Source organism: Miniopterus schreibersii, assembly GCF_964146895.1.
Source record: "Miniopterus schreibersii genome assembly, chromosome: 1".
Classification (NCBI taxonomy): Eukaryota; Metazoa; Chordata; class Mammalia; order Chiroptera; family Miniopteridae; genus Miniopterus; species Miniopterus schreibersii.
The window spans coordinates 151,437,241-151,488,273 of NC_138101.1; the positions used below are offsets into that span (position 1 = coordinate 151,437,241).

A 51,033-nucleotide genomic window follows, 5' to 3' on the forward strand; every position below is an offset into this window, starting at 1 on the left:
TCAGGAACTGAGGCTACATTTTAAGCCCCTTGAGGAAAGGCACAGTGCTTGTTATTTATTTTCCTTTGCCCCTCCTCCTGGTAATCCAACATTGATGGATGAAGGAGGAAAGGTGTTTTCGGAATCTCAGGGGACCCTAGAACAGGGGCAGTAAGGGATGCAGTGGTGTTACCTGGGAGACAACAAGACCTTGGTTCTTGTCTTCTTGAAGGAAAGACTTCAGTCAAGAGACAAAGTATTGGCCGCAGCAAAAATATACTTAGGACAATGAGATAAGGAAGGGCACAGAGGAAGCAACAGGAGAGTCTAGGCTGGGCTGCTTTGGCTCACTGGGAAGTCAGATCAGGGGGTTACCTGGGATGAGCTGCTGCTGCCCATTGCTCCCCTGGTTGCAACTCTCATGGAGTCCCTTAGAGGTTAAGGGATAGGAAAGTGAGAAGGGAATGACACAGCCTCGCTCTCTGGAGGGAGAGTGCATTGGGACATTTATTTTCAGGAGTTTTAAAGTCTGCATGGTCTTAGGGGAGGTCTTAGGGGTGGATAAATAGAATATTCATCAACTTTATGCTGATGTAACAAAATAAGGTTTATTCTCTTAATTTGTACGTCCTCGGGTGTGGTTGACAAATGGCACTGATTGGATTTCTGCTATCGGTCTCCCAGCGTAGTGCGATTTAAGCTATTTACCCTCTGGTTGGGGAGGAGAAGTGCAAACCATTTACTTCTAAGTGTCCTTGGTTTAGGGAAGATAGGATTTACTAGGTGGCTAAAAACTGCTGTTTAACTATCTGTCTGTTTCCCCATTCTACTTACCAAGAAATTTTTCTTACCATTCAGTAACAGTGGTGGCGAGTAAGGAGCTCTTGTGGCAGAAAGGCACTATCCACAAGTTAGAAATCTTGGGGTTGGGACAAGCCTCCCCTTTCCCCTAGTTTTATCTACTCACCATCTCCTCTTCACACCTGGTAATCAGATGGTATTGTTTTAAATACAAAAGATATAAAACATTTAAGCTCCATCCCAACCACTTAACTTCAAGACACTATGTGGTCTTTGAAGTGGTCTTTGCCTCATGCTTGAAGCTTGAAGATGGGCATAATAATGGCTAAGGGCTGCCAAGCTTTTGGTTCTCATTCAGGAATGGTGATTAAGTCACTGAAAAAATATGTTGACCTTCGTCTCTAATTTCATGAATACCTACATAAATTTCACATAAGCGCTGGAAAGGCTCCTTGAACTCAATAAGCCATGAAAGTTTGCTTTTCATCCAAGTGGGCCCAAGAAGGGACTGATCCACATTTCCCAGTACACTTCCTCCCCAATTGTACACTTCTGTCAAATTGGCCTAGTCCCATTTGCTGCAAGGAGCCCCCCAGTGCTCTCCTCCTCCCAGGCCTTGCTCACGCGGTTCCATTCCAGGAACACCTCCCCCTCACCTCCTCAAGTTATATCGGTTCCTTTTGATCCAGCTGAAAGGTCACCCGTGGCGACCTCATTTAGAAGCCTTCCTCCAGACCCTCGGGCAGAATTAATGGCCTTCTTAGCACGTGCCCCCTAACACGGTTGCCTCGTAAGTCGGCCGCTGCCTTCTAGTCAGTCCATCTTCAGGTCCAGCCTTCCTGCCCCCGGCCCACCCTGGGGACCGGGACGAAGGCCTGTTCCCCTAGGTTGCCCAGAGTCTTGCAAGTAGTAGCTGCGCAGTAAACGGTCTTAAGTTTGGCACTTTGTGCTCCCGTCCAGGGGCAAGTAGCTGAGCAGAGAAAGCCTGTCTGTCCGCCTCCCGCCGGCCCCCCCGTCCAGCCCACCGCGGCGCCGGACGAGCCCGCGTGCCTCTCCGGCCACCCCCGCGGCGCGCGGCGCTCAGTCACGGGAGTTGGAAATTCCGGCGCGTGCAGACGCGCGGGGCCGGGCGGGGGCGGGGGAACCCGTGGAGTGAGCCTGTGACGTGAGGGGGCGTGGCGCCGGGAGGCCCCGCCCCCTCTCCCTCGCCCTCTCTCTCGGGTCGGGGTTACATGGCGGCGACTGCGGCAAAGCGAGAGTCTCGGAGACGCCGCTGCCGCCAGCACAGCCGGAGACCTGAGCCGACACTGGGGGCTGTCCGCGAGCCCCGCACTCCCTCGATGAGTCGGAGAAGTCCCGTGAGTGTGTGTGTGTACGTGTGCGGGGCGCGCCGGCGGGGCGGCTTGGGAGGGCGCCGCGGCGGGCCCGGCGGCGGCGGAGCCGGCTCCCTCCTCCATTGTGTGTGACCCTCCGGCGGCCGCCGCTCAACAAAGGCGCTTTTGTTCCATCTCCCGCCCGCCCCCTGCCCGCCTGCCGGCCCTCCCTCTCGGGCCTGGCCGGCGCGTACCCGCGCGGGCCGGCGGGCCGGGGTCCCCGCGTGGGGCCGGCGGAGCGGCCGCCGCGCCCCTCCCACCCGGCACGCCCCTCGCCGGCAGCCGGCAGCCGGTCCCGGCCGCGCCTGCCGGCCCCGGAGGCCCGCTTGGCGGCTGCGGCACCTCCGCCTGCGCCTGGCTCTGAGGGTTCGAAGCCCGCCCGGGCCGGCGGGCTAGGGGCGGCGGCCGGGAGGGGCGGCCCGGGAGCGGCTGCCCGGGAGCATGAGGTGGCGTGGAGTCTCGCCTCCCTGGCACGCTGCCTGTCGAAATGCTCCCGCGTCTCCTCCCCCTTCCCATTCCAGTGACTCGGCCTCAGCTGACTCCGGCCGGGCAAAGTCTCCAGTGGACTCGGCAAATTGCGTAGCGCGCACCACTTAACCGGCTCGTCGGTCCCGGTGAAGTCCTCTGGCTAAGTTTTGAGTCTAGCCCTAAATGAGAAGGAAACTCGTGAGTCGGAATTCCTAATCTGCCTCCCCTCTGCTGCAGCCTTTCCTTAGTCGCGTCCGGGACGTTGAGCGGTGGTCTGTGAAAGTAGCCAAATGAAAACTTGTTTTGTCAGTTCACTAAAAAGGGCCTTCGCTGTGCATTTTTATCTGACTTGGTGAGGTGCGCTGAAAAGTAAAGATGTTTTGGCCGCTCTTTGTTCCTTGCTTTATATAGTAAATCTCAACTGGTTCAGGTGTTAGGTGGGGGCTCTGTGAAGCAGGATCTTTTTGATTCCTTTCCTGTTTTTTCTTTTGCTTGCTCATTGGAAAAAGTCCAGTGAAGGGAACTGGTGATGTGGAATTGGAAGCCGACTGAATTTGCAGCAAAATTTGTGTTCTTTCCTTCAGTGCTAAAAATGCCCTTAAAAGTCAGTCTCAGTATTAACTTTAAGAATTTTTTTAATTTTTATTTACGGATACAAGATGATTTGTTGAGAAAAAAGATTAACGGAACAAAAACGGAGCGCAAATAGCGTTAGAATAATTTTCTGATTGTTTGATTCTTCATGCTTTATTTTTTTAAATTCTGATTGGACATAGCCTTTCTTTTAAACGTTGGGAAACTGAGATGGAAAGAGTAATCTGACTGCATGAATGTAGGGTCCAAAGAGGGAATTGCCTCTAGAATTTCTCTTAGAAAGGTCAGATTTTAACGTTTGAAAAATAATTTTGAATTGGGTGGAAGAAACTTTACAAATCTTCAACGCATAGTTGTTCAAACATGTTTATGAAGGGCTTGCTATGTGCCAAGGTGTGTAAAGTCCTTTTACACACATATATGTTACATCATTTAATAAGTATTGCCTTGTGAAACTTGTAAAATTGCTTATTGGTGTCCTAAATTCATAATTGCTATCATCTAGGAAATGACAGATTTGAGTAGGACATGTTTTATCATCTAGATATTACTATTTAGAAAAAAAGAAAATCCTCTGGGAAATGCAGAATTGTTTATAAAAGCCTTTGTATATAACCATATTTTGGAGTTCACTCATTTGCAAAAGAGGATTAAAAGTAATGTTTGACTACTTTCTGTAATTAAGAATCTAGAGAAGATTGATTTGAAGATCAGTTAATTTTGCAATAGAAAAAGCACGTTCCAATGACAAGTGTTAGTACTAAATGTGTTGCAGTGTTTTGCATAAGTTCATTTAAGCATCGTGAGAATTCATAACTGACAAAATGGAAAGGTTTGCTGACTCAGGGTACATTGCTGAAGGGGATGGGGTAGGGTAGGAGGAAGCTTGAAGTGCTGAAAGTTTTGAGTTGGGTGATGACTCATCTTGCCCACGGCTGCGACGTGGCCTTTTTTATTTATACACTGTATTTTTTTAAATGATAGGCTAAAATGTTTCTGTCCACATTATAATTCTCTCTCTCAGGAGGAACCACAATTTCTCTAAAAAAGTGATGGCTTCTTAAATTGCATTTTAAAAGGTTATCATATATGGAATTTTGGAACATTTGTTGAGAGGAAAGGTAAAATTCCCTGTCAGTTGCTGAAGTTAAATGTTTGATCCTAACAGTTCTTTGGTTCTTACTGGGAAAGATTTGTTACAGATTATTTACAAAGAACAGATAGTACTTTTATGGTAGATATTAACCTCATGTTTTCATTGGTAATGTAAAAGTTATCTTTATAATATCTAGAAATTAGGTTAAATAAGTGGTAGAGGTACAGAAGTATTTCACCTGAATATTTCATGAGCATTTCATTCTGATGGAATTATATGTAGTGCTTTCTCCATATCTATATGAGTTTTAAAAAATTTTTTGTTGAAAGTATTACAGATGTCCCCCTTTTCTCCTCATTGACCCCCCTCCACACCACTGAATTTTCAGTTTTAATAAAGATAACTTGAAATAGATATTGTTACAGGCACTATTCTTTTTTTAAAAATATATTTTTGTTGATTATTTTTTAGAGGGAGAGAGAGAAACATTGATGTGAGAGGGAAACATCGATTGGCTGCCTCCTGCATGCCCCCTACCCTGGGACAGAGTGTGCAACCTGGGCTTGTGCCCTGACTGGTAATGGAACCGGCAACCTTTTGGTGCATGGGACTATGTCCAGCAGAGCCACACCGGCCAGGGTGGCACCGTTTTTCATCAGCCTTTTTAAAAGATAAGCTAAATGTACAGCTCCAAATTTAGGAAATACACTGAAACTTGGTAATTAAGGTATTTTGACTGATTCTCAAAAGCAACCATTTAGCAGGTTGGCTTAAAATAAGATTGACGTGGGGAAGAAAGACTGAGACTAGCAGTTTGTTTTAAAAATGAGAAAAGAAAAACCTCTATTCCCTCACTTTTCTTTGTATACTGTTTTCTCAAAGTCACTTATTTGAAGAGTTTTATGGGCAATAAAGTGTATCGTTAATGTGAATTATATCTTTGTAGAGAGATTTTGGAAGAGCATTGCATGATTTATATAGAGGAAATTTAATAAAGTTTAACTCAAACCTTAAAATGTATTTCCTACTAAAGGAATTATAAAAATACAAATATGAAAGTATCATAGATTTTCAAAGCATCCTATCACTTAGAGATTGAACAAGTACTTCCTGTGTGTGTTTTTAAGATTATATGTAATTAGCTGTCATGCATAATTCAGAATTAATAAACTGGATATCTTAGCTGTTTTTCTGTGAGGTATATTGCCTTATGAAACAGCCTTACCACTGCAACCTGGTTCCTTGTTCATATTGCCCGCATGAACCATGTGTTTTTCTACGGTCCCTGTTAGAATAAAAGAAGATGCCTCAAAAGTAAATTCTTTGTGGCATTGTTGGCTGCCGCCTGTCAGTTCCTTCATCCTGTTTTGTGGGCTGTTACATTACAGGCTGCTAGTGGTATGGGATTTTGGTCAATTTTATTGCTCAGAGCCATGACTGAGACTTTACAAAAAACAACAATAATGTTATTGTAGTTAATGGCTTTTTCCAGGGAGTTGCTTTTCATGTGGAGCTGATGCTTTTAAGGTAACACTGTAGGCTGCGTCCAGCATTGTTTTTCCCCTTCCATGAAATGCATATTTGAAAAATACAGTGTGCTCCTCTGATAGTTTTTAAAAGTTTGTCTTTTATAGGTGCCAGCCTTTTAAATCCATTTCTGAAAAGGTGTCCAGAGATTGAATGTTTATATAGCAAATAACATTTTCCATTTAAATCTGGTATGTTTTCATTAAAAAAAAAAAAAGTATCACAAAAATTGTTTCTTAGAATCCTAGCATTTGCTTTAGGAAAGAGCCTGCCTCTGCAGAGTGTGTGAAATTGCCGTGCATTTAATTGTGTACAACCATAAAACTATAAAATGTTAGTGTATACAGAAGGGTCATGGACATTATCTTGCCCCTGGTACATCATTTGCCAGTTAGAGAAACAGAGGTGCAGAGAGAGATAAGACCTTGGTACTCAAAGTGTGATTTCTGGACCAGAAGTATTAGCATCACATGGGAATTTGTTAGAAGTGTAGAATCTTGACCCCCATTTTAATGACCTACTGAATTAGAATCTACATTTTAACAAGATTTGCAGGTGATTCAAACGTACATTTCTATAGAAACACTGCTAAGGGATGTATACAGTTACTCAGCTGATTAGTGACCGATTTGGAAAATTCATGTCTTGAGTTGCCCTTTCCATTGACCCTCCTGGAAAAAGTCAGAAGAAAAACTGAGGATCTAATCACTGTCCAATAGAACTTTCTGTGATGATTAAAGTATTCTGTTCTGTGCTGTCCAATGAGGTAGTTGCTATACTATTGAGCATTTGACAGGTGATGCATCCAAGGAACTAAATTTTTAATTTATATTTATTTTTTTTTTAAATTTGTCTTTATTGTTGAAAGTATTACAGATGCCCCTTTTTTCCCCCCTTGAGCCCTTCTACCCCGCCTCCTGCCCAGGCCTTCACCACACTATTGTCTGTGTCCGTGTGTTATGCATAATATGAATATGTTATTTGATTAATCTCTTCCCACCCCCAGCCACCTTTCCCTCTGAGATTCGTCAGTTTGTTCCATGTTTCTATGTCTCTGGATCTATTTTGTTCATCAGTTTATTTTGTTCATTAGATTACACATAATGAGTGAGATCATGTAAAACTGAATCAGGAAGCATCAGAAAACCTGAATAGGCCAGCGACAACTGATGAAATCGAAGCAGTAATCAAAAAATTCCCAGCAAACAAAAGCCCTGGTCCGGATGGCCTCACAGGGAAGCCCCACACCGAGCATTTTACTTCTTATTACAGCTGTCCCCTTAACATGTCTTGCAATGCTGGTTTGGTGGTGATAAACTCCTTTAGCCTTTTTTTTTTGTCGTCTGGGAAGCTCTTTATTTCACCATCTATTTTGAATGATAGCCTTGCTGGATAGAGTAGTCTTGGTTTCATATCCTTGCTTTTCATGACCTTGAATACTTCATGCCGTTCCCTTCTGGCCTATAGGGTTTCAAATGAGAAATCAACTGACAGTCTTATGGGAGCTCCTTTGTCGGTAACAAATTGCTTTTTTCTTGCTGCCTTTAAGATTCTCCCTTTGTCTTGAATTTTTGGCATTTTAATTATGTGTCTAGGTGTGGGCCTCTTTGGGTTTTTCTTCATTGGGACTCTCTGTGCCTCCTGAACTTGTGTGTCTTTTTCCTTGACTAGGGTAGGGAAGTTTTCTCTCATTATTGCTTCAAACAGGTTCTCTATCCCTTGTTCACTTTCTTCACCTCCTGGCATTCCTATGATGCGAATATTGTTATATTTCATGTTGTCCCTTAAGCTGTCCTGTTTTTTTAATTGATTTTTTCTTTTTGGTTTTCTGAGTAGTGATTTTTTTCTACCTGTCTTCTAATTCACCGATCTCATTCTCGGGTTCCTTTGATATGCTGTTTATTCCTTCTAATGTGTTCTTTACTACTGTATGTCGTTCTTAATTTCCGTCATAGTTTTTATATCTTTTCTCATGCTGTTGAGCATCCTTACAATCATTATTCTAAGCTCTATATCTGATAAATTTCTTATCTTCATTTCATTTATCTCTCCTGGAGAGTTCTCTTGTTCTTTCATTTGGGGCTTGTTTTTTTGTCTCCCCATTTTGTCTGCCTGTTTGGGTTTGTTTCTATGTATTAGGTAGATCTGCTAGGACTCCCAGTTTTTTTGGAGCGTCTCTGGTGCAGGGCAATGTCAGGTGCTGTTTGTGACTGGCTCTGAGTACCCTGAGTAGCTGTTTGGAGCTTTCAGCAACCCACAGCTTGTGGTTCTCTCTACTGAGGCTGGGTGTGTTTGGAAAGGACCAGAAGGAGATCAGGCAAAGACTCCAAGCATCCTGAGAACCACCTTTGCCTGCAGGCTGATTGTTTTTCTTAGTCTTTTAATGAGCCTCAGGCTGTAGACCCACAGCAAGGTGTGAACTCCACAGGGTGGGATGAGAGGTTTTCAAAAAGAGTGGAGGAAGTACTCCCCCTCCCCCAGGCAAAATGTCTGCTTGAGAAAGATGTCCTCTGACGAATGGGGGAATGACTCAGCACAGAAATCCAAGCTCTATTTCTAGAGCCCCCCCAACCTTGGACTCTCCTCACACAGTTCTAGTGTGTTCTGCCTTCCCTTTGCCCAAGCCCAAGGTGAGTGGCTGCACCCGAAATTTTGTGCATTGGCCTTTTAAGAGGGTGCCTGCATTTCCAGCCGTCTCTCCCTGGCAGATAGAAACCCCACTGCTTTTCACAGCCAGATGTTATGTGGGCACCTTTCTCAGTTGTGCTCTGGGCTGGGGAGCCCAGCTTGGGATTTAGACCCCAGAATTCTCAGGGGGAACCCCCCACAACTGAGATATCCCTCGGGAACTTTAGCTGCTGCCGATGGTAGCCCAGCCAGCCCTCTTGTACCTCTGCACTTCCTACCAGTCTCTGTGCAGTCTCCACTTTTCACCCTTGGTTATAAGGTTTTTCCCCAGCTAGTCTTCAATTGATTATTTAGAATAGTTTTCCTATATTTTAGTTGTAATTCCAGTTTGGTCCTGGGAGAGTGTCTGTAGATTCCACTTAATCTGCTGCCTTCTTGGAACCTTATTCATATTTAAATAGCTGCAGGTAGCTAGTGGCTACCATATTGGACAGCACAGATCTGGATTATCTTTACCCACACTGAATTTAAAATAACCTAAGTCGTAATTTAATAACTGATTAGGCTCATTTTAATAATTTCCCTCTTCATTTATAAATTGGAGAGATGGTAGGTTTTTACCTACTTTTCTAGTATGCCCAGATATTATTTTAGTAGTTATTATATTATAAAGCAATGCCAGCTTTCTGATTGATACTCCTGTGTTCAATAAAATAGATGATCCAAGTTACAGGAATGTACATTTTCTCTGTTGTCAATAAAGGTTTTTTTCACTTGGATTAAAAAAATTAAAAATAGCTATTAAGTGTTTCTTAATTATCTTGTGGATAGTATGGAGGGAACAGTTTTTGCTGTTGGCCTAGTATGTCCAGGCTTGTTGGCACTTGTTTATAGCTGCCAGATTGATGTTATCATTTATTTATTTCCAGGTACAGAAACACTGAGTGGTTCTTAACCTCCCACCTTATGTAGTGGGAAGATTCTAACCCTGGTGTAAGTCAGACTGCCCTGTTTCCAAATCTTGACGTTTATTATATGTGTGATTTCAGTGAAGTGAAGTAGCTTTACCCCCTCAGGGCATCAATGCTCTTGTTAGTAAAGTGAGACAAAGTAGTGGTTCTCTATAACAGAAATAATTTGTTACTTAGAAAATGCCTGGCACTTTATAGATATTCAGTAAGTGTGAATTACCTTCCCTTCCCCTATTGCATAGCTTTTATAGCCTTCTGTAATTTAGTCTTATGCTTAAGATTTCAGCCAGGTTTAAGACATATTCTGATTTTAGGTCTTGTTGCTTCCCGTTGGTTACTATAATTTTGTGCTTTGCTTCATTTGTGTTATATTACTTGTAGATTTCCTCCACTTGACTTCTTAAGGACCCATTTCTTGCCTGCATCATGAATTTTCCCCTTTCTATTGAGTCATTTTTATTTGTATACAAATGTGCTCTAGAGCTGTACTGTTCAATATGGTAGTCACATTTCAGTTGTTCAGTAGCCATATGTGGCTGTTAACTACCATACTGGACAGTGCAGATATAGAAATCTCTTTTAAATCCTCTCATGATTCCACTTTTTTCTCCCCTCATTTCTCTGATGTTTCAAGCAAATTTTCAAGAGCTGTCTTTGTATGCCCTTTCCACTTTGCATTGTTCTTCAGTCTACTTCAGACTGGCTTCTACCACTGTTTCACCACTGAAATTGTTCTAGTCAAGGTTACCAGTGAGTTACATTTACCAAATCCACGTTACGGGATCTTGTAGTAGCATTCAGTGTAGTTGAACACTTTTCTGCCCATTCACTTGCTTCCCTTAGCTTATGAGACACATGGTCGTCTTGTTTTTTCCTACCTCATACCTTGTCATACTTTTTCAGAGGCTTCTCTCCTCTTCCTGCCTCTAAGTATTGACATATTCCAGAGTTTAGTCCTGGGCTGTTTTCCCTTATCGTTCTAAATTCTTTCCCTATGTGGTCTCATTCAACTTACTGTTTGAAATACGGTGTACATGTGGATAATTCTCAAGTATATATTTCTGGTTTACACTTCTTGCTTGAGCCCCAGACACATTATTCAGTTGCCTGCTTGATATTACCACTCAGTTATCTAAATAGATGTTATCTAAACAGACTTAACATTTCCAAAATAGAACCCTTTTCCCCATATTGTTCTTGTCCCAGTCTTCCCCATCTCAGTAATTGGAACCTAGGAGTTACCCCTGAATCCTCCTGGTCCCGTATCCCTCAAATCTACTCGATCATCAGGTTCTCTTGGTCTCCAAACTATCATTTTAATCTGTCTCCTATTTCACAACTTCATTTCTACCAGCCTAGTCTCAGCCACCATCATCTCATGGGCCTGCTGAAATAGCTTTTAACTGGTCTCTACTTTCTACTAAACTGTCTTTAGTTCTTTCTCCTCCCAGTTGCCAGAACCATCTTTTAAAAATGTAAATTAAACCAGGCCAAGTGCTTAAAACCATTTAATAGTTTTCCTTATCTCTTGGTTAGAGTCCTATCTCATGTGTTCCTTTTTTTTTTTTTTTAATATATCCCTGTTGATTTCAGTGAGAGGAAAGGAGAGGGAGAGATAGATAGAAACATCAATGATGAGAGAATCATTAATCGGCTGCCTCCTGCACATCCCCCGACTGGGGATGGAGTCCGCAACCTGGGCATGTGCCCTGATCAGGAATTGAACCCCGATCGCCTGGATCCTAGGTCGATGCTCAGCTGCTGAGCTATGCCCGGCTGGGCTCATGTGTTCCTTTTAATCTATCCAATCTTATCTCCACATTAATTCCCTTTCCTCAATATGCTGTGGTTATGCTGGCATCTTTTCTTTTCCTTCAAAATACCAAGTTCTGTCTTTGCTGTTTCCTCTACTTGGAATACTCTTCTCCCATCTCTTAGCAATGCTGGTACCTTGTCTTTCAGGTTTTAGCTCCTCAGATATCCAAATCTGAAGTTATGTTATTAGTTTACTTGTTAGTCTTCCCTAGAATATAAGTTCTTTGGAAGTAGAACAACCTTAACTGTCTTATTCTCCACTGTACCATCAAACAGTTCCTTGCACGTGTCAAGTACTCAGTAAATTTTTGTGGACTATATAAAATAGTTTGATTCCTTTAAACTTTTAAAGGGAAAAAATATGTTAAAGATTGTATTGTAGTTAATGTAATGTGATTCTGGACTGGGTTTTTTAGCTCTCAAGTACATTATTGGTATAGTGGTAGAAACTTAAATAGGATCTGAGTATTAGATGGTAGTACTATACCAGTGTGAATTTCCTGATTTTGATGATTATATTTGGTCATGCAGAACAATGTCCTGTAGGAAGTACACTCTACTCTCAAAGGGTTGAGGGTTTGTGTGTACTGTATTTGTCAGAAAGTTATAGAGAAGATTATGGGATTTGGTTTAAAAATCTGAGCTTCAAATCCTGGCTCTCTTACTGATGTGTGATCTTGAATGCATTATTTAAATTTTCTAAAATAAAGATCTTAAGACCCATTTTGCAGTGTTGTTAGGAGAATTAGGGTAAGAGTATATGCCCAGCACAATGCTTCACATATAGTACATCCTTGATGAAGTTTGCTGTTACAGTCTTAATAAAGCTTATAGTCTTTTAAAATTCAAATGTTAAAAAAATTATTGTCATGTTTAGTGCTGCAAATTCCTTTATAATATAAACAAATGTTAAAAAATTAATTGCTTTTATAATAGTTTATAACATGGGATAACATAAGTACCAAATATGTTACTTATATTCTCAAATTAGAAATTTGGGGCCATATTCCATAACATAATTTTTTAATATCTTAAAACTATATACTTTTAAAGCAGAAAGTAGGGCCCCTTGAAATCATTTCAATTAAAATATGTATATGTATCCTGATTCACATGAATTTCCATTTCTTTTGGAATTGTCAGTGAATCTGTGATATTTATATATTAATGTATTTCTATTGTTGATGTAGAAGTACATAAAAACTGCTTGGCAAAATAAATCATTACTTAAAATTGGTGATTTATTTAGTTTTCTTTCTTTTTCCTTCCCTTTTTCTCCCCATTAACGGACACATTATTAAGTAAACATAATGATCACAAAAGGGAGGTGTGAACCTTTCATTAGTTATCATGTCTGTTTTAAATAATAAAGGTACTTCACCAATACTGTAAACCTTACAATTGCATGATTCAGTTTACCCCCTTCTAGCACTTTGTGCTCCTGTTGTCCTATACTTTACTTCTATATGCACTATAAACCCATGATACATTAGTTTTGCTTTAAACAACAGTCTCTTAGAGATATTAAAATATGAAGATAGATTTTTTTTTAAGGCTTTTAATATTTTCCAATTATTTATCCTTTCTTGGGATTTTGCTCCTTTCTGAAGATTTCTTGTTTCATTTGGTGTAATTTTCCTTCAACCTAAAGAACTTTTAGCATTTCTTGTAGTGAAAGTCTGCTGGAGGCAAATTCTTTCTGTTTTTGTCTCTTTGAAAATGTCTTTAATTCATCTTCATCTTTGAAAAATATTTCCCTAGATATAGAATTCTGGATCAATAGTTTCTTTTTTCTTTTTGGTGATTGAAAGATAATGTTCTATTGTCTTCTGGCTTTTACTGTTTCTAGTGATGAATCAGCCATCACTCCTATTATTATTCCCTGGTATATACTTTTTCTCTTTCGCTGATTGCTTTTAAGAGTTGCTCTCCCCCCTCCCCCCCCATTTTCAACAGTTTGATTATGATGTGCGTAGGTATGGGGTTTTTTGTATTTATCCTGCTTGTGGTTCATTGGGTTTCTGGGTCTGTGTGTTCGTGTCCTTTATCAGTTTTGGAAAATTTTTTCCCGTTATCTCTTCATATACTTCTGTCCCATCAGCTCTCTGCTTTTCAGCCTTAGCTGCCAGCTCTTTGGACTGCTTGGACGTTTTCTTTGTTTTCCACTCCCACCTTGGGTTTTTGTTTTTTTGTTTTTTACCTCATGTTTTTGCTGCATTTCAATGCCTCACACTCAGAATACCTTAGAGGGGTTTATCTCATGCTTTCTTTTTTTGTCCCACACTATTAGAGGGCATCTGCCTTGGACATGGTATAGGCCCAATTGCTTCATGAGATTCTCTCTCAGCTTTCCTGCCTTGCCCTTAAACTTTTGCACTCATTGAAGACCAATGGGGAAGAGTTGGCGGGTGGGGCTTGTAACTGGACCTCCACCAAATTGTAATCTGTTATTTGAATTCACATGTAGCCATTAAAAGTTGGTTATACACTTGGCTGGTTTCTTCTTCATCCTGATAGTGGAAAATTCCTTGTTCTCTTGCCACTTTGCCAGGAATGAGAATAGCCATGGTCTTGTCTCTTATGAAGTACTTCGCATTTTCTGGAATTCATTTAGATTTCTTTACATGCTTAGTTTTTTTATGGTCTTTAAAAAAACAAAACTGATTTTGTAGCTTGTCTATTTTGTCATGGATTATAGGGTGAGAGTAATGGTGTTTTTTACCTTTCAGCATTCTAATTAGAAATGGAAATCCTGAGCCTTTCATTAAAATTACAAAATTTTAGAGCTGGAATAGACTATAGAAATTATATAGTTTAGCTACATCATTTACCTGATGAGGAGTTGATACTTTAGGAATGTGAAATGCTTTGACAGCTAATTAGTCATAGATCCTGGACTAGATATCAGATCTCTTTGACTCATGTGGGGTTTTTTTTGTTTTGTATTTTTTTTCTTTTAATATGGACTTAGTGAGATCAGACAGGAATTTTTCAGAATGCCAAACTCTAGTGTGAATCTGATAGGAAACATGTACTTTTTATTTTTTATTTTGCAAGACTTGTTCGGTTCTGGAGAAAATGAGAAACAAAGGAGGAAGGATATTCCAGAAGAGTTATATGCCATTTTGACATAATTTTTTAAAAACGGGGGACTCTCCATCCCAGCATGTGGTTCTGCGTTTGATCAGAGTCCAGAAGTGTTTTGTATGGCCTTTCACGGCATAGCCTTCTTCAGACCCTCACCAGGATTAGCTCAAACTGAAAGCATTTGTGTTTGATATGCAGTCTGGAAAGCTGTGGTGCTGATTCCATAGACCCTGCTAGGATGGAATGAAGTGGAGTAAGATCAAGTATTGTGTAGCTGCATTATACTGCTTGATATTACGTGAACTGATAGGGCTTTTTATAGAATCCTACTTGTCTGGTTGTATAAGACAGTGTATTAGTGGCACAGTCTCTCCCCATTATCTCAGTGAAACAAAATGGGCTATAACAAACAAGCGTTTTTGTTTCTTCATTCTGAGTGGGTTGAAATCAGTTGCTTTCTTCATCTGTTGGCAGACAGATGTATGTGTTCACCATAGAGTATGGCTCCTGGGGAAATACCTGGAAAAGAAAGTACTGTATCTAGGAGTCATCACTGATGTTCCCCTATAGTAGGTCAGAACGTGATTAGATTTAGGGTAGAGCTTGTCGTTTCCAAAATGTCCTGTCAAGAAGCATATGCTTTTTACATTAATTCATTCAGTACATTTTTTAAGTTGCCTACTAAGTACCAGGTACCATGCTCAGAAAATGCCAATAAAACTACTTAGTTCCAAACCTTTTGTTTTGAAATAGAGCTACAACAAAGGGGAGGGGAATGGTGCCCTGGAAAATGAGGAATAAAGGATCTACTCCTCATTTAGGTTAGATTGGGGAAGTTGGTAAAAGACAAGGTAAAAAAAAATGCTATTAGGAAAGAGAGGAGAAAGAAATGTTAGTGGGACAGCAAGGAATCTACTAAGTGCCCTAGCACAGGTGGAGAACATCTGGCCTGAGAAATCATTTGGTCTGGCCCTGCTGAGACAACTGCAGGCAGGACTTGAAATTCAATAAATCTTGGAGCTTTTTTCATAGCTAATTTTTAAGTTGATAATTTTGTATGGCTTGCAAATGATGCTATAAATGTCCAAATAGCCCTTGGCAGAAAAAGGTTCCCCACCCCTGCTCTAGTAGTATGCAGTCCATGAGGTTAGATTTGTTGTTTGTTTCTTTTGTTTTTTTTATTATCCCCTGCTATACCTTAATGCCTAAAACAATGCCTGGCATGTGGTAAGCACTTAGTAAGATTTTTTTTTTTGAATAAAAATGCAGTGGATGGATAGAGGAATTAAAGCTGTTTTACTCAAAGATGTTCAAAACATCTTGGTTCTTCCTGCTTCTGGGACCATATTGCGATTGCATTTCCCCACTCCCTTGAAGTAGCTGTGACAGTGTGACCAAAGATGAATAAAATGTGAATAGAGTGAAGTGTATCATTTTTTTACATAAGCTTTAGGTAGCAGTGAGATATTTCTGCTTTCGCTTTCCCTCTAGCCCATTGAGTGGCAATGGTAGAGATGCATGACACCTTTGTGGGACTTGATACATGGGCAAGACTTAATAACTCACTGAGATTTGGGGGTTATAGTTACTAACCTATCCTGACTGCTACAGAAATTTGTTAATTTTCATCTTGTTGGACTCCTCAGATGTCCAAAGGTACTTGAAGAAGGAGGCCATCTACATGGCTCCTGCTTGTATATTTCCTCCAGTGTTTCCTTAACATTAGGAAAGGATTCAGAAATGAGGGCTTGGCTAAGAAGAAGATAGGAGAGGGGATGAAGGGTTATTATAATTATTTCTAAATTTCTAGCCATAATTTTGTAGAAGGGATTGTTTAATATTCAGTATAGTGTGGTTTCAATCACGTTTCTCCTGTTCTAGGTGTATCACCATAATAAGTGCTTGGGAACAAAAATCCGTGAAATAAGAGACTTGTAATGTGCTTTCATATTTCATAGGTTATCAGCTTTTAGAATTGGAAGGCTCTTTAGAGATTGTTTGACTATCCTGTTTATCTGGTCTGTGAAGTTCTGATATTCCAATATAGATACCCTAGAGTAAATAGCAACTAGATATGAGCATCAGAATAAACATAGTGGCATTTATTTTATAATGGCTTTTAAGGTCAAAGGCCAATTAAAATATATAAAGGAAGAGAAGTTTTTAAAAATTGGATACTTTGCTTGCCGCTATGTAATCATCTGTCTTTGACTTTGAAAGTTTCTGTAGCTAGCAGTAGTTCCTAATAGTAAGCCAAGCCTGTTAGGCTTTGGTGTTTTAATTTTAAGGTCCTCCCTCCCACCCCAGGTTCCTAAGATCATTCACTGATTTGCATGCTCTCCAGGCCTCTTTGAGCTCCAAATCCTGAGAGGAGTTCCTGATAACTCCTCGGACTGTTCTATATTAGGAGCAAGGGCTTTGTCAAGAATGCATATGAGCAGGCAGTTTAAGCTGTAGCTTTTGCCTTCTCTGCCCTAGAAACAGCTTTAATGAGAGCTTGAGACATGACTTTAGGGAAGGGTGAATTTTCTGTAACAACACCTCTCTCTGTGCTAGGGTTAGGAAACAGTCCTAGGTGAATATAAGTGGAGTTCAACCTTTCCCTTCTCTCCAGTAGCAGCTGGGTTTTGGCTGAGAAGATGTGAGGCTGGCTGGATTCCAGTTAACTCAAATTACTCACTTGACCCTGGAGAAGAGCAAAATAGGCAAGAGCTGTTGTGGAGGGAGGAAGGAGAGAGCTGTCAGTGAGTTTGATCAGGCCAAATGACCCATATCAGCATTTAACCTGGGAAGCTGCAGAGTGGAAGATGGAAGAGAGAACCAGAAAAAGTAACCTTTATGTTTAAGGCCCTCATCTCAAACTTGCTTTGCACATCCAGGCTCCTTTACTGACACAGGCGAAATTATAACTGGATAAGAAGGGAAAGCAAATCAGTTTTCTATAGGATAGGGGTGATGGGATAGAGTGAAGTTACTTCTTTTGCATTTTATAACTTTACTTCATACACTTAAGCTTGACTCAGAATACCTGTATTTCTCTTGGTCTGGGCTGGGGGCTAGGCTAAATGACAAGAAAGCAGGAGGTACTTTAGGGAAGAAAGGAATGCTTGATGGGACAGTTGCGTCTGATGGTTTCAGGAAACTGTCTTATAATTTAGGAAGCTGGAATCCAGCCTGGGCTACATAGAGAGCTTTTACTTCCATGTTATGGTGGATCACTGAAAGAAGACCACTGGTAAAGCATACGGCCAACTTCATTCTTATAAATAAACCAGTCTCTGCACATTCTTATAAATCATTCTCTGCACTTCACTTTATTCACCAAATTGTTAAAAACAAAATACTGGCTCACAGTATCCGCCTTCACAGGTTGGTAGGAATGAGTAACGTTTGGAGGTAGAGAAATTGGAAGGATGCTGGGAAGGGTCATTTTAAGTTCATGTGCCGTCTTAGTTTTCCTTTTCTTCCCTTGAAGTGTGGAAAGTGCAAGAGGAATATGGAACCCCAGATCTTTCTGAAGTGTAAGCCTTGAACTTTGCTTTTATGAAGTTAAACACGAAAGATAGTGGAGAAAGTGGTATAAATGGGACATTTATAGAGGTCGTGTAGATGGAGGATGCTCTGACCAGTGATTTGCTGGTACAGTTGATTAATGCCAGGGAGCTCCGTGATTGATGTGAAAGATGGACATGGTTAGAGAGATCAGGATTTGGAACATAACTATTATGAGGGTCATTGTAATAAGGAGGAAGCTGTTTTCGTGGTCACTAAGAGTGAGCATGGGAGGCTTCTGCCTTTTTATGGCTCCTAGAGGCACACACACATCCTGATCTTCCTAGTTAGGTCAGATCCCCCAGTGTAGGCTCTCATAGCATCCTGTACCATTCCTTGGTAGCACTTGTCTCCTTTGTATTCCCCCTTTTCCTGTGTTATTTATTTTCTGTCTCCAACCAGGGCTCAAGTCTGTTTTTACTTACCATTTTATCCCCGGTGCCTGGTATATTGACAGGCACATAATATATAATTAGCAAATACTCGCTGAATGGAATGTGACTAAATAAATTAGAAACATTTACTGGATCCACTTTTATCATTCAGAGGTGTATAGCATTACCTCCAACTTACTGAATAAGGTGGGCTTACTTTTCAAGCTCCTAGGTGAAAAGTTGCTCCAATAGCTTTTGGTCTAATGGATATTGAAGGATTTTGAAGAATACTACTCACAGAACAGTGAGGCAGATCACTGGGCAAGCACTGTTATTGTAAATAATGGGTTCTTTTTTTCCCCCAAGTTTTATTGGTGCAGTCCTCACTGTCTAGTGGAATTACAGACAATATTGATAAATACTACCTTCTCTCTTTAGAATGGTCTCATATTTCTGGTCTATTAAGGCTTTCAGTATAGTCATCATCTGAATCTACAGGAGGACTGCAGTTCTCGGCATAGGCACAAGCTTCTCCCACCTCCCCCAAGATGAATTTTTACCCACTCTCTTACCTTGTAAGTGCTCATCAGCCACTGAGATTTCTGAAAAGGTGTTTTCACCCTTTTATTTGTTTTCTGGTCTGTGATGCTTCTTGGCCTCACTAAAAATTAAAGGGAGCAGATGTGGATGGGAGGGGTTCTTGAGTAGAGAGATCTCATTCTCTTAGCTCTAATCTGGCTGCAATTCCTACTGTAGTGCTATTCTGTCAGATGATAGTGGTGTCGTTTTTGATAAAGCACTATTTGTGCTTAGCTACGATTGCTCTATTAATGAACTAGAAGCTTAAGAGAGTACTTAAGAGATTTTACTGGTCTTATGTCAAGTCTATAGAACTGACTTAAAAATGTACGTTTATTAAAAACTTAAAACTCAACTGAGCTTTAAGGAATTGTCTACATTAGGGCAGAAAGGTAGGTGTGAACAATCCTATTTCACTTGGAAACTAGAAATAAAAAATTTCAGAAGTACTGGGGCCTTTGAAAAATACTGTTTTTCTAGGATATTTGGTAGTATCTAAGAAGTATAAACATGTATACAAATAGAAAAAATTGACGGGACACACAGTATTAAAGTCCTTTAAAAATATGAAGTATTTTTTTAAATTCAAAAGTTTATGTGCAAACGTTAACTTTTAAATGTTTTACTAAAAATAGACAAGCTACAGAATTTTTAGGAGTCTGCTTGTTTTCTTTTTTCTGATTTCTGAGAAGCAGACAAAAACTTGCAAACTGAAGAAACCATCTCTGTTATAGTAAAACAAAGAAAGCATTTATACTTTTACTGTCCTTCACAGTATTAAGCAGATACAAGAAGCGCTTATATTAAAAGAACTCAGGGATAGTAAGTATCAATTTTTGTTAAATAGTCTCTGAGTTATTAGTATCATCAGTTTTCTCTTTCACATGCAGTTTTTCATGTTTGTTGATTTCTGGGAATTGAAGATTTTTTCAGTTTGAGACAAGTGCTGTATATTTTTTAGAATCTTGAATTTCCACATGTGAAGTGTGTAGGAATATGAAGCAGGCAGGACATTAAGCCAGATTACCTATTGTACAAAAGCTTTACTACTGTGAAACAGCTGCTGTGTTTGAGAGTCCTAAGCTTTACTACTGTGAAACAGCTGGTGTGTTTGAGAGTCTTAGCGGCTCTCTTAAGCCACAGCTGAAGGTGATTGGAAATTGTCATATCATGGTCAGAATGGGCTGCTTTATTTATTTCATACACTGATACAGTTTCTCATTGCCTTTAAATTATTGGCCCTTTGAATAAAGAGATACTGCACCTGTACCACCTTTTAGATCAAAAGCCGGCAACAGGAAGCCTTTCCATTTAGGGATTTGGCTGTATTACTTGCATATATATTTAAATAAGCTCCTACATTGGCTGCCTAGTTGTTTCTCAGACATGGGACACACACACACCCTCAGTGTAGCCCCTCTGTCTGGAACAGTTACTCCCTCATCGCTAAGGCCCACCCACTCCCGGACTTCCTCCTTTAGAGCTTTGTTCTAATACCACCTTGCTAGGGAGGCATTCCCTAACCACTCTCCCTTTGTTTTAGTTTTTCCACACCACTTACTGTCTTCTGACATATGTGTGTTTTGCTTATTTGTCGGCCTGTCTTCTCTCACTATAATATGAGCTCTTTATATACATACCACTCAGCTCTATAAGATTCTAATAATTTGTCATACTTCAGTTTTTCAAAAAGAAATAACACATTAAATATGTATTTGAAGCATACTGTGTAATCTCACCCTGATTCTAATCCCTTCCCTTATTCCGCAAGGAAATTATTATGAGTCTGTTATCAGTCTCATATTTTTTTATACTTTTGGTATATATGTATGCACCCATAAAATAACATTCTTTTGCATGTTTATGAACCTGCTATAACTAGTTTCAGCATGCACATTTCTATCTGCAATTTGCTTTTTAAATTTAGTGATTTCAACCATCTATTCATTTTTACTATCATGTAGTAGTCCACTAAATGACTATAACTTATTTATTCTACTGTTGAAAGTTTAGCTATTTTTAATATTTTGCCATTTCAGAAATATTTCGTATGTTAATTTTCAAACATTTCTGTAGGAAATGTTCCTTGAAGAAAAATTGCCAAGTCATAGGTTTGCTTTTTATTTATTCTTTTGTGTTACTAATATTTTAACCTTCAAAAAATCCTAAAGAATTCTGTAAAAATATTCTGAACTTCCCTTCCTTTACTCACTGGCATTTAAGAAATGATACAACCTAATGAGCCTAAAGATTATAAAGAATATAGTGTGGTGGGATCTGGAGTCTGAGCTAACACATGGGAATTGCTTACAACACAGAGAATTATTTTTGATTGAAGGTAATATTAACATTTAGTGACTATAAAATAAATTTAATGTACCAGTTGTAGTTTATAGCTAAATGCCCAATTCATGTCACTTCACAGAGTTGAAGAAAAGAGCACTTCTTGCAGTGGTAACTATTCTCCTTTTTTCTCATTCCCTAGGTTGTATCAGAGTAAGATGGACGGTAGCTTTGATTGTGATTGTGGTGAGCTGGAGCCACCTGATCACTAACAAAGACATCTGTTAACCAACAGCTGCCAAGGCTTCCTGTTGAAATATACAGCAACAAAGGAAGAAAAGAAGCAAAACGGAAATAGTGCTTACCGGCACCTTAGAACGATGCTGCTCAGGACCAGTCCAACACTGAATGTATCTGCACTGTGAGGAGAATGTTCATAGAAGCCTGTTGTGTGCATATTTATTCACATTTTTGTTAAATGTTAAATCGTTTAGCACAGTAAATCTGAGTGCATAGTATGTCATTTCATTCCGTTTGAGTTTCTCGAGTGTTTTCTTTAAATGTCTGCAGAGTTGCTGCCCCATTCTTGAACTATGAGTACTCCAATCTTTTTAATTCTCAATATGAGGAGAGCTTTTTGAGCTTTAAATCTAAGGGGAACTCAACAGGCCTGGTTGGCATATGCAATGAACATCAAGAAACTATCTTGCTGTGGAAGCAAAATTGTTTTTCTTCTCCCTTTTTGAAAGATCCTTCCTTTTGATGCCAGTTTTCTTCCTTGTTTACACAAGTTCAACAATTCGAAAGGAAAAGGCAATAGTAAGGGTTTCAAAATGGCAGAGAAATTTGAAAGTCTCATGAACATTCATGGTTTTGATCTGGGCTCTAGGTATATGGACTTAAAACCATTGGGTTGTGGAGGCAATGGCTTGGTTTTTTCTGCTGTAGACAATGACTGTGACAAAAGAGTAGCCATCAAGAAAATTGTCCTTACTGATCCCCAGAGTGTCAAACATGCTCTACGTGAAATCAAAATTATTAGAAGACTTGACCACGATAACATTGTGAAAGTGTTTGAAATTCTTGGTCCTAGTGGAAGCCATTTAACAGACGATGTGGGCTCTCTTACCGAACTGAACAGTGTTTACATTGTTCAGGAGTACATGGAGACAGACTTGGCTAATGTGCTGGAGCAAGGCCCCTTACTGGAAGAGCATGCCCGGCTTTTCATGTATCAGCTGCTACGTGGGCTCAAATATATTCATTCTGCAAACGTACTGCACAGAGATCTCAAACCAGCTAATCTTTTCATTAATACTGAAGACTTGGTGCTGAAGATAGGTGACTTTGGTCTTGCGCGGATCATGGATCCCCATTATTCCCATAAGGTACGTGGAAAGCCAGCTGAGACAGACCTTTACTGATATATATCACTAGGAATAGATACTTTTGTATTTCCTGTGTATATTGTGGAAGAATCTTTAGTTAGTTGTATTAAACTTTACATAGTACCTTTTCTTCTTTTTAATCTTCACCTGAGGACATGCTTAGAGAGAGGAAGAGGGGGAGAGAGAGAGAGAGAGAAATGTCGATATGAGAAAGAAACATCAATTGGTTGCCTTCTGTATGCTCCCACAACCCAGGTATGTGCTCTAAGAATTGAACCAGCAGCCCTTCGGTATATGGGATGATGCTCACTCCCACCAGCTGTAGTATGTTTTCTTTTGATACATATCTTTCATTCACAGAGTCCTTATGTTTGAAATGAAGATTGAGTGGGATTCTAATTAAATACAGATTCCTAAAAGTGTGTGGTTATTTATTATAATTGAAATTCTCCCTTATTTAAAAGTGGGGTATATTCTTATGTGTTTAGGGCAAAAGTGTGATCCTATGCAGGTAAGAAAGGATGCTATTTCAAATTTTAAGTCTTTTGTCCCTTTGAGTTTATACTATTCTGTTATGCCTTGTTTAGACAAACTTAATTTAGTTTGAAATCTAAATTCACATAAAATAGGTAGTAAGACTAGCCAAAAGGATTCATAGTAGCTTTGCCTTAGATAACTTGCCTTTGTACAAGAAGTTAATATTTTCCAATCCCAACCTTGGTCTTTTAGTTTTCAAATGAAATGATGTGCAGGACTCTGATGCTTAAAATATAAAAGTGGAGCAGGACTTCCCTAGGAGTCCTGCTTGTTTGCCTTCCCATAGCACATGTCTACAATAAACAAATCTTTTCATTCACATATATAATCTCGCATAAAGTATAACTTACTTAAAAAAAACCTTTAACATAGAAATTGAGTATTAAAATGAAATGGATGACCACATCCGCTTTATGGGTAACAGTGAAGTATTGCGGATAGGACACTGAACAAAGAGTTACACTATCTAAAACTGAGTTCCATTTCTACATCTATCTAAGCTATATATATGACCGTAGGCAGATTTCTTAATTTCTCTGTTATCGCCCCTGCAGATGGAGTTATTACTATCTACCTTCACAATTTCTCAGGCTTGTTTTGAGGATGAAATAAGGCAATATATGTATAATACTTTTGTCAAATGCTTTTTAGACGTAAAGTATTAAGGTTGATTAGGAATGGGACGAGTAGGTCCCCTGGGTTGTCAGTAAGGAGGTTGCATTGGTTTATCAGTAGCACCTGGTACTGTTACCTACCTTTCTTGTTGATTTGAAGCATACCTGCTCCTTAATTAACAAGACTTGAAGTGAAAAATAGCTCCTCTTCTGAAACACGTTTTGAATGTGTGGCCTGGAGTTATGGTATATTTTGGTCAGCAGACTTCATGTGAACATCATTTTATAGATGGTATATCCCAGGGGGATTAAACCTCAGAAGTGCAAGAGCCTTGAAAATAGGCATAGAAATCAACAGTATTGTTTTAGTATTTCACAATTATGGGTTGTTGTTTGTAGATCCATGATTCATTAATAAATCAAGTTTTATGTACTGTTTTTCAGCTAAAGTAAAAAATTAAAGTATGTTTTTGTTTCTTTTTCAGGGTCATCTTTCTGAAGGATTGGTTACTAAATGGTACAGATCTCCACGTCTTTTACTTTCTCCTAATAATTATACTAAAGCCATTGACATGTGGGCTGCAGGCTGCATCTTTGCTGAAATGCTGACTGGTAAAACCCTCTTTGCAGGTTAGAAAGTTAAAATATATGGGGGAAAATTCCAAAGAGAGAATTTTGCATGTATCCATGAAGAAAGATTTATATAAGATTTAAAATAATTTATTGTAGTCTGGAATATTAAAATATAAAGATAAAATGGTGTTTTTAATTTTTAAAAATTTGAGAAAACTTATTCACATATTTACTGAATTGTTCACTCAGTTAATTTAGTTGGAATTCTAGTGTTCTGCCCTGGCCGGGTAGCTCAGTTAGCTAGAGCATCATCCCCATATGCCAAGGTGTGGGTTTGATCCCCGGTCAGGATGCATACAAGAAGCAACCAAGGAATGCATAAATAAGTGGAACAACAAATCAGTGTTTCTCTCTCTCTCTTACTTTTCCCCACTCTCTAAAATCAGTAAGTTTAACAAAAAAAGAATTCTAATGTTGTTTTGTATATCTTATTTCTTAAATATAATTTTATATTTCATAGATCCAAAACACTTGTTGGTAATCTGTGTCAGATGATATCTGAGTTGTCTAGTTCTGTCAGTTTTTGTCACTTCCTGATGAAATTTTTTAGCTATTATTGAAAATCTAGTAATTCTTGACCTGCCCTTTCCAATCATCCTTGTTGCTTGAGCTGCCATATCCTGTTGCCTGAGTACTGTGACCTTTCAGAAGCAGCCAAACAATATTTTGCTGAGTTTAGTGCTATGAGAGAGTCTAAAGTGTGAGAGAATTTAGCCAAGATGGGAAGAGGCAAATAATCTGTGAAAAATGCCAAATATCATAAAGCAAAGTAAGAGTTTGTGTAAAATTTCTTAGTACAGACTATAAAAGCCGCAGACTTAGAGAAACTACATCAGTAATGGCTGGAACGGAAGACATAAAGGAGTCAAAGGATTTTTCACTACATAGGAAAGTGAAGAATTTTGATAGGTGAAAAGAGAGGGAGAGAAAGTGGTATCTATTTAAGGGTATCTGTATAAGTAAATGGATGAGCCTGGTATGCATAAATCAGTGAGAAAAGTTTGATGAAAGCAAGGTGTCAAATAAGATATTTATGACTGGTTAAGATGGGGCCAGAACACTTAGAAAGTAGGGGAAGGAGTTTCCATTTGAAAAACTAGGGAAAATAGTAAGGTACTGAAGATTTTTTAGTTAGAGGTGTGATGGTGATTTAGGTCTTTTTCTCTCTTTTAGGTCTTTTTACTTTTTCTTCTCTGTAACCAATCTTAGAGTGAGCCTCCCACCACTCCCAGTTTGTGCTAAGAGCAGAAGGAAGGGAGTGGAACATAGTCTGCTTACAAAAGTAATAAAAGAAAGATTAGGGTGCAAAGGAGAGCATTGTTGAAAGGATGGTGTGCATAAATGCCCTTAAATTTTTTTTGATACTTGTAGCACTCAGCTTACCTAATATTAACCAATCCATTGTAATATTTCCCCTAAATTTATCTGAAATTTATTTCATGATGTGTGATAGTGATTGAATTTCATTGTAGGAAACTATGAGAATATCAGTGATTACTGGAAACTAAATTGTTAAGTGGATTGAATTCTTTCTGAGGAGCAACACTGTAATTAATTACAGGTTATATACCCGATATTCAAGTACTTTCCAGCATATATAAAATAATTATTGTATTATTTGTTGCTGTTTGACAAATTACCTTGAAACTTAGTGGCTTAAACAACAAATAATCATTATCTCACAGTTTTTATGCTTCAGGAATTGGTGAGTGGCTTTGCTAGTGGGTTCTAGCTCAGATTTGCTTAAAGATGTTGATTGAGGTTACAGTCGTCTGAAGGCTTGTCTGAGGTAGGAGGTTCCACTTCTAGATAGCTTTACTCACATGGCTTTTAGCAGAAGGCCTCAGTTCCTGACCTTGTGGGCTTCTCCATGTAGATTTGAGTGTCTTCACATTATGGCAGCTGGCTTCCCCCAGAAGAACTAATGATCCAAAAGAGAAAGCAAAGAAAGTTAATGTATCTTTTTAAAGAAAGTTCTGTCAAGATATAATTCATAGCCCAGCCGTGCATGGCTCAGCGGTTGAGCATTGACCTAGGATCCAGGAGATCGATTCCCAGTCAGGGCACATGCCTGGGTTGTGGGCTCGATCTCCAGTTGGGCAGCGTGCAGGAGGCAGCCAATCAATGATGACTCTCTCATCATTGATGTTTCTATCTCTCTCCTTCTCCCTTCCTCTCTCAGAGTTCAATAAAGATATATTAAAAAAAAAAAAAAGATATAATTCATATAACCATACAGTTCACTCACTTAAAATATACAGTTCAACATTTTTTTAGTATATTCACAGGGTCTTATAACCATTTAATTTTAGAACATTTTTTTCTCTCCTGAAAGATACCCTATAACCATTAGTAGTGTCATATGATAACTCTGTGTTAAACTTTTTGAATGCCACACCATTTTCCAAAGTAGTTGTACCATTTTACATTCCCATTAGCAGTGTATAAGTTCCAATTTCTCCACATTCTCACCAATACTTAAAGTGTAGTCTGTCTTTTTGGATGTGAAGTAGTGATATGAAGTAGTATTTCATTGTGATTTTGATTTGCATTTCCCTAATGACTAATGATGTTGAGCATATGTTTCTTGGCCATATCTTCTTTGGAGAAATATATATCCAGGCCCATTGCCTACTTTTTATTTTTATTTTAAATATGTCTTTATTGATTTCAGAGAGAGGAAAGGAGAGGGGGAGAGAGAGATAGAAACATCAATGATGAGAGAGTCATTGATCGGCTGCCTCCTGCATGCCCCCTACTGGGGATCAAGCCCGCAACCCGGGCATGTGCCCTGACCAGGAATCGAACCCCGATCTCCTGGATCCTAGGTTGATGCTCAACCGCTGAGCCATGTCAGGCTGGGCCCTACTTTTTAATTGGGTTGTCTTTTTATAATTGAGGTGTAAGAATTCTTTACATATTCATTTTCTTGAAGGTGTCTTTTGAAACACAGATTTTAATTTTGATTGTGTCCCATTTATCTGTTTTTTTTCTTTTGTCACTTCTGCTTTTGGTGTTATATCTATGAAACTATTGTCTAACTCCTAAGAGTTTTATAGTTGTAACTTTAAATTTAGGTCTGTGATCTTGTGAGTTAATTTTTATGCATGGTGTGAAGTAGGGTCCAATCTCATTCCTTTGACGTGGATATCTAGTTTTTCTGGAACCATTTGTGGAAAACATTATTCTTTCTCTGTTGAATTGCCCTGACCCTCTTGTCAAAAATCACTTGGCCATGAATGCAAAATATCTTTTCGTGATTTAGACTCAAAAGTGACACAGTGTCACTTGAGCTTTATTTTATGTTAGAAGCAAGTCACTAAGTACACCTCACACTCAAGAGTAGAATTGAACACCCTTTGAAGGGAAGAGTATCAAAGCGTTTGTAGACATATTTTAAGCTACCACAATAATATTGTATCAAGAAAGCAGAAATTTAATTTGTTTAATTTAAAATCATTAGATCATGCTCCAGGTTGTATGAAATGGGGTCAGAATTTACTGCTGTATTATATACAAAGGTAGTGTATTTTTATTTTTTATTTTTTTAAATTTTAAAAAATTTTTTAAAAAATATTTTTTTATTGATTTCAGAGAGAGGAAGGGAGAGGGAGAGAGAGAGAGGGAGAGATAGAAACATCAATGATGAGAGAGCCACTGATCGGTTGCAGCCTGCAACCCGGGCATGTGCCCTGACCGGGAATTGAACCCTGATCGCCTGGATCCTAGGTCTACGCTCAACCGCTGAGCCATGCCTGGCTGGGCGGTAGTGTATTTTTAAATGTTCATTTGGCATATTCAGACATTGCTTACGTATAGCAATAAAAAGAATTAGATTTTAAAAACCATCTCTAGATAACATACTTTTTCTTGTAAACTCATGTAAACTTTAAACATTTAATGGAATTGTCTGTGAAATTATTTGAAAGATCCAGCTGTAGTTTCCTTCTAATGCTTTATTGGTAGGTTTGTGAACCATTCAATAAAAGCAGCATGATAGAGATCTAAGTGTTTATTAGGTATGGGCGTCAAATGAACTGAGCAATAAATGGCAAGAACTAAGCATTCATTGGAAATCTGTGTATTTTTAACCTATAGGAAATGTCTTAGCCTCATTTTTTTGGTACAACTTAATATATCCATTGGATGTCTAATAGCTTCTCAAAACTTTCTTTTTCTGCTGTCTTCCTCCTCATACTAAACCAGAGGCACTTTTAATTGCTCACACCCAAATTTTGGCATCATCCTTCACCTTTGTCAGTATTGATCCAGTACTGAGCCTCTGGGTTTTCCTTCAGAATATATCCAGAATCTGTTAACTATATCACTGACCCCCCCCCCTCCCCCCCAGTGCAGTCAACTATTATGTCTCTCCTGGTCTAATGCCAGATTTTGTAAGTAGCTTTCCTGCTTCAGTATTTGCTATCTGTAATCTAGTTGCCACATAGCAGCCATAATAGTTCTCTGAAAACAGAAATCAGATCATGTAATTTCCCTGCTCAAACTCTGTAATGGCTTTCCTATCCAATTCAGGATAAAGCAGACCCTTTGTGTTCTGGTACCACACTGACCTCATCTCCTGTTGTTTCCCTCCAACCACTCTACCTCAGCTACGCTTGCCTAATTGTTTCTTTCCCTTTCGCCTTTCCCCCTTCCCCCTTTCCCCCTTTCCCCCTTCCCCTTTCCCCCTTTCCCCCTTTCCCCCTTTCCCCCTTTCCCCCTTTCCGCCTTTCCGCCTTTTCCCCTTTTCCCCTTTTCCCCTTTTTCCCCTTTTTCCCCTTTCCCCTTTTCCCTTTCCCCGTTCCTTTTCTTTTTTCTTTTCTTTTTTAAATGTCTTTATTGATTTCAGAGAGAGGAAGGGAGAGGGAGATAGAAACATCAATGATGAGAGTCACTGATTGGCTGCCTCCTGCACACCCCCTACTGGGGATTTAGCCTGCCACCCGGGCAATTACCCTGACTGGGAATCAAACCTCAGCTGCTGAGCCATGCCCACTGGGCGCCTAATTGTTTCTTAGACGTGCCAAACCTACTCTCCCCTCAGGGCATTTGGGCCTTGTCCCATCTTCCTGGAATTCTCTTTCTCCATATGAGTGTATGGTGTGTTCCCTAATTTCCTTAACTTTCAGCTTCTCAGTGAGGTATTCCTTGGTTATTTTCTGTGTATTAACAACCCTACCCCTAACAATCCTCTGTTCTCCCTTAGCTTACTCTATTTTTTTTATAGCATTTGTCACCATTTGACATAAATGTTTACAGTTATGTTACCTCCACTACATTGTAAACTCTGTGAAGGTAGGGACTTGGTCTGTTTTGTTTCACAGCTATAGTCTAAAATGCCTTGACAACAGTAGGCACTCAAGAAAAAATTGAATGTTGAACGAATTTCTAGAAATTAGTGGAAAAGCACAGTGAATGGTTTGTGAGTATTTTGGTCGCCCATTTAGCCTAAAGTTTCCTCTTTTATTTATTTTACAGTGGTCCTGAAATGCTGAGCCTAACACATAACTATAAAACTTTTTGTTTCACAAATCTAGTTCAACCTTCTGTTTTATTGATAAGATCAAGTCATCACCATGTTAAGTATTCCCAAAGTTATAGCCGGTTAGGTAGTGCTACAGGTAAGACTAGAATCCAAGTCTCTCAAATCCCAATTCATTGATTTTTTTTTTTTTTTTTAACCACTTTGTGATACCTTAATATGATGCCAGACTTCAAGAGTCAGCTTCTTATGGAGACAGAGAGCTAAAACTAAATATATTAATAAGTAGAAATTGAAATAGATAGGCTTTTTGAGGAGATTGATAATATTCAAAAAGAGTGAAACCTGCTGATTAATGATTCAGTTAAAACAATTTCTTCCCCAGTGGTCATTACAATATTTAAATTAGCTTCTTTTAGCTTTAGAATGTTTATTGCCAGATACCTAAACATTGAGGAGTGTTTTCGTTTATATTTGGTGTTTTTTTTAAATCTCAGGTGCACATGAACTTGAACAGATGCAGCTGATTTTAGAATCTATTCCTGTTGTTCATGAGGAAGATCGTCAGGAGCTTCTCAGCGTAATTCCAGTTTACATTAGAAATGACATGACTGAGCCACACAAACCTTTAACTCAGCTGCTTCCAGGAATTAGCCGAGAAGGTATTGTGACTCAAGAATAATCATCATGGGGGGGTGGGGGTGGGGGGGTGGTGTGTGTGTGTGTGTGTGTGTGTGTGTGTGTGTGTCAGTAAGTAAGCAGGATCTGTGTAGAAAGCTTTAGCTTTTTATGCTTAGATGTATGGCTTTCTCCCAAATAGTCTTTAGATATTTAAGGTATACCTAACACTTAAACTCTCACTTTCTCTTTTTTGGCTTGGCACTTAGCCTGGGATCTGTTTCTTTGCTCCTTTGAATAATTTTCCACATTCCAAAAAGTGTATCCCTCTCTCCTGGTTCTAACTCCTTTTTACTTTTCCAGCTTATATCTTTATCTACTACCATAGGTGAGCGTACTGAATCACGAGTAAGAATGTGATTTAGGTATGAAAGGGTGAATTTAGTTGGGTGGTGGGTAGGAGGAGAAGCAAAGGCTTCAGGACAAGGAGGAGGTGGAGGAATGAGCAAAACTCCATAATGAGCAAACACATTACATGAGAGTTTGCAGATTGGTGTTAGGAGTATTGGGTGCTAAAGTGAGAGTTTGTGCAAGCTTGAAAGTAGTAAGAACTGGGAAAGAATCAAAACTTTGTTGACCTCTAAAGCAATTTCATGTTTCAAAACAGGTATGTCACATGTCTTTAGATTTGTTGATATAAATAATATACAAAAATCTTTTAACTCTTGTAGTAATCTATAATAACATTTTTTCTAGAAGAGCATTAGACATGAAAAATATCTTTTTAAAAAGTTGGTTGTGTCTTACATCTTTAAGAATTATACTGGCCCTGCTGGTGTGACTCAGCAGCTGAGCATCAACCTATGATCCAGGAGATCACGGTTCGATCTCCGGTCAGGGCACATGCCCAGGTTGCGGGCTCGATTCCCGGTAGGGGGCATGCAGGAGGCAGTTGATCAGTGACTCTCATCATCGATTGATGTTTCTATCTCTCTCCCTCTCCCTTCTTCTCTTTGAAATCAATGAAGACATTAAAAAATAATAATAATTATGCTGTATTAAGATGCATTGATGTCAGGATTGTATAGTTCTGTCATGAATCATAAAGTTAGAGATACATAGTTTCCTAAACATCTTAAACTTTCTATGAATTATACACCTGTTATTCATATCACCAACTCTGATCCTTCTATGTGGTTCAAGACTGTGTGTCAGTGTTTTAAAGTAGCAAATGTTTTAAGAAGTAGTTACTAGGTGGCAAAATCATGTTGACATTGTCTTTTTTTCCCCTCCTTCAAATATGCTTGGAACTCATAATAAATGCTTAAATGAAATCGCAGCTGTATTTAATTTCAACAGGTTTTGTGGGCTTCCTTTTAAGTAGTTCTACATTCCTAACCAGGGTTCCAGTTTGTCCTTACAATCAAGTTCCATTGCTGGTTCTCCTGTTCCTAACCTTATAGCCACTGTCGTGATATCCTGTTCATAACTGAATGGCAGCCACATAGCACTTGACTATGCCTCGGAGTTTTCTGTGGGAGCTCTTTAAAAATGCAGACTATTGAATCAGAATCCAGGGGTGGAGAACAGGGCGGATGTCTGTGTTTTTAAAACCCCCTGCAGGGATGGCCCTGCTCAGCCAGGTTGAAAGACACTGCTTAGGGATCCAGTGGTTAGGTTCTGGAGTGAGTCATTGGCTCTGTTGCTCTGTCTTATCAAAAGAAACAAGCTAGAAATAAATATAGGACATTGCTGTTGAAGCATTTGTAATCTAGTTAAATTTGAACCTTCTGTTTTCCTGCCCTCAGTCAGCTATAAACCAGCCTGAATATTTGACTCATGGCTGGGACTTATCCATAATGTGTTGAATGAGTGTCTTTGATAATGGATTCATTAAGCTAACCATTGGACAAAGAGCCTTGTTGTTCACAAGTGGCAGAACTGTGCTCACCAGTGCAGAGTGTTTAAGTTCCTGAGACTAGAGATTTACTTCATAGATGCGCTCCGTGTGAATTAACACTTCAAGACTACTAGGAACCCTTCTGGGTAATGTCTTTAGATGAATACTCTCTGTATTTCCTTCCACACATACCTCTCACCCTGCCTTTCTCTGCAGTTTACCATGTGCTTCTCTATTTTACACCCATTTCTTCCAGAGCAGGGCTGTCCAGTAGAGCGCTGTGCAGTGATGGCGATGTGCTGTCTGTGCCTGTGCTTGGGAGCTCGGCCTGGCCGGTTTCTTTTTACTTGCCACACCCTCTCCCTACTGCTAGGCACTTTACAGCACATCCCTCTCGTGTAGTTGAATATACTCTCCTTCCCTCGAGAGTCGTGATTGTGGTGGGTCAACCACCCATCACTCTCTGCCTTAGGGTCTCTTGCCTTTAGACCTGGGGGCCCTGGGCTAAGTAAGACTGACCTCTTTTTTTTTCAGAGCCAAGAACAGCTTGATGCATTGTGAAATGGCCTCCTAGGTTAGGGTAATATAATAGAGAGGAGTGGGGAAAAGAGTGGGAAGCGCAGGATGGAATCTCAGCCCTGGGTCAGAGGGGTATGAGCCTTAGGTTTCTTCTCTTTGGTCTTTATTGGACTGATATAAGGGTTGAATGAGATAATGTAAATAGGGTGTTTTCTAGAGCACAGCTTAGTTTTAGAGAGAAGGGCTATTTTTTTCCTTTGAGATAGAAGGTAAAGGATAAGAGGATATATGAAGAAGGAATTGAGATAAATATGAAGTTGGTTTATCTGCTAAGAATGATAAAGAAGATTGAGAGCATGAAGGGATAGTGTGGAACATTGCTGAACACAATAGCAAAGGCCAAATTGAAATTCTACAGTATGAATTTGTAGTGAGCCAGAGATATATGTGATTTTTCTTTCTAGCTTGCATTAGCACTGTATGGCTAGGGAGCAGACAAAATAGATGGTAGACATGATTCAGAGTTGAAGATTGGTGTAAACCATAAGGCATAGGAATGTGTGGTGGTGTAAGGGCAACCTTTAGGCTGGTGATAGTGTGGTCCAGGCTGGGTAAGGAGCTTAGGAAAATCTGACAGACTGAGTTAGGGGGAAGAATTCGGTGTATGGTAGTTCCACCAGGGCCCTAAAATGATCAAGTGCCTTATGTGATATGCTGGCCTGAGATTTGTGTGAACAGAGATTAACAAATTAGTATAACATCTAGTCAGGGAGATGAGGGAAGGAAAGGGGAAAGTCTTTTTATTAAGCACTAGATGCTGTGTTTTTAAATTTTATACCTTATAAGATATCTCTATATATCCATTTTATACATGAAGAAACCGAAGTTCAGCAAGTTTAAGTGACCTAGTAATTCAGTGACGTTAGTGAGTTGCAAAGCTGAGATTAGGACCTGTGTATTAGGACCTATGAATTAGGTCGAGCCATATTAAATTGCTGTTACTTGACTATTTTTGACTGATAAAAATGGTAGTTTCATATGGTTTGAATGAATATATTCCTATTCTCTTATAACTGGCCATAAAATGAGATTGGGGTACATTTCAAATTTTTGCTGTTTATTGAATGAATAAATGTATTTTCTTTTTAATCTATAAATCAGGTAGGCTAGTTTTATTTCTCTGACAAAAGCTAAATTAACTTATCTTTTAATTGTGTAGTTCTCTTTTTTCCCCCCTTTATGGGCTGGTGCACCCTCAGTATAGTTAAGAAGTTTTATCTCTTTTGCAGCACTGGATTTCCTGGAACAAATTTTGACATTTAGCCCCATGGATCGGTTGACGGCAGAAGAAGCGCTTTCCCATCCTTACATGAGCATATATTCTTTTCCAATGGATGAGCCAATTTCCAGTCATCCTTTTCATATTGAAGATGAAGTTGATGATATTTTGCTTATGGATGAAACTCATAGTCACATTTATAACTGGGAAAGGTAAATTGATCCTACATTAGAAAAATATTTATTGTATTTTTAATAAACCATAATACAGTGAGTTTTATTTTTAAATTACACAATGTAGAATTTTTTGAAATTTAGTAAAAGTCTCTGGGTTTCTGCTAAACTTATCCTTGAATAGCCTTTATGGAATTTAAATATTTAATAGTTACTGGTTAGGTTATACATAATAGGAAAAGCTAAATGTTACTTTGAAACATTTCCAGGCCATTAAGGCATATTTAGTTAATAAAACAATATGGAAAGTCTAAACCATTTTCAACTATTGCTTTTATGAATGTCACAGTTTTTTAAAAGATGTTATCTCCATAAGTGCCTCAAATTTTTACATATAATTCATTGTCTTAGAATATAAATCATGATATTTATATTCAAATGTTTTTTCTCATAAAATTAATTTTGGAATAGTTAACAAATTCAGTATAAGGAACTTTCTAGTCTGAACAGTACAAAACATCAAAATGGAAAATAGTCTACATTTTAGTTCAAGAATTTCTTCCCTCAGCCTCCTTTTAGGATTTCTAAATTTCTAGGGAAGTTTGGATATAATTCTGCTTCAAAGCGACTTGGTAATATGTAATAATGGGTTAATGTTATTTAAAATCTTCAGGTGATTTTGATATTTAGCCAGGTTTGGGAATCACTAATAATAGTCTTAAACATTTCAGGGTTTTATATATTTCTGTGTTTAAAAGAAAAATGATCGTCAGTTCATAATTAAAGAAGTAGTTAATGTTGAAATTAGTTTGTTTACTTGCATTTTCTCATCCTGCTAAAATGTGGAGGTATTTGTGAATATGTTTACATACATCTGCCAGCCACATTTTTTCTTCCACATGAACATTTCTACCACGTATATACAGTTCTTTACATATATACCCAAATGTATTACAATCTCTACATTTTCTATTATACTTAGTTAAGTCATCTAATCTCTCTTCTGTTCACTCCTTCCCATCCCCTCAACTGTTTTCATGTATGTGTCTCTGTCTGCCTCTACTTGGGCATGGCGTGGTCACCTTGCTGTGATGTGTCAATAGAGGATACTGCATTCAGTAACACGTGCATGGAGAGTTTGTTTTCTATTTGCTGGTAATGAGCTCCTGGAAGCCTTCCTCTCTTTCTAATCTGCCCATTACCAGTAGAGAGAAAATCTGTAAGAGATCTGATTGAGATTAGAGATCCGCATTTCGTGGCCATAAAGTGTTTTGGCTCTGTGCAAAACTGTATTGGAATTAAACTATCCACATGCCAGCTATTCAGAGGTTTACTTGCAGTTGTGTTTAAGTTGGATGAAAAATAGAATAGAGGCTGGCCCAGCGTGGCTCAGCAGATGAGCGTCGACCGAGGATCCAGGAGATCGTAGTTCGATTCCCGGTCAGGGCACATGCCCGGGTTGCAGGAGGCAGCCAATCAATGACTCTCTCATCACTGATGTTTCTGTCTCTATCCCTCTCCTTTCCTCTCTCTGAAATCAATGAAGATATATTTTAAAAAAAAGAAAAGAGGAAATAGTGTGAAATCATAATTGGTCTTAAGAATGGAGGATTCAGAGTTTTTTTATTATATACTTCATTGGTAATTACCAAATATTGCCTCATATTGTTCTTTATGGTTACAGATCTTACCTGTCTATTAAGATTATAAGTTCCTGAAGGGCAGGGAAGGCTTATGACTTTAGATTCTGTTATCCCCTCAGAGGCCTGTCATAGTGCTTTCGCATAAAAGACACTCAGTGAATTTGAAAATGAAATTAGACGCATGGACTAACAGTAACGCATTGCTTTTTCTTTTTTCAGGTACCATGAATGTCAGTTTTCAGAGCATGATTGGCCTATACATAACAACTTTGATATTGATGAAGTTCAGCGTGACCCAAGAGCCCTGTCTGATGTCACTGATGAAGAAGAAGTACAGATTGATCCTCGAAAATATTTGGATGGAGATCGTGAAAAGTATTTGGAGGATCCTGCTTTTGATACCAGTTACTCCACTGAGCCTTGTTGGCAGTACCCAGATCATCATGAAAACAAATACTGTGATCTGGAGTGTAGCCATACTTGTAACTACAAAATGAGGTCATCATCATATTTAGATAACTTAGTTTGGAGAGAGAGTGAAGTTAACCATTATTATGAACCTAAGCTTATTATAGATCTTTCCAATTGGAAAGAACAAACTAAAGAAAAATCTGATAAGAAAGGAAAGTCAAAATGTGAAAGGAATGGATTGGTTAAAGCCCAGATAGCTCTAGAGGAAGCATCACAGCAGCTGGCTGAAAAAGAAAGGGAAAAGAACCAGGGATTTGACTTTGATTCCTTTATTGCAGGAACTATTCAACTTAGTTCACAACGTGAGCCTACTGATGTTGTTGATAAATTAAATGACTTGAATAGCTCAGTGTCCCAACTAGAATTGAAAAGTTTGATATCAAAGTCAGTAAGCCGAGAAAAGCAGGAAAAGGGAATGGCAAATTTGGCTCAGCTAGAAGCCTTATACCAATCTTCCTGGGATAGCCAGTTTGTGGGTGGTGGTGAGGACTGTTTTCTCATAAATCAGTTTTGTTGTGAGGTAAGGAAGGATGAGCAAATTGAAAAGGAAAACACTTACACCAGTTACTTGGACAAGTTCTTTAGTAGGAAAGAAGATACTGAAATGCTAGACACTGAGCCTGTAGAAGATGGGAAGTTTGGGGAGAGAGGCAATGAGGAAGGATTTCTGAATAACAGTGGTGAGTTCCTGTTTAACAAGCAGCTTGAATCCATAGGCATCCCGCAGTTTCACAGTCCAGTTGGGTCACCACTTAAGTCAATACAGGCAACATTAACGCCTTCTGCTATGAAATCTTCCCCTCAGATTCCTCATAAAACATACAGCAGCATTCTGAAACATCTGAACTAAAACACTCAGCAGACATTTCTCTGTATTCTTCATGAAATGTGTTTGTCTTTTTTATTACTAGTGTTTAAGTCATTTTTTTTACTTGAATCAGATGGTTTCATTTAGAAAGGATTATATTAGTTCTTAGTTTTTAAAATCCAGACTTTTTTCCTACATGTGAGATGGTTTTCATTTTAACTGGCATGTCGTTTGCACACAGAAATAAAGAATAGAGCAAAATAATGCAATGCAGGAGGAGACAAAAGAAATGCACTAAGACAAGTAAACATTCTCTCATAGAACAATGATCTGTTTTACAGGAAACAAAAATCTTGCCTTGAAATTTACACAGTGAGACTGTACATAATTGCATGGAAATATCTATTTTTTCCCTAAGACATTTTTCATTCATGAGTATTTTCAAGTTTTTTCATACTGTACACATTTCTTAAAACACATGATACCAGCAGCAACTGAAAATGAATGCCGAATTTGGTACACATGTGTTATCTACCTCAAGGTAACAAAAGTATGTGGCAGAACATATACCACCCGTACGTAGTGCTTCACAGTATGCACTTCTGTTTAGCCAGCGTTTATTGTCGTAAACTATTCTTAATAAGAGTCACTCACCATTTATAAATGTTCTGGTATGCATTCTTTATAGTGAAGTGTTACTACATCACATCTTATTTATTTTAGCAAATCAGTATATTTTCTGTATTTAAGTATAAAAAGTTAACTTAGTTTTTGAAATTTATTTACAAATATACTTTTTCCACTTGGCACTATGGTTTGTTGCCTACTTAGCTGAATATATAATGTCAGCTCATCCTAAGACTGTCCCATACTTAATTTTCTTAAGTATTCATTTTAAGTAAAGTGCTCACTGTGTATAGGAATTTGTATTTTGGAGGTGCTTGATCTATCTTCAAAGAAAAATTAGGAATTACTTTATTATAAAATGCTCCTAGAAGTCTTAATTGTGTTTATTTTTAAAAACAACAACTGTAATGTTAGACTTGTGTGCATGGAAGTAATTAAGGTACATCATTATTGTAGTTTAAAAGTTGTACATGATAAGACATATTTTGTTTTTACTGTATGTTTTTACTGAATGATCTATTCCCCATCCCAAGGCAAGCATGAATAAAATTAGGTTAAATGTAGCACGTGGCATTGCAGTCTCTTAGAATTTGTTTCATCCACTTTATTTTATTGAATATTGTCTTTATCTTTAGTTATCCTGTTTGAAGAAAAAGGACAAATAAGACATGGCCAGCAGATATGGTTCCTGTGTAACTCTAACTCATTAAATTACCTGCTAGTATGCAAATTACTGGCAGAACCTGTATCTAGTTCCACTTTTCAGCATCTTTGAATTGTGGCTATAGTTTAAGCTTTATTAGACTAAAAGGCTTAAAAAGTTTCTATGTCTCCACTCAAAAATCTCTTGCTGACTTACCTTCACATAATTAAATAGAATCAAGGCTTTCTATAGTCATGCGTAGCTTAACAATCGTGATACATTCTGAGAAATGTGTCGTTAGGTGATTTTGTGTGAACGTCATAGAGTTCCATTACACACACCTAGATGGTGTAGCCTATTACACATCTAGGCTGTGTGGTATACCACTGTCTTATATGTGGTCTTTCGTTACTGATATGTTGTGTGGCGTGTGACTGTATATTTCAGAACTTAAGATGCATGTAGAAGCTTTGAGCTACACAGTCAGAGGAACCTCCTTTAAGTGTATTTGTTTTACAATACATCTTTCTTTTGCTCAAGAACTTACTCTTTTACCTGTCAAATATAAAACCAATCTTCCTTTAAACTCACTTTTCTGTATGTCTTCCATTCTGACTTGGTTAACAGTTTTGGTTTTACAACACATGGTAGAGTAAGTGTTCCCAGACAGACAGAATATCCATTCCCATAAAACGTTCAGGTAAAGAAGACACAGTTATTTTCATAAGCCTGCTTAAACACTTGAACATTCATAATCCCATCATAATCCCTTTCATTGGGAGACCAATCTGCTCTCAGTCTAATTGTTGCCCACTCCTGGGCTTCGCCAATGGATTTTGGTACTACAGTGTGTGGGGCTCCTGTGTCGAGTCCAGAAACTTCTCCACTTCCCCACATTGGTGCAAAGGCTTTGGGTCCCCAGTGAGGGGCGAGTCAAGGGACATATCTCTGAATTGATGGCTTGGCATCACAATTTTTAGAACTGTTTCTGAAACTTGGATATTAGGCCTAATTTGGAGCCTGTATTGTTCCCTTCCGCCCCAACCTTTTGATTGTTTTTATAAAATGAGATTTCAAGCATACAGAAAAAGTGTACAACATTTAAAAAAAAATGTCTACACTTTGTTCGTCAGTTCATCTCATTTTGATTTGCATCAGAAAACACCTACGGAATTCAACTGAGTCCCTCTGTTTAAACCTCCCACATCTCATTTCCCCGCCTCTCCTCAGAGGCAGATAATTTTCCTAGTTTTGCTTATCATTCTCATGCATAATTTTATACTTTATATGATTTTGTAGACGTAATATTTTGCATGTTTAAAATCACATGGCATATTTTTCATATCTTTGAAATTTGCATTTTTTGCTCAACATGTCTCTGATATTTAACTATGTTGGTACAGTTAACTCTAATCCCCGTAATTAATGTGTTGCAACGTATCCATTTTTTTAAAATGACATTTGTTTTCAAAGTTTTGCTCCTACAAATGTGTTTGCAGTAAGAATCCTTGTGAAGATGTATGAGTGTCTTTGGGGTATGTATTAGAAGTAGAATTGTTGGGACACAGAGAATGGGTATCTTCAAGTTTATGCAATGTCCCTTTGCTGCCCAAACGTGATTGTGCAGATTTGCACTCCTGCCGGCAGTGTGAGTTCCTGTTCAGACACATCCTAGTAGGCTCACTGTGTTTAGTTTAACTACAGTAGGAATTGGACTCCCAGTTCCAAACAACTATGACAAAGTCCTGACTACACCGCTGGGATTTGTATGCAGATGAGACTGTCTGGTTTTTTATTTCCTGTTGCAGTCACTCTAGCTTGGGAAGGGTGGGGGTGGGGGTGTATCTTAAAGGCTGAGCCAATTATGTAACTAACACAGAGGCCTATATCTAAGGAGTGAAAGAGTGTCATGAATCTTAAGTGTTTTCAAAATAACTGCTTAGTCTAGGTTAAGTAATGTAGGAGATTCTGCGTAGTATTGCCCATTATAATATTGTGGTTCTCGTGCTGTTTGAATGACTGAATTGCTTACCTCCTGATCTCAGCCTTTTCAGTTCCCATTTGCTGTTGAATTCAAAATCAATGGAGCCTCTACCCTAAGTGGGTTTATCATGTATCTAATATTAGTCTCTTGTACTTTTACCCTATACTTGTTCACACTGGGATTGCTTATCATTCAGATCTACCACCAGTAAAGTCTGGATAGAGACGGAAAAAGGACATACTGGGAATTGGGAGATCTGAGTTCTGGACCCAGCTTCACTGACTTACACTCTCACGTGGGTGTCACATCTCTGGGTCTAAGTTCTCTATCAACTAGAAGACCAAATTACTTGAGCCTAACAATATAGTCCACTGGGGACAACTGACCAGGACGGTGCCATGCTGAATTCTAACCCACTGACAGTCGTCATGATTAGCCCTTACCAGTGTAATAGTTGCACTGGGCTGGGTGCATTAATGTGCCTTTAAAGACTGAAAATGAAATCGTGTGTTCGGTGCGCCCTTCCCACTTGACTGGTAGACAAAAGTATCGGAGCCCCAGGATTGTTTACCTTTAAAAGAGCAGTGTGAGCTCCCCGAGCCCTTTCCTTATAGTACCCGGGGCAGTCTCCTTAAATAAGCCAGGTGCAGAGAAGACTGTGAGCTCTTCTAACGGCTGGTGTGCAACAAGTATCTTACAGAAGAAGGGTATTTGATCACCCATGTTGGAGCACTGGCTCCATCCCAATGCAGAGGTCTAGCAGTCAGATTCTAATGGTTTCCATGTTTATCTTTAATGCCTTGGTGGTAGTGGTAATGTTACAAATCTAGCTTACCTTCCATGACAACTGGCCCCCTCTGCAGTGCCTTGCCTAGCTCTGAGTGCTGCGCCAGATCCTGGGCTCCTGGTTAAACTCCAGTCCAAGCCTGTTTCTTCCTGCCCAGCAGAAACCACAGACTTGGATTCATATTTGTCTGTACGCTTGGATCTTGCTTCCAACTGTGCTTACCACTCCCACACTTGAACCTTAGACATGACTTCAGCTGCCAACTGAGACGTTAAATTTTGCAGTATTGCATAGTCTTTAAGCCCACATGCTTCAGAGTCCGATCCAACTAAATTGAGAACTGCGTTCTGCTTACCGGCCTCTTGGTTTTTCTCATTTGTGAAATGGGGCTAATAACACAATTTCTGGGATTGTAAGGATTTTAAAGGGCTGTCCACAAAGTCTGTGAGCATAATGCTTGGTATTTCATAAATTATCATTGCCCTTGTCCTGTTTGAATTACTGCCCTTGCCCCTGAAACTCTGACCTTGATTTTGCTTTTAGTATTGCACCTCCTTCCCTAAGTATCTTAAACACCTTGCTGACCAGTCACGAGCATACACGTGTTTCCATGTGTGAACGTTGCTGACCAATCTCGAGATACCTTGTGTCTGCACTTACATCCATTTAAGTAATTTTAAACACCTTGCTGACTGGTCACGATGGAAAAGTAGCCGGCCGCACAGGGGAGTGTGGCTCAGAATAACCGGTCAGCAAGATGTTTTTAGCTTCTGTTCTAGCCATACGGTTCCTCAGCCCTGCCCAACTCCTGGCTTCGGTTTTCGGTCTTCCTCACCACCCAGACTCTCAGCTGAACAAGCATCTTCATTTGGAAGCCAAAGCCTGGGAGTCATCTTGCACTCCTTCTGAAAACCCACATCCGATCCCCCAGGGAAGCCTGTGGCGATGTCAGAGCAGGGCCATTTCTTAGCATCTCCACCGCTGCGGGATCTAATCCACCATCACGTGCCTGCCAGGACTTAGTCAATAGCCTCCTCACTGGTCTCTGTGCCCCCCCCCCCCCAGTTTATTCTCAATATAGCAGCCAGAGTGACCCTATTAATCATGCCACGTTGCTCCTCTCCTTAAAACCTGATAACCCCTCTCGGAGGAAATGTGGAAGTCTTTATCTAAGCCCACAGGCACCCTCCGCTGCTCCCTCCCAAGCCCACGTGGCCCCAGCCACACCGGCTCCCACCACCCGCTGTTGACTAGCTCTTCACTTGGAAAGCTCTTGGCCTGGAGAGCTGCCTCACGGCCAGGCTCCCTTCTTAGAAGTCTCTTCAGTTGTCACCTCTCAGAGGCAGTGCCTGACCAGCCCATCACTATTATGCACCTGCCCTGCTTGATTTTTCTTCCTAGTACATACTCCAAAATGGTTGGTTTGTGTATGTTTTTAATCTTCGTCTGAAGATAATTTTTCCATTGCTTTTCAGAGAGAGTGGAAGGGAGAGAAGAGAGAAACATCGATGTGAGAGAGATACACTGATTGTTTGCCTCCCGGCTGGGGATCAAGCCTACAACCAGGGTACTGCCCTAGGCTGGAATCGAACCCTGGACCCTTTAGTCCGAGGGCTGAAGCTCTAACCACTGAACCAAACCTGCCAGGGCCAACATGTTTTATTTTATATCATCCCTCTCCCTCCACTTAAAATAGAAGTTCCTTGAGGCAGAAACTTCATCGGTTTTTTTGACTACTGTATCTCCAGTCTCTAACAAGTGTTTGGCACATAGTAAGCGCTCAGTGTTCACTGGATGAATGAAGGCATTGAGGAAACTAATGATGAATGCTATTTCCTAAATTTCTTCTGGATTGATGGGGCTCAGGAGCACTGAGACTCTATTGATAGGTCTGGGGTTTGCTTATTAGTTTTGAGGTTAAGTTATGGTATTATCCATGGTTCTCCAACTTTCTATCATTGGCAGGGGCACTCTAGCTTTGGGGTTCCTTAGATGTGACTCTCCAGAACCAGCAAGCTAAGTTGCAGTCCCAAGAGCAGTTAGAAATTGTTAGAAAATGTGGTCTGGTCCGGCAGGTTTGTTATCCTGATTTTCAGTTCTAAATGTGGGTGCAGTCGAGGTTAATGACTGCATTGCTTCTGACTCAGTTGCTTGCCTGTTTTCCTGTCCTCTTTGTTGGAATGATTATACCTGTCAGGGTTGCACAATATGTTCATGACCCAGTTAAGACAGTGCCAGGTGGTTTGTTTTTTAACTGCCTCTTTACTATTCCTGTTAATTGTAATGCTGCCAAATGAGCCAGGCCTAGATTATATGTTTAGTTAAGGATCTTTGGCAACAGAAACCATCTCACACTAGCCTTTGAAAAAAAGGGGAAATTTATCAGGATTCCAGGGTGACTCATGGAGCTCAAGAACTGGGCCTTAGGAAGAACCAGAACCAGGCCAGAGGGCACCTGCAGCCCAAGGAGGGTTAGGCTGTTTCTCATCTCTGCCTTTCTTTCTGCACCAACCAGGCCTCCTGGCCCAAAGATGGCTGCTCATTGCTCTAACTTCAAATGTAACTTCCAACTGTATAGAATTCTTGTGTCTGTCCATCCCTGTCTATTTCTCTCTCCCAACTCAAAGTTTCTCTGGAAGGAAATCATATTGGCCTAGCCCTAGTCCAGTTAACTGTGGCCAGGAGGCAGGGTTATGTTGAGGAAACACTGCTCCTGGGGGCCAACCCTTGTTGAGGGAGAGTGGAAGGCAGGTAGCAGAGTGTTTTTAGTTGGCTGTCTCCAAATGTACCTGCAACACATGGTAATAGGCTCTCTCTTTCCTCTTAATTTTTACTCAGCTGTGGACCATTCTGAGGGCACTGCTCTCCAATGGGATCCATTGGGGTCCACTGAGTTGTGTCTGGGGCCCATCACATCAATCTATAGATTTATTAATCACAATTTTTTGACGTTTGCATAGTGTGTGATGAATTTTAAAGCATACTTTTATACTTTGTGTGAGTTTCACAATAACCCTAAAAGTCAAGGAGCCAGATATTACTATCTGCACCAGCAAGTTAAGGATACATAAACAAATTAAGTAACTTGCCCATGTTTGGGCAGTGGTGGAACCAGGATTAGAATTCAGGCCATCGAATTCTTAGGTGTTTTTCAGTTTTGATTTTTTTAGTAGAATAAAAATTTACCTATATATCTGCTAAGTGTCACACCATTCAATATATTTCTTTTCTATTGGTGGTGGTGAATTCTAAATCACTGATTTAGAAATTTTTATTTTTAAAATATGTGTATGTTGTTTTAATGTTTTACACACTATCACTTTATAATTCTTTTTAAAAATATATATATATATCTTTATTGATTTCAGAGAGAGGAAAGGAGAGAGAGAGAGAGAGAGAGAGTCATTGATCAAGCCTGCAACCGGGCATGTGCCCCGACCAGGAATCGAACCCCAATCGTCTGGATCCCAGGTTGACACTCAACCGCTAAGCCATGCCTGGCTGGGCTATAATTATAATTCTAAAAATTATATTTATTCCTTGTGAGATAATAGAAAAAGAAATATTCCTAAAGCCCTTGTAATCTCTTAAGAGAAAAGAACACTAGGAGCATCTCATAGTATTTGGTCTTTGACTCCACTTCCTGACATGAGTTCCTAAATCCCTTGGAACGTCCTGAGTGATAGCAGTGTCTTTTGTTCTAGGTAAGTGACTCTTGGTGGGCTCCTGGGTGTGTGTGTGGAGGGGTGGGGGGGCATCTGGCCACCAGATTAGAAACTGAAATTTTCAGCCCCTCCCTCATTCTCCAGAGAGGAGAGAAGGGCTGGAAATGGAGTTAATGCTCAATCACACCTATGGGATGAAGCCTTCGTAAAAATCCCCAAAGTATGGGGTTCAGGGGGCTCCCAGGTTGGTGAACACATCCATGTACCAGGAAGGCGGTGTACACCAACTCCATGGGGACAGAAGCTCCTGTGCTCCAGACCCGCTCAGACCTCGTCCTACATACCTCCTCATTGGCTGTTCATCCATATCCTTTATCACATTCATTCATTCATTCATTCATTCATTCATTCATTCATTCATTCATTTTAATATATCTTTATTGATTTCAGAAAGAGGAAGGGAGAGAGAGAGAGAGAGAAAAACATAAATGATGAGAGAGTCACCGATTACCTGTCTCCTGCACTCCCCGTACTGGGGGTTGAGCCCACAACCTGGGCATGTGCTTGACCAGGAATTAAACCTCGATCTCCTGGATCATAGGTCGATGCTCAACCACTGAGCCACACCAGCTGGACTATCACATCCTTTATTATATAATAACTGGTAAATGTAAATAAGTGTTTCCCTGAGTTCTGTGAGCTGTTCTAGCAAATGATCAAATCCAAGTGGAAGGAGGCCATGGGAAACTCCCATTTATATCCACGTTGGACAGATGTTATGAGTAATCTTGGACCTACTACTTGTGATTGGCATTTGAAGTGAGGTCAGTCTTGTGGCACTGAGCCCTAACCTGTGGCATCTGATGCTGTGTCCAGGCACAGAGCGTCAGAATGAGTTAACCTGTTGGACACCCAGCTGGTGTGGCAGGTTGCTTGGTGTGGGGACCCCCCACACCTGGTGTCAGTGCTGTGAGTGTGGTCGAGTTGTGAGAGTAAAGGAGAGACACACAAGAGAAGTGTAAGTTTTTGACTCATTTAATATTTTTACTTACCTACCTAATTTCCTTATACATCACCACAGTTGTATAATTTATGACTTATCAACATATCATGTCTATGGTTTATTATCTTCAGTATAAGCTCCACGAGGGTAGGGATCTCTGGCAGGGTTGTTTCCCTGATGCAACTCCACACTTAGGACCTGCGCATGCTGAACCCTCAAACATTTGTTGAATCTATCTTTGATTTAACACAAATGTATAAAAGTAATTTCACACATTTTTAGTGCATTTTTTTTTTCCTTTCTTGGTTCTTCCCAGTTCTCCCCTTCCCTCTCAGTAAGCCCCACCACACCTGACAGGTAATCATATGTATCCTTACAGAGTGTTCCTATTTTATATATACATACATATGCACACAATATACATGCGCACACATGCACATACACTCTTTAGAGTTTAAACAAAGGATTGTTTTTCAAAAATGCCAGATCATTGGAATAACCTTTCTTGTGCATATCGCTTTAAGAAAGGGAACCTACCGACTTACCGATTTAGCTACCTTTGTGCACAGCAGGAGAAAAGACAAAGGAGTTCTGAGACTTCTGACATAAAAACATTAATTTATATACCATCTGGACTCACAGATGTCAGTTGAGTTATATTGTTCATAATGATCAATTACCATAATAGAACTTTAGAGGTTCACGTTTCACAAAACATACATTAAAATTTGAAGTCCTGCAGTGGAAAGGAGACACGTTCATGATTGCTCCATAGGGTGCTTAGGATTTCATTCTTATCACCGTGGCCATCGTGGGCTCCTTCTCTGCATTCTCTTCCAAACGGCTTCATTGTTTGGAATCTGCCTCCTTTGCACTGACATCACCAGCCCTACCTGTCTACCTGGTGAGCAGAAAGGTATGAGGATGTTGTTTTTCACTACTTTTTTTTAAAGCAAGTAATTGTTGAAAAATTAGAAAATGCAGATAAGCAAATGGGAAAAATTCTCCTAACCCCATCTCATAAGTATAATCACTAATCATATATTGTAACTTTCCTCTCTCCTTCCTTTCTTGTTTTCTCCCAAGCTAATTGCTTACTTTTCCATATTTAAAAAATCATAAAAATAATTTTAAGGTGCATAAGATAATATAATATCCTCTCTTCCCTCTCCCTATACTCTTTCTCCTCTGAATATTCCAGTTCCCACAGGTCACCACCTTGAGCAGTTTGTTGTGCATTTATGCAGAACTTTTTCCATGCACATATAAATATTTATATGATTATTTTTCTCATAATTGAGATTATATTATACAGACTGTACTGCAACTTACTTTTCTTCTCTAACAGTACATTTTAAGCATCTTTCTATGTCAGTAGTATTTGAGCTATGTTTGTCTTTTTATTTTATTTATTTCCTCACCTGAGAATATTTTTTTCCATTGCTTTTTCAGAGAGTGGAAGGGGGAGGGTGGAGAGAGAGAAATGTGGGGGAGACACATCGATTGGTTGCCTCCCACACTCACCCCGACCAGGGTCAGGGATGGAGCCTGCAACCGAGGCACCTGCCCTCGGCCGGAATCGAACCTGGGGCCACCTGGGGCCCTTCCGTCCGTGGGCCGATGCTCTAACCCTGAACCAAACCGGCCAGGGCTATGTTTATCTTTTTAAAGGCTGTAGGGTATCCCATGGTGAGGACTCATCATTTATATAACCAATATCCTATGAATGGGCATGAATTGTTTGCTATTACAAACTTGGCTGTAGCAAACATTCTTTGTGTGCCTTTGAAGCATTTCTGAGGATACAATTCTACATGTAGAAATTCTGAGGCACAAATCTGACACTGAACATGCCCATAGATCCCCCAGGGCTGACTTCCAGCCTGTCTGCCTCAGGTTGGCAGCCTCGTTACTCTCAGCTGGGGCCTCTGACTCGGACTGTGACATGCCCATTGGGACGATCTTGCAAGTCACTCCTGGATACCAAGTTCCTTCCAAATAGCTGCACCAATTTACTCTCACTGTTTCTCCACACAAGTGCCCCTTCCCCTCACTCTGGCCAGCACTGCAAACTACTAGGAAGTTCATCTTTTTCACAATGATTTTAAAGACCATTCTCTAAATATATTTGTTTCACATGATGCAGAAGTCCTTCATGATTCACACATATCTTATATATATATGTATATATATGTGTGTGTATATATTTACATATACACAAATTTTATAGTGTCTTTTAACATTGAAGGTTATTTTAATGCGCTCAATCTGTCAATATTGTCCTTCACATAGTGAGTTTTGTATCATATTTAGAATGCTTGCCCCACATGAAAATTGTTGAACCAGTCTTCTATATTTTCTTTTTTTAAGATTTATTTTACATTTATATCTTTAATCCACCTCAGATTTATATGTTTAGCAGCTAAATTTTGATATCATTTACGTGTTATACAATTCACCCTTTTAAAGTGTAGAGTGAAATGCTTTTTACTATATTCACAAAGTTGAGCAACCATAACCAGCACCCTATTTTCAGAACATTTTTATCTCTCCTACAGAAACCCTGTCCTCATTAGCAGTTACTCTCTGATCTTCACTCCCTTTCCATTCTCCTGTAACCACTAATCTACTTTCTGTCTCTAGATTTGCCTATTCTCGACATCTCATATAATGGATTCATATAATTTGTGGGGTCTTTTGTGAATGTTTTTTTTCACTTAGCATGTTTTCAAGGTTCATCCATGTTGTAGCTTTTGTTAGTATTTCATTTATTTTTTGCTGAATAATTTATATTCCATTGTATATACCACAATTTGGTTATTCAATTCATCGCTTGGTAGACACTTGGTTTGTTTCACTTGCGGCTATTATCAATGATGCCGCTATACGCATTAACATGCAACTTTTGTATGGACTTTTGATTTCAGGTCTTTCAGGTATATACCTAGGAGGGTGATATGGTAACTCAAGGTCTAACTTTTAGAGGAACTGCCAATTTCTTTTCCACAGTGGCTGCCCCATTTTTACATTACCACCAGCAAAGTATGAGGGTTCCAGTTTCTCTGCATCCTTGCCAGTACTTGTCAGCGCCTGTTTTACTTTCATTCTAGCCATCCTAGTAAGTATGAAATGGTATCTCATTGTGATCTTGATTTTCATTTCTCTAAGGACTAATGGTGTTGAGATATTTTCATGTGTATATCGGTTATGTATATTGTCTTCATTGGAGACATTATCTATCCAGCTCCTTTGCCAATTTTTAAAATTTTTTATTATTATTGAGTTGTAAGTTTTCTTTACATATTCTAGATACAAATCTCTTATCAGGTATATGATTTGCAAATATTTTCTCCCATTCTGTGGTTTGTATTTTCCTAGGATGAGTTGGGACATATTCCTTCCTCTTCTGTTTTTTTTAGAAGAGTTTGTGAAGAATTAGTATTAGTTCTTTTTTTAATGTTCCGTAGCATTCATCAATCAACCAAGTCATCTGAGCCTGGGCTTGTCTTTGTGAGTTTTTAATTAGTTACTAATGATCAGATTTATTTTTGAGTATGATGTTAAGGAAGGACTCTAACTTAAATTTTAAAAAAAGACAGCAAGTTGTTCTAACAGTATTTACTGAATAATCTACTTGTTCCTACTAATTGTAAATGCCACTTCTTCAGGCCATCTCCAATCTTGACTGAAACTTTACTCCTGATGAGACACAAAAAGAATTTGCTTTATCAGTGGCTGTAATGTTGGTGCCTTGAGAAATTCTTTGTCCTGTTGGCATGTGAGGCTGTAAAACAGAAGGGACCAGGAATGGCTCATGACTTCCCTACCTCGCCATGGATGTGTCAGTGTGGTCTGGACAGCACACAGAGCCCACCAACACTCCTATGCCATTGTCCCCCAGGCTGGGAGCATGTCCTTGGATGGCTGCCTGACTAAACTGCAGCAGAGGTCCAAGCCAGGCCAGAGGCCACCCCCAGTCTACTGGCCTTGCTCTTGTGGCTTGGATCCTTGCCTTGAGTGACTTCCTGGACTTTGGAATCAGCTTGCCCTGTTGGACCTGCCCATCTTCCCTGCACCTCCCGCATTCTCATTCTTCTCAGACCTTGGACTTGGTCTTTTAACACACACCGGAGTGTCTACCACTCCCTCCACACTTGGGAACAGTGAACCCTGGACTCAGCTTTCTTTCAGATCCAGGACACTGACTATAGTAATTAGCAACTCTTCCTACTCCAGTGCATGCCTCTGCTTATCCCAGAACTACTCATTCGGACCCTCCCTGCCTGACTCATCCCACAGTTGCTCATGATTCAGCATGAACATGCCCTCTCAGCATTGACACCCAGGACACACGGCCCTGGACCCCCACTCTCCCCTGATACTAGTATATATAACAGGTGCGTGGGAAGCCATGGGAATAAATGAGAAGGTTGAGGGCAAGGGCGAATGGTGAGAAGGGCCCGAGACGGCCCTGTGGGAGACCATCGCCCCAAGGCCAGAGAGAGCAGGAGCAGCCAGCGTGGAAGCCGAGGAAAAGTGGCCAGAGGCACACAGGAGGAGCACATGGTGACTGAGAAGTCAAGACCCGGGAATGCTCCAGGATGGAGGGAGGCAGCAGTGCCGCATACTACTGAGAGAGCTCGAATAAAACACAGATTAAAACATGCCCACGGATTGGGCAGCACAAAGGTCAGTGGTGACTTTAGCACCCTTCCATGTCAGTGATCTGGCAAGTCAAGGCTTCCCAGTGCCCTCCCGGGAAAGTGGCCTCCTCTTCAGCGTCACCTCTTACCACCTCCACACGCAGCTCCAGCCACGCCGAGCTACCTGCAAGGACAGGTGACACATTTCCTCTTGCTCCCGTGCTGTCCCCTCTGCCTGGAACCCCCTCCTACTCTCAAGCTCCCACATGTCCTTCCGGACAAGCTCAAGTACCATCTCCTGCAGGAAGCATTCCCTGACCCCCGGGTTGGGTTCGGTGGTTCCTCTTCTCTCTTCCCATTACATTGTGTGTTGGGATAAGCAAAGTACATCCCCCCCTTCCCCAGAGCCTGTCTTGTCCACCTTTGTTCCCCAGTCCTCTGGCCACTGTGTTCCCAAGCATTCGGGGAAGCCAGTCTTGGTGATGGAAG

The 51,033-nt window shown here is 39.8% G+C and overlaps 1 protein-coding gene across 3 annotated transcripts; it reads left to right on the top strand.

The window, feature by feature from the left end:
- The first annotated feature begins 1,981 nt into the window (after positions 1 to 1,981).
- Positions 1,982 to 38,382, top strand: MAPK6 (mitogen-activated protein kinase 6). Of its 3 annotated transcripts, none has more exons than XM_081129213.1 (6): positions 1,982 to 2,138; positions 21,330 to 22,515; positions 24,152 to 24,296; positions 30,279 to 30,443; positions 34,108 to 34,309; positions 36,133 to 38,382. In XM_081129213.1, the coding sequence occupies exons 2-6, from the start codon at positions 21,961 to 21,963 to the stop codon at positions 37,232 to 37,234; spliced, it is 2,169 nt and encodes a 722-aa protein (XP_080985339.1). In that variant the 5' UTR covers positions 1,982 to 2,138; positions 21,330 to 21,960; the 3' UTR covers positions 37,235 to 38,382. The 3 variants fall into 3 exon arrangements, with proteins under 3 accessions (XP_080985339.1, XP_080985341.1, XP_080985340.1); XM_081129215.1 differs by having other exon boundaries at positions 1,995 to 2,152; XM_081129214.1 differs by lacking the exon at positions 1,982 to 2,138 and adding an exon at positions 2,675 to 2,819.
- Positions 38,383 to 51,033: the final 12,651 nt, after the last annotated feature.

Coding starts and splice junctions, on each gene's coding strand:
- MAPK6 (XM_081129213.1), top strand. CDS start 21,961: ATGGCAGAGAAATTTGAAAGTCTCATGAACATTCATGGTTTTGATCTG. Junction 22,516..24,151: donor ATCCCCATTATTCCCATAAG/GTACGTGGAAAG, acceptor TTTCTTTTTCAG/GGTCATCTTTCTGAAGGATT. Junction 34,310..36,132: donor CACATTTATAACTGGGAAAG/GTAAATTGATCC, acceptor TTCTTTTTTCAG/GTACCATGAATGTCAGTTTT.